Source organism: Rutidosis leptorrhynchoides, chromosome 3 (assembly GCF_046630445.1).
Source record: "Rutidosis leptorrhynchoides isolate AG116_Rl617_1_P2 chromosome 3, CSIRO_AGI_Rlap_v1, whole genome shotgun sequence".
NCBI lineage: Eukaryota > Viridiplantae > Streptophyta > Magnoliopsida > Asterales > Asteraceae > Rutidosis > Rutidosis leptorrhynchoides.
Window position 1 is genome coordinate 639245093 of NC_092335.1, and position 72089 is coordinate 639317181.

Here is a 72089-nt window from a genome sequence, read left to right on the forward strand (position 1 = left end):
TTATGTGATAGATGTCTACCTCTAGAACAAGTCCCATTGACTCACCTAATAATAATGAAGAGTCAAATGTAAATTGGAATGATTCGTGGACTGATTCATGTAACACCCCAGCTTAACATGACCACAATATTATCCGCTTTGCCCGCAGGCGCACGGCTTTTTCTTGGCGACCACACACGAGAAGCACTTTCCCAGGAGGTCACCCATCCTGGTAGTGCTCTCGCCTGAGCACGCTTAACCATAACGTACTCGCACTTCTACTCAGCTTGTGATCCCAAAACGCGTTGTGTCATTTAAGCGTGAGTATTACCTTATAATCCCATGATCACTCATGTTCGTGGGCGATGTGGGATTTGCCTAGGGTGTTACATTCACCCCCCCTTAGGGACTCATCGTCCTCGATGAGGTTTGCCCCACCACCCCTAACGGCACATGAGTGGCTCTGATACCATTCTGTAACACCCCAGCTTAACATGACCACAATATTGTCCGCTTTGCCCGCAGGCGCACGGCTTTTTCTTGGCGACCACACACGAGAAGCACTTTCCCAGGAGGTCACCCATCCTGGTAGTGCTCTCGCCTGAGCACGCTTAACCATAACGTACTCGCACTTCTACTCAGCTTGTGATCCCAAAACGCGTTGTGTCATTTAAGCGTGAGTATTACCTTATAATCCCATGATCACTCATGTTCGTGGGCGATGTGGGATTTGCCTAGGGTGTTACAATTCACAAGTTCCCGAAGAGGAACCGGAAGAAGAGTCGGAACCGGAAGAAGAATCAGAACCGGAAGAAGAATCGGAACCGGATGAAGAAATAGAACCGGTGGGGGAAATAATAAAACGGTTAAGTAAAAGAAAATCCTCAACCAACCGACCAAGGTTAATTATGGTCAATGGTGTTTCCGCCAAGGAAGCAAAATATTGGGAGGATTACCAATTCTTCGATGAATCGGATTCCGACGAGAATTCCGATGATGTTATAGAAATTACCCCAACTGAATTTAAAAAGGCAAAAGAAAATAATAAGGGAAAGGGCATAAAAATAGAGAAATCTAATTCCAACCCCGATGAACTTTATATGTATCGTCAACCCCCGAAGTCCTTAAGTTGTAACAATGACCCGGGAACCTCTAAACCACCAGGTTTTTCTAAACCAATGTGGAAAACGACGGCTCGTATTAGGGGAACATCATATATCCCTAGAAACTTGGCAAAACGAACCAAAACCGAAGAAGAAGAAACAAGCGAGTCGGAATAAGATAGTTGTATTCGTGTGGTGTAATATATGTAATATAGTGTGCTTATGCTTTATGATATATGTAAAAATTGCTTGTATTAATAAGTATTTTTTTTTATGAATCTAACTCTTGTCTATTTTACAGTATAAAAACACAAAATGGATAGACAACCCAATATTTTAAGAGACCTACCCGGAGACATGATTGATGAAATCTTGTCTAGAGTCGGTCAGAATTCTTCGGCACAACTATTTAAGGCGAGATCAGTTTGTAAGACATTCGAAGAACGTTCCAAGAATGCCTTGGTTTATAAAAGGCTTTCGTTCGAAAGATGGGGGATATCACATTGGGAAATCCATAAGTTACGATGTGTTTACTTTGACGCATATATTGCGGGGAACCCAAATGCTATTTTACGCAATGGGTTAAGAAATTATTTTGACTCAATATATCCGAATATTGGACTTCGTGATTTAGAAAAAGTGGCTAACATGCAACATAAAGAAGCATGTTATGCTTACGGATTAGTAATGTTCGTTTCTCACCAAAGTGAGAACAAGAACATCGGGCTACAACTATTAAACAAAACGTTTCCACAAGTGACGGAGTCGGTAATTGGGGTAAGAAATGAGGTTTTTAGATTGTTACGAGACTGTTGGACATTACGTAACCCTCGTCCCTTTGACGACGTTACAACACGCTGTCTTATCAACGGCCATAACGGCTATGTTCCACAAGACCAAGGATGGGAAGTAATCCTAGTAAAACCAGAATGCATGACTTGTTTCTGGACGTATGAATTACGTGTCTTTATTGCCTTTACTGAACGACTTGTGTACTAGCTAGAATTATCTTCACAACCATCTTGTATCAAATTTATTGTGTGCTATATTTCATACTATATGTAAAATAAGCGGTATTGTAAGTTTGTAAAATATTGTGTAAAATTTTGAACGCGAAATATTATTATAATCAGTTTTTCATATAGAATTGTAGTAGTTGAATTGTATATTAGCTACTAAGTATGAACTTAACGGGTAGGTACTACCCGAATTTAAACTTATAAAACGCTAATATGAAGAAAAAGCTTTTATAAATGAGTTCATATTATGCTACGAAATACTATTAACTACTCTTAATATTCTGTATGATTAACTTGTTCCATTTGACTATTTTGAAGGAAATGGCACCGACTACTCGACACACCGTGAATATGAATGAAGAGGAATTCCGTACTTTTCTAGCTTCAAACATAGCCGCAGTACAGGCTGCGCTACATACCAACAATAACCTTGGATCTAGCAGTACAGGAAATCGTGTAGGATGCACCTACAAAGAATTCACTGCCTGCAAACCTTTGGAATTTGATGGAACCGAAGGACCGATCGGATTGAAACGGTGGACCGAGAAGGTCGAATCGGTGTTTGCCATAAGTAAGTATACCGAAGAGGACAAAGTGAAGTACGCTACGCATACCTTCACAGGTTCTGCGTTAACATGGTGGAATACCTATCTAGAGCAAGTGGGACAAGACGATGCGTACGCACTACCGTGGTCAGCATTCAAGCACTTGATGAACGAGAAGTACCGTCCCAGAACCGAGGTCAATAAGCTCAAGACAAAACTTAGAGGGTTACGAACCCAAGGATTTGATATTACCACGTACGAAAGACGATTCACAGAATTGTGCCTATTGTGTCCGGGAGCATTCGAAGATGAGGAAGAGAAGATCGACGCGTTTGTGAAAGGATTACCGGAAAGAATCCAAGAAGATATAAGTTCACACGAGCCCGCCTCCATACAACAGGCATGTAGAATGGCTCACAAACTAGTGAACCAGATTGAAGAAAGAATTAAAGAACAGACTGCTGAAGAGGCCAATGTGAAGCAAGTCAAAAGAAAGTGGGAGGAAAACGGTGATAAGAATCACCAATACAACAACAGCAATTACAACAATAATCGCAACAATTATCCCAACAATCGCAACATCAATCGCAACTACAACAAACGGCCCAACAACAACAACAACAACAACAACAACAACAACAGCAACTACAACAATCATCCCAACAACAATAATAACCGCAACAACAACAACAATCAGAAGCAGCTATGCCAAAGGTGTGAAAAGTATCACTCGGGGTTCTGCACCAAATTTTGCAGCAAGTGTAAAAGAAATGGTCATAGCGCGGTGAAGTGTGAGGTCTACGGACCAGGGGTTAATAGAACGAAAGGAACAAATGGTGTCGGAACGAGTAATGGCGGAGCAAGTAGTGTCGGAGCAAGTTATGCCAATGTAGTTTGTTATAAATGTGGAAAACCGGGCCACATTATTAGAAATTGCCCAAACCAGGAGAACACGAATGGACAAGGCCGCGGAAGAGTTTTCAATATTAATGCGGCAGAGGCACAGGAAGACCCGGAGCTTGTTACGGGTACGTTTCTTATTGACAATAAATCTGCTTACGTTTTATTTGATTCGGGTGCGGATAGAAGCTATATGAGTAGAGATTTTTGTGCTAAATTAAGTTGTCCATTGACACCTTTGGATAGTAAATTTTTACTCGAATTAGCAAATGGTAAATTAATTTCAGCAGGTAATATATGTCGGAATCGAGAAATTAAACTGGTTAGCGAAACATTTAAGATTGATTTGATACCAGTAGAGTTAGGGAGTTTTGATGTGATAATCGGTATGGACTGGTTGAAAGAAGTGAAAGCAGAGATCGTTTGTTACAAAAATATAATTCGCATTATACGAGAAAAAGGAAAACCCTTAATGGTGTACGGAGAAAAGGGCAACACGAAGCTACATCTTATTAGTAATTTGAAGGCACAAAAACTAATAAGAAAAGGTTGCTATGCTGTTCTAGCACACGTCGAGAAAGTACAAACTGAAGAAAAGAGCATCAATGATGTTCCCATTGCAAAAGAATTTCCCGGTGTATTTCCGAAAGAATTACCGGGATTACCCCCACATCGATCCGTTGAATTTCAAATAGATCTTGTACCAGGAGCTGCACCAATAGCTCGTGCTCCTTACAGACTCGCACCCAGCGAGATGAAAGAACTGCAAAGCCAATTACAAGAACTTTTAGAGCGTAGTTTCATTCGACCAAGCACATCACCGTGGGGAGCTCCTGTTTTGTTTGTCAAGAAGAAAGATGGTACATTCAGGTTGTGTATCAACTACCGAGAGTTAAACAAACTTACCATCAAGAACCGCTACCCACTACCGAGAATCGACGACTTATTTGATCAACTACAAGGCTCATCTGTTTATTCAAAGATTGACTTACGTTCCGGGTATCATCAAATGCGGGTGAAAGAAGATGATATTCCAAAGACTGCTTTCAGAACACGTTACGGTCATTACGAGTTTATGGTCATGCCGTTTGGTTTAACTAATGCACCAGCTGTGTTCATGGACCTTATGAACCGAGTGTGTGGACCATACCTTGACAAGTTTGTCATTGTTTTCATTGATGACATACTTATTTACTCAAAGAATGACCAAGAACACGGTGAACATTTGAGAAAGGTGTTAGAAGTATTGAGGAAGGAAGAATTGTACGCTAAGTTTTCAAAGTGTGCATTTTGGTTGGAAGAAGTTCAATTTCTCGGTCACATAGTGAACAAAGAAGGTATTAAGGTGGATCCGGCAAAGATAGAAACTGTTGAAAAGTGGGAAACCCCGAAAACTCCGAAACACATACGCCAGTTTTTAGGACTAGCTGGTTACTACAGAAGGTTCATCCAAGACTTTTCCAGAATAGCAAAACCCTTGAATGAATTAACACATAAAGGGAAGAAATTTGAATGGAATGATGAACAAGAGAAAGCGTTTCAGTTATTGAAGAAAAAGCTAACTACGACACCTATATTGTCATTGCCTGAAGGGAATGATGATTTTGTGATTTATTGTGACGCATCAAAGCAAGGTCTCGGTTGTGTATTAATGCAACGAACGAAGGTGATTGCTTATGCGTCTAGACAATTGAAGATTCACGAACAAAATTATACGACGCATGATTTGGAATTAGGCGCGGTTGTTTTTGCATTAAAGACTTGGAGGCACTACTTATATGGGGTCAAAAGTATTATATATACCGACCACAAAAGTCTTCAACACATATTTAATCAGAAACAACTGAATATGAGGCAGCGTAGGTGGATTGAATTATTGAATGATTACGACTTTGAGATTCATTACCACCCGGGGAAGGCAAATGTGGTAGCCGATGCCTTGAGCAGGAAGGACAGAGAACCCATTCGAGTAAAATCTATGAATATAATGATTCATAATAACCTTACTACTCAAATAAAGGAGGTGCAACAAGGAGTTTAAAAAAAGGGATATTTAAAGGATGAAATACCCAAAAGATCGGAGAAGCATCTTAATATTCGGGAAGACGGAACCCGGTATAGGGCTGAAAGGATTTGGGTACCAAAATTTGGAGATATGAGAGAAATGGTACTTAGAGAAGCTCATAAAACCAGATACTCAATACATCCTGGAACGAGGAAGATGTACAAGGATCTCAAGAAACATTTTTGGTGGCCGGGTATGAAAGCCGATGTTGCTAAATACGTAGGAGAATGTTTGACGTGTTCTAAGGTCAAAGCTGAGCATCAGAAACCATCAGGTCTACTTCAACAACCCAAAATTCCGGAATGGAAATGGGAAAACATTACCATGGATTTCATCACTAAATTGCCAAGGACTGCAAGTGGTTTTGATACTATTTGGGTAATAGTTGATTGTCTCACCAAATCAGCACACTTCCTGCCAATAAGAGAAGATGACAAGATGGAGAAGTTAGCACGACTGTATTTGAAGGAAGTCGTCTCCAGACATGGAATACCAATCTCTATTATCTCTGATAGGGATGGCAGATTTATTTCAAGATTCTGGCAGACATTACAGCAAGCATTAGGAACTCGTCTAGGCATGAGTACTGCCTATCATCCACAAACTGATGGGCAGAGCGAAAGGACGATACAAATGCTTGAAGACATGCTACGAGCATGTGTTATTGATTTCGGAAACAGTTGGGATCGACATCTATCGTTAGCAGAATTTTCCTACAACAACAGCTACCATTCAAGCATTGAGATGGCGCCGTTTGAAGCACTTTATGGTAGAAAGTGCAGGTCTCCGATTTGTTGGAGTGAAGTGGGAGATAGACAGATTACGGGTCCGGAGATTATACAAGAAACTACCGAGAAGATCATCCAAATTCAACAACGGTTGAAAACCGCCCAAAGTCGACAAAAGAGCTACGCTGACATTAAAAGAAAAGATATAGAATTTGAAATTGGAGAGATGGTCATGCTTAAAGTTGCACCTTGGAAAGGAGTTGTTCGATTTGGTAAACGAGGGAAATTAAATCCAAGGTATATTGGACCATTCAAGATTATTGATCGTGTCGGACCAGTAGCTTACCGACTTGAGTTACCTCAACAACTCGCGGCTGTACATAACACTTTTCACGTCTCGAATTTGAAGAAATGTTTTGCTAAAGAAGATCTCACTATTCCGTTAGATGAAATCCAAATCAACGAAAAACTTCAATTCATCGAAGAACCCGTCGAAATAATGGATCGTGAGGTTAAAAGACTTAAGCAAAACAAGATACCAATTGTTAAGGTTCGATGGAATGCTCGTAGAGGACCCGAGTTCACCTGGGAGAGTGAAGATCAGATGAAGAAGAAATACCCGCATCTATTTCTAGAAGATTCATCAACACCTTCAACAGCTTAAAATTTCGAGACGAAATTTATTTAACGGGTAGGTACTGTAGTGACCCGAACTTTTCCATGTTTATATATATTAATTGAGATTGATATTTACATGATTAAATGTTTCCAACATGTTAAGCAATCAAACTTGTTAAGATTTGATTAATTGAAATATGTTTCATATAGACAATTGACCACCCAAGTTGACCGGTGATTCACGAACGTTAAAACTTGTAAAAACTATATGATGACATATATATGGATATATATATAGTTAACATGATACTATGATAAGTAAACATATCATTAAGTATATTAACAATGAACTACATATGTAAAAACAAGACTACTAACTTAATGATTTTTAAACGAGACATATATGTAACGATTATCGTTGTAAAGACATTTAATGTATATATATATCATATTAAGAGATATTCATACATGATAATATCATGATAATATAATAATTTAAAATCTCATTTGATATTATAAACATTGGGTTAACAACATCTAACAAGATCGTTAACCTAAAGGTTTCAAAACAACACTTACATGTAACGACTAACGATGACTTAACGACTCCGTTAAAATGTATATACATGTAGTGTTTTAATATGTATTTATACACTTTTGAAAGACTTCAATACACTTATTAAAATACTTCTACTTAACAAAAATGCTTACAATTACATTCTCGTTCAGTTTCATCAACAATTCTACCCGTATGCACCCGTATTCGTACTCGTACAATACACAGCTTTTAGATGTATGTAATATTGGTATATACACTCCAATGATCAGCTCTTAGCAGCCCATGTGAGTCACCTAACACATGTGGGAACCATCATTTGGCAACTAGCATGAAATATCTCATAAAATTACAAAAATATGAGTAATCATTCATGACTTATTTACATGAAAACAAAATTACATATCCTTTATATCTAATCCATACACCAACGACCAAAAACACCTACAAACACTTTCATTCTTCAATTTTATTCATCTAATTGATCTCTCTCAAGTTCTATCTTCAAGTTCTAAGTGTTCTTCATATATTCTACAAGTTCTAGTTACATAAAATCAAGAATACTTTCAAGTTTGCTAGCTCACTTCCAATCTTGTAACGTGATCATCCAACCTCAAGAAATCTTTGTTTCTTACAGTAGGTTATTATTCTAATACAAGGTATTAATCATATTCAAACTTTGGTTCAATTTCTATAACTATAACAATCTTATTTCAAGTGATGATCTTACTTGAACTTGTTTTCGTGTCATGATTCTGCTTCAAGAACTTCGAGCCATCCAAGGATCCGTTGAAGCTAGATCCATTTTTCTCTTTTCCAGTAGGTTTATCCAAGGAACTTAAGGTAGTAATGATGTTCATAACATCATTCAATTCATACATATAAAGCTATCTTATTCGAAGGTTTAAACTTGTAATCACTAGAACATAGTTTAGTTAATTCTAAACTTGTTCGCAAACAAAAGTTAATCCTTCTAACTTGAATTTTAAAATCAACTAAACACATGTTCTATATCTATATGATATGCTAACTTAATGATTTAAAACCTGGAAACACGAAAAACACCGTAAAACCGAATTTACGCCGTCGTAGTAACACCGCGGGCTGTTTTGGGTTAGTTAATTAAAAACTATGATAAACTTTGATTTAAAATTTGTTATTCTGAGAAAATGATTTTTATTATGAACATGAAACTATATCCAAAAATTATGGTTAAACTCAAAGTGGAAGTATGTTTTCTAAAATGGTCATCTAGACGTCGTTCTTTCGACTGAAATGACTACCTTTACAAAAATGACTTGTAACTTATTTTTCTGACTATAAACCTATACTTTTTCTGGTTAGATTCATAAAATAGAGTTCAATATGAAACCATAGCAATTTGATTCACTCAAAACGGATTTAAAATGAAGAAGTTATGGGTAAAACAAGATTGAATAATTTTTCTCATTTTAGCTACGTGAAAATTGGTAACAAATCTATTCCAACCATAACTTAATCAACTTGTATTGTATATTATGTAATCTTGAGATACCATAGACACGTATACAATGTTTCGACCTATCATGTCGACACATCTATATATATTTCGGAACAACCATAGACACTCTATATGTGAATGTTGGAGTTAGCTATACAGGGTTGAGGTTGATTCCAAAATATATATAGTTTGAGTTGTGATCAATACTGAGATACGTATACACTGGGTCGTGGATTGATTCAAGATAATATTTATCGATTTATTTCTGTACATCTAACTGTGGACAACTAGTTGTAGGTTACTAACGAGGACAGCTGACTTAATAAGCTTAAAACATCAAAATATATTAAAAGTGTTGTAAATATATTTTGAACATACTTTGATATATATGTATATATTGTTATAGGTTCGTGAATCAACCAGTGACCAAGTCTTACTTCCCGACGAAGTAAAAATCTGTGAAAGTGAGTTATAGTCCCACTTTTAAAATCAAATATTTTTGGGATGATGCAGGTTTTATAAATGATTTACAAAATAGACACAAGTACGTGAAACTACATTCGATGGTTGAATTATCGAAATCGAATATGCCCCTTTTTATTAAGTCTGGTAATCTAAGAATTAGGGAACAGACACCCTAATTGACGCGAATCCTAAAGATAGATCTATTGGGCCTAACAAACCCCATCCAAAGTACCGGATGCTTTAGTACTTCGAAATTTATATCATATCCGAAGGGTGTCCCGGAATGATGGGGATATTCTTATATATGCATCTTGTTAATGTCGGTTACCAGGTGTTCACCATATGAATGATTTTTATCTCTATGTATGGGATGTGTATTGAAATATGAAATCTTGTGGTCTATTATTATGATTTGATATATATAGGTTAAACCTATAACTCACCAACATTTTTGTTGACGTTTTAAGCATGTTTATTCTCAGGTGATTATTAAGAGCTTCCGCTGTCGCATACTTAAATAAGGACGAGATTTGGAGTCCATGCTTGTATGATATTGTGTAAAAACTGCATTCAAGAAACTTATTTTGTTGTAACATATTTGTATTCTAAACCATTATGTAATGGTCGTGTGTAAACATGATATTTTAGATTATCATTATTTGATAATCTACGTAAAGTTTTTTTTAAAACCTTTATCTATGAAATAAAGGTTATGGTTTGTTTTAAAAATGAATGCAGTCTTTGAAAAACGTCTCATATAGAGGTCAAAACCTCGCAACGAAATCAATTAATATGGAACGTTTTTAATCAATAAGAACGGGGCATTTCAGAAAAATCCCGTTACTGATCTCCCATGCTTTCAACCTATCATGGGTCTTCAATCTCTCACCCATAAGCACCAGACCAGAAACCAGTGTTTGGGAATACACTTAGCGAACAAGACCACTGAAAACCACTGAACTGGATTGGCTCTATTGCGGATAGCATGCCAAGCAATGTTAACACTAAAATCATGAAGATCACCCTCATAACTTCTCCACTTTAGAGTATCTGGATGCGCATCTAATGCAGGAGGCGTAATATTTTGAAGTTGAGGATATAACACCTCCCAATTACTTGGCCAATTCCATCCTCCCGACCCAACTAACTCACGCACAACTGTATGGTGATTAAAGCCCGCGCTATGAATAATACGATTAGAAACAATAGTTGCAAGCGGTCCCAAGTCACACCAACAATCATGCCATGCAGAAACCGATATACCATCACCAATCTTGAATATAAATCGGTTGCAAACCACCTTCCGAATTGCTAACAGCTTACGCCAACCAACACTAGCTCCTGCTACATTAGGAGCATTCCAAAAGTTTGTACCTTTGAGGCGGTATTCATGAATCCATCTAACCCACACTGATTGTCTACAGGTAAACAATCGCCAAATATGAGTAGTCATCAAAGCCATATTCCAATCAAATAATCTCTTAATACCTAAACCTCCATCTTATTTAGGAAAACAAACCACCAACCACTTCACTTTAGCCTTGCCACGCTTAAACTCCCCTTGACACCATAGGAAACCACGCATATTAATAGCCCGAGGAAGAATGAAAACACATTGCCAGTATACTTGCATAGACGTAATAACCGACGTGATCAATTGCACCCTTCCAGCAAATGACAGAAACCTGTTCTTCCAATCTTTAATTTTGCATCTCACCCGATCAACTAACGACTTACAGTCAAGATGAAGAAGACTGGAAGAAACCAGCGGCACGCCTAAATATTTCACCGGAAGAGTATCTTCTTCAAATGGAAGAATTGCAAGGATCACGTTCTTAATAACCAGAGCAACATTACAGAAGCAGGCTGTGCTTTTCGGCATGCTAGGAGTCAAACCAGAACACATCTTGAACTCTTCCAACGTCAAGTGAGTTATGTATGCCCTCAAATTTTGAGTTAAATTAATTGTGTTATCATATTGAGTTGAATTGAATTAATCGTGTTATCATAGTTAGTTATATTATTTTTATTTTTGTACTGAGTTGAATTGAATTAATTGTGCATTGTCTTTACCAGCTATATTTGTTAACATTGTAATTTGGTTCATTTAGTATGATTACAGTTAGATATTCAATTTAAGAGATGAACCTCTAATTTATTTCTTTACTTTATTTATGTATATGTCTTTTTATTTACTTAATTATAATATTTAGTTTTTATTTTATAGATTCACTATTTCGTATTTATCTTTTGAGAACTGATGGTGGCTGTTAGAAAAATACCAAGGTCCAAATGGTACTTTCAAAAACTGTATGGGCTATAGTTGCGCAAACATAAAAGAACCACGACTGGGCAAGTTTCAATGGGTCCCACATTCCAACTACACAGACTTCAGAGTCAATAGAAGCATAAAAGTCAATTTTGGCGAACACCTTCTTGAATTCTTGATTTATTATAAAATTGTTGTAGTGTTTCATAACCTTTAATAAAATTGACACTTACTATATATAAAATGGCTGCAATCGTCATCAACATCATCTGCATGAGCGTACAAACGCTTACCAGTTCAAAGTTTTCACCTTTTTTATGCATAATCGAACACCCACACAACTTTACTGTACAACATTCAACCCAAATTAACTCAATCAACAAAAAACTCAACCACCCCCTCTTAAATTGTCAATGGAAACATATATAACATATATTAGTAATATATACGCCTGCCTATGTGAACACAGAGTAAAGAGGGTTTAATTTATTGATATATAAGTTTATGCACGCAACCTGTTTGTTGAAATGTCCCAATGAAGTGGTAAATATTGAAATGGTCATTTTTGACCTCTGTTTATTTGGTGTTTTTATTTGAAAGGAATATAATTGAAGTTTGGAGTTTAATGGGTATGTTGTTTTAGGATCAGGTGGATAATTTGGATTTTTGGATAAGTACAAGAAGTTAAAAAAAAAAAAAGTTTTCTTTGAGTTATATTTGGAAATTGGTGTGAAGTTAATATTTTTTGGTATGTCAGAGTTAAGGTTTTTGTGGTTTAAAGCTGCATGGGTTTCAATTTTGTTGCTGGTTGTAGCAGATAGTCAATCAACTCATCCTGCAGAAGGTATGTTAAGTAATCAGTGATGAAAATTTTACAGATATATGTATATGTATGTACAAGCTCAAATTATATATCCATGAAGTATATAAATATTGATAGTCTGAAAGTTAGAACATAAAGCAATAGAATTTCGTCATCCATATTTTGTGCGAAAACGTGTTTTTTACTTTGTTAAAAGCATACTGTTTAACACAGTTATAATAGGTAGAAGGTAGAAGGCTTTCCATGTTAGGCCTACCCGGGAGGCAAGTAATCCGACCCATACTCTGATGTACGCAGCCCAATCCCTTGTTGTTTTCAACCCATCCCTAGCCACCACTAAATATTCGCCCTATACGGGATTCGAACCTGAGACCTCTTGCAAGGAATTCAAAGCCCCAACCACTGGGCTATCTACTGATGGTTTTTAACACAGTTGTAATATGTTGTTTTTTTGGATGTTTTTGCACAGTTATAGTTTTTGTTTTAATGGCTGGTTTTGTTGTAGAGTTTTTTTCTTATCAAATACCTGTACAGAGCATCGTTAAGACAGACGTAGTCGATGCTGATGATAACTTTGTTAATTAATGTGCAGTGACAGCACTTCAGCTTATTAAGGATAGCTTTATTGATGAACAAAATAAGCTTGATAATTGGAAGCATGGAGACCCGTGTGTATCGAATTGGACCGGGGTCTTGTGTTTCAACAGAACCCTAGATGACAACTATCTTCATGTTCGCGAATTGTAAGTAGAGGTGGCCATTTCGACCCATTTACTTGTGCATGGATGGGGCTAGGTTCTAACGGGTCAAATCAGTATAAACTTCTAAGCTATAATTAATTCCGTGTAAAATTTTTGCAGGCAGCTACTGAGTATGAATCTTGCAGGAACTTTATCTCCAGCCTTGGGGAGATTATCTTATCTGCAAATATTGTGAGCCAAGTTATAAAATATCACCTGCATTATTTTGTTAGCTTCTTATCGTTAAATAACCTTTTAATATGATCATTTCACCTTTATCTAAAAGAGATGTCATGTGGAACAATATAACCGGGAGTATACCAAAAGAGATAGGCGAACTCACAAATTTGGTACTTTTGTAAGTTCATTTCTTGTTTCTTGATTTTACATCTATAGCCATATTATATATGACAAATACTAGTGAAAAAACGGCCCATGATCGCCATATAACATTTATGTGTTTGCAGGCTGCTAAATGGAAATGAGCTAACTGGTTCGTTGCCTTCAGAGCTTGGTTATTTGCCTAAGCTTGACCGAATACAAATTGACCAGAACGACATATCGGGAGAAATACCAGCGTCATTTGCGAACTTGAACAAGACAAAGCATTTGTAAGGATATATATATCCATATATTTTTATATTTATGTTTATCAGATTTTTATATGATAAAAATATCACTTATATGGGTTTGTTCTTTTGATGTTTTCTTTGGGCAGCCATATGAACAATAATTCACTTAGTGGCCAAATTCCACCCGAGCTATCTCGATTGCCATCACTCGTTCACTTGTAAGTTCATATTGTAAATTTCTCAATTTTGACTTTTTTTTTTTACCTACTTGGTAATCTGTCATTTGCTGACGTGGCATGTGTTGCAGGTTGCTTGACAATAACAACTTATCAGGATACCTTCCTCCACAACTCAGCCAACTGCCAAACCTACTTATACTGTTTGTTTTCTTTTTATTTTTTTTATTTGTGATTTATGATTTTTCTCTATAACTAATATATTTCTATTAATTAATTTGCAGTCAACTTGACAACAACCACTTTGAAGGAAGTATCCCTTCGACTTACAGCAATATGCTTCAATTGTTGAAGATGTAAGTTTACTTTTTGTTGATGTGTTTTTTCTCAAATGGGCGATAAAAATAATAGCTGAAAGATGAATCGTCAAGTGTGTTATAAAACGGTTCAAAAGTATATTACAGTTAACTTGTATATGTTAGAATAATTAACACGCTGGTTATTTAATGGACTCATGAAACAAGGGAAATAATTCTAGCATGTCAGCACAACCCAATCTGTTTTGACCAGTAACGAAATTTTTATGTTTCAACCAAACCAACCCGCCATCCATTTTTGCCGCCTATAGTAGCTTTTAGTATTATTTAAACTTTGGGCTATTATTTACTCTTGTATTTAATAAGAAGTTTCTTGAAGCTTTATAATTATTTGCTTTTAATTCTTTTGTTGGTTGTGGCAGGAGTTTAAGGAATTGCACCTTGCAAGGACCAATCCCTGATCTTAGCAGTATACCACATCTTGCTTATATGTAAGTATGCTATAGTTCCTGTATATATATCTTACTACATACTTCAATAGTTCAACTATTAAATGTGCATTTGTGTGTTCAATTGTCTTGGTGTTAAAACGTTATCTTTTTATGATAATTGTGTATTGTGTATTCAGAGACCTCAGTGATAACAATCTTAATGGAACCATTCCAGACGTGAAACTTTCTGACGATATTACAACAATGTAAGAACACGTGCCTTTTGCAGGGTCTATTTATCTTCTACTTTGCCCGCATTTCAGATTCTTATACTTAATAATATTAACATTTCATTTGATTAAAAACCGTGCAGAGATTTGTCAAGCAATCGGCTTACTGGAAATATTCCACCTAGCTTTTCAGGACTTCCTAATTTACAAAGATTGTGAGAATTCTCTAGCCTCGGTTGTATTTATGAATTTTGTATATTATCTTAATTATTCATATTCATATGGATTGTGAATTGGAATAGTAGTAAGGAGTTGAAGAATGTAAATATATTGTGGTTCCAATATCATCGATGAACATGCTTATCTTTTTACTAATCCCGCTGCAGGTCTCTCTTCAACAATTCGTTAAACGGCTCGATTCCATCCAATATTTGGCAAAACAGGACATTCAATTCAACTGAACACCTTACTTTGTAAGACCAAAATTCTCTGTTATTTCTCTTTTATATACACGTGTGCGTGTGAAATTTAACTGGAAATTGTTGGTATTTATGCAATCAAGAAAGTAAATTTAATATTACAAGTATTGCAGGGAAATGCAAAATAATAATATTTCAGGCATTTCAGGCAGCCTCAACCTTCCTCCAAATGTCACTCTTAGGTTTGCAAATCCTCTATAGAGTGTGTGTGTGTAGGGGCAGGATCAATGGGGAAGTAACCAATCGGGGGGAAGCAAATTTTTTTTTTTTTTCGTTTTTTTTTAAATATTTTTTTTCCGGCATCAAGATCACACGAAAATATGAACATTTAGAAGAGACACTTCGTGATGAATGTTATTATTTAGGCTGGAAAACGATCGACAAAAATAACATTCAAGATAATATTGTTCGTGAAGAATATGTATGTTTTTTTTCCATGTTTTGTGAAGTAAAATTTAGCCCGATTTAGAGTTTAGGGTTTAGGGTTTAGGGTTTGGTGTTTTGGGTTTATGGAATAAACCCAAAACACCAAACCCTAAACCCTAAACCGTTCGTGTTAAAAACTCAATCTAAATCCTAAATCTAAACCCTAAATCTAAACCCTAAACCCTAAATTTTTAAACTCTAATATCTAAACCCTATAAACCCTAATATCTAAACCCTAATATCTAAACCCCAATAGCTAAAACCTCAAAATACGCTCGAAAAACACGATAATTGTTATATATTACTTCTTCGAGCGTTTTCCCGCCAAAATAAAAACATTTATCACAAAGTGTATCTACTAAATGTTCATATTTTCATCTCATCTATAATGTTCGTGAACAAAGTTTTTTCAAAAAACGAAAAAAAAAAAAAAGTTTTTGCTTCCCCCCACTTCCCCCCGAATGGTTACTTCCCTCTTTATCCTACCACTATATATATATATATATATATATATATATATATATATATATATATATATATATATATATATATATATATATATATATATATATATATATATAATTTATTGATAATTTATTTGTTTAATTTCTCAGCCTTCGAGGAAACCCTGCATGTTCAAATGCCAGCATGGCCCAATTCTGTCAATCATCAATGACACTTGTCAATCATCTACAAAGCATACCATCAAACTCAACCGATAACTGTCCACCTCAATCATGCCCAACGAACTACGAATATGCTCCCGGGTCTCCATCACCATGTTTTTGTGCAGCACCGTTGCTTATCGGTTACCGGTTAAAGAGTCCCGGAATTTCAGATTTTCCGGCATATTTCTATTCATTTGAGGTGTACTTAACCTCTGGTCTTCAAATAAATCATTTTCAGCTCGATCTTACATACGCATGGCAAAATGGTCCTCGACTAGCAATGAATTTGAAGATTTTTCCTGTATTTACCGGGCCCGGTTCGAATACATTTAACAAAAGTGAAGTTTTACGGATTCGAAGCATGTTCACTCAATGGCAGATTCCGGATAGTGAAATTTTTGGACCTTACGAGCTTCTCAACTTTACGCTGTTAGATCCTTATAAAGATTGTACGTGACTATAACCTAAGACTCGGTGACTTTTTTTATTCCTATTTCTTCTACTCACTTATTGATAGTAGAGGTGGAAAAATTGGGTAAGTTGGGGGGGCCTAAATGGTAAGTTTTCATATAGGTCGAAAGGACCGTGCAAGTTGGCTTGACTAGAAATACTGGTTTTATGTATAGCTGGCTAACGGGTCAGGTTGGGTCGGTTTGGGTAACGGGTCAAAATGGGTTTTGGGTTGAAATGGGTCATGGGTCAAACGGGTCAGATTTTTAAACTGGTCCAAATGAGTCAGGTTGAGTTGGGTTGGTTAACGGGTCAAAACGGGTCATGCGTCAGATGGGTCCAAACGGGTCATATACTGTTACATTTGACATTTATATCTATGATTACATTTTATGTTTATATTTATAGTTTACGGTTACGTTTAAATTTACATTTTACGTTCGATGTTATGATTACGTTTAAAATAAATAGTTTTAAAAAAAAATTTAAAACCTTTTTAATTTTTAATTGCAGTTATTCCTACCTCGCCATCGTCTTCTGGTATAAGCAAGGGCGCAGTTGCAGGCATTGTAGTAGGGGCTATTGTTGGCGCAGTTTTATTATCTGCATTCGTCTCACTTTATATCTTAAGATTAAACCGTAAGAAGTACCATGTGATATCAAGAAGACGACATGGTGAGTAACTTAACGATTTTCTGTACCAATGTCTGTAAAAGTGGTAAAATTGGTGGCATGACAAGTTGGGTAATGGATCAACATGGTTCAGGTCAAAATTTGTGCGTATTGGTATGGGCCGTGTGGGTTGATCGAAAACATGTTTTCTACAATTTCTCCTAAAAGATTTCTTTAAAATATGATACGCGTTGATATATGGAGTATTAGGGTGCAGGCATTAACAGTACTTTTTGGGTGACTTCTACACATTTGACCCATTTTTGTATCTAGTCTTGTTTATTATACCTATTTGACCTGATAGGTATATAATAGAACACATTAGCCCTCTTTGTGCTAAGGGTATGTTTGGCAAAATTAACCGGTAACTTGGCTGGTAGCTTATAAGTGTTAGTTAGTAGCTGTTAGCTTTTCATATGTATTTAGGTGTTTGACAGAGTAGCTGGAGCCTGGAACTGTTAAAATAAAGAGTAAAATGACAAACAACTAGGAACTTTTTCTCAAACGCTAGTTCTATTAGCTTTTAGCTTTTTTCCTCCGTCTAAAAGCTTTAAGCTCTTTAAACCAAATGAAGCTTTATCATAAAATCTAAAAGCTAAAAGCTCCAAAAAGCTTCAAACATAGCCTAAGTTGGTCAAAGTTGTCACCTTTAAATGTCACATGCAATGTTTGATCCCGAAAAAGTTGCATACTTTGACTAAAGAGGTCAAACTAAATTTGCTTATGAATTTGAACTTAAAACCTAGTCATTTTGACCTAATCTTTTGCAGTTTCAAGGGCCTCACTTAAAATCGAAGGAGTGAAAAGCTTCAGTTATGAAGAAATGAAACACGCTACAAACAATTTTGATGTCGGTAGTGAAGTCGGACAAGGTGGGTATGGAAAGGTATACAAAGGCGTCTTTAACGACGGGACCGTTGTCGCCATTAAACGAGCCCAAGAGGGATCACTTCAAGGAGAAAAAGAATTTCTTACTGAAATAGAGTTATTGTCAAGGCTACATCATAGAAATTTGGTTTCTCTGCTTGGATTTTGTGATGAAGAGGGTGAGCAGGTAATATCTACTTTGTATAACCGTTTTACTACATGTTTTTTCTTTTGTAACAGTTAATGTAAACTATAAAGATTAACAACAATCTTTCGTTTTTCTAGTCGAGTGGCTTAGGAAGCACATTATGAACATTTAGGGTGACTAATGACTCATTTAACCTTTTGTTTCCTTATAATTTTAAAGTTTACTAAATTGACCCATTGGAGATAAAGTACAAACCGATTCGGCCAGTTTTTTTAGGAAAATGGGTCAAACTTGCTTGCTTTCACAGAGCCGAATACGTACATAATGCTGATAATTAACTATGTATCCATAAAACTCCACACTTACATTTGGACATCATCAGTAACTTTAGGTTATGTGATGAGTAATAAAATATTCTGAATCATCAGATTTTTGCATGCAGATGTTGGTTTACGAGTTCATGCCTAATGGCACCCTCAGAGAGCATTTATCAGGTGTGCCTTAATAAACTTTCTTATTACTCTTCTATGATATATAAATTCTAGTTTTGTATTATTTTTCTCCTAATGTTTTATTTAGAAAGTTAATCTGTTTAATTTGTTTGTTATTTTTTACTAGTTACAGAGAAATATAAAGAATCGTTGAGTTTTGCAATGAGATTAAGAATTGCATTGGCTTCAGCCAAGGGCATTCTCTATCTACATACTGAAGCTAATCCTCCTATATTTCATCGAGATATTAAAGCTACAAACATTTTACTCGATTCAAATTTCAACGCAAAAGTTGCCGATTTTGGACTTTCACGGCTTGCTCCAGTTGCTGACATGGAAGGAATCGTCCCTGGTCATGTATCGACAGTCGTTAAGGGAACTCCTGTAAGAATCTTTCGTTTATTACTACAGTTTAACTTTCACTGTCAAATAAACTAAATTTCAACTTCAAAAATTAACATCAAGGCTTTTATATATATTTTTAACAAACGAACTAACAAATCAAAATTTGATGTTAAATTTGATAACTGTCATGACTTTGATCTTAAAAGTCAAAGTGTGCAGTTATTTTTTTTTTTTTTTTTTTTGATGTAATGCAGGTTTTAATCCATCAAAATGAATAGTGAATTTGGAAGTGGCACTAAAACATAAGTGTCACATTAAGTTTTCATGATTCGAGTTTAAATGTCTAATTTTTATTTATTTATTTTGCAGGGTTACCTTGACCCAGAGTATTTCTTGACTCATAAACTGACAGACAAAAGTGATGTTTATAGCTTGGGTGTCGTTTTTCTTGAACTGTTGACTGGGATGCACCCGATCACACATGGCAAGAACATTGTTCGAGAGGTATTGTCTTACAACATCTTATAGAAATTTTTTTTGTTGACCTTCGTGGTCAAAGTCCAGAAATTGTTGCGTTACCAAAAAGATTGAATGCTGTGTTAAGAAGCTGGTAATCCACATGATTTACAAATGTTGTCTAAAATTTTAATTAATGAATCATATGAAATTATGATTAAATACTGTTTGGTTTCTGAAATTAGATCAAGAAACTTTGTTGCAGTACTAAAAATCATTAACTTTTAACTTTATACTACAAATGTACTTCAAAATTGATTAAATATCATCAAACTGTTTATTGCTGTTCCGACTTGTGTGATGAAGGTAATTTCTCGGTTACATGGAATACTCTAATATCATATTTGTTTTTAACTGTTTATTATCATTATCAGGTTAATATTGCATATCGATCTGGGATGATATTCTCGGTTATTGATTCAAGAATGGGATCTTATCCTTCTGAATGTGTGGAAAAGTTTATAACTTTGGCCCTAAAGTGTTGTCGGGAAGAAACAGATGAACGGCCATCGATGGCTGAAGTTGTCCGGGAACTCGAAAACGTTTGGCAAATGATACCGGAATCCGATTCACAAACCAGTGTCTCAATCGATACCGAACGCAATAAGAATTCGTCTTCTGAATCTTCTTCTGCTACAACAAAGAACCCTTACGTGTCATCTGATATTTCAGGCAGTGACCTTGTTAGTGGTGTTATTCCCACTATTACACCTAGATGAACACAGATATATATATATACAACAAAAGTTTATGTTTTATATCATAGTTAACTTTGATTTAGGGCTGCAAGGCTTGAAATAAGGTCAAGTTTCTATCCTATGTGTATACAATGATGGGATTTGGTTTTGTAATTTTGGTTCCCTTTTTGATGCCTTATGACTGAGTTCATACTTGATGAAATTGCTAGATATGTACATACCTTTGATTACTAGTTCTATACTTCTATGTATGTTGCATTCATCTATTTGGACAATATTGATTATGTTTATGTATAAAGATTAGTAATACACTGCTGCTGCTGCTGCTGCTCTTTGATCCATGTGTTCTTTGTTTTTTCCTGATCATTTATAGTTATTTTTGCCTTGAATTTCTAGTTTTGATTATAAAACAAGAAATTAAACTGAAGACCCCTAGTGGCCTATTTTTTTTTTTTTTTTTGGCTAGTAAACGATAAAACTTTAAAAACAGAAAGGACGTTCATCGAAGATGAAACCTCCTTAAACTTGCAACGAGCAAAACTACCGAGCTGAACTAACAAACAACCTATATATCAAAAGTTCACGACAACATATAAATTTGGAACAAGACCTCAAACTAAAACACCACATCCAAAGAAGAAAAGAAAGAAGCTAGGTACCGAGTCTATACGTCGAACGGTTCTAAAACAACTGACGAAGAACCCACAAGCTCTCGACTATCTCGAGATCACGCACCCTTGATGATTAGTGACTCATTTTAATCCTCTTGCCACCGTTGCATTAATCTTTTGTTCGATCATTTTCCCTCATATATCATACTAATATTTAATGTTAGTTCATATTTAATTCTATTGTTTTTTTTACTAGATATATTACATCACTTGACAAAAACACCATAAGACTACTAGTTAAAAATTTACAATGACTACGATGTTGAGGATTTTTTGGGTTTTTGAGGTGATTGGGGGTGGTATAAATGTGACATGACAGTGTAGTGTTATAGTGAGGGTCATTTTGTAGACTTTAAAAAAGTCGTGAGTGATTTGATAAAATATAATAGATAAATGAGTGAAAAAGAGAGAAAATAATCATTTAAAATTGTTTAACGTATATGCTTTTTCCCGTTGTAATATTGCTGGACACTTCAATAATTCACACCCATAACAGGCGTCGTTTTTTGCCTACTCTGCCACTTGGATTAAGTTGTGCCATGTATGAGGCTAATTGTAAAAATCACACCCCACAAGGGGCAATCTAATAAAGCTTTTCAACGTGTCACTCGTTGGTTTGTTATTTGTAATCATGCCATTTTTATATGTTGTTTGTCCTTGGTAAGTATCCTCACAACTTTTATTCCACATATGACACTTATCAAATGAAAACACATTACATTTATTTGGAAAATGGAAAGAGAACATAAATGGAAAGAAATACAATGAATAAAAACACGAGTGTTCCTTATTTAGTTCCCAATGAATAAATACGAGTGCTCCTTATTTGGTTCCCGCTATAAGTCACCAAAAATCAAACCCGACCCTTTAAACTTCTCCTTCACAATACTATCAATACGCTGTCGCATCTCCGGAGTTAAATAATTCATCCAATCTCCGACTTCACCACGTCGAAAAAACGACTTATTCTCTATCTCAAGCCCCAAACCTATACCTACTTGATGAATACCGTTCTTGTTTACCTCTAAGTTCTTCAAATGCTCAAAACTACAAAATTTCACAATCTTTTCAACCACTCCGTTTTCCTCTTCATCGACCGAAAATGTCACTCCCATAAACTCACCCAACCGCTTCACAATAACCTTAGGTTCCCTCTTAATCTCCTCATAATTCAAAAACAATATCTTATTTGGAGAATCAATACTAGCTTTCCAAAACCCTAACACATGATCCCAATATGGACCATACGACATTTCGCCCTCACAAAACATGTCAAACACTTGATCAAATGAAAGTGGAGGTACTCCTTTAGGTCTAATATATTTATAAAAATGGAATGATGACACAATCACATCTTTTGGATCCCTACACACGTAAACAAATTTGCATCCGGTAGAAGGGTTAGTGATCGATGAAGGGAATAAACTATGCGCGAAATGTGAGGCAAAAAGGCGAGGGGAAGCAATGTCATCTTCCATGTTATTAAAAGCGACATCTAACCATGGAAAGATTTCATGAGGTCCTTTTTGAAGCAAAGGGTGATCATCAAAATCGAATGTAGATCGATATAAGGTGGAAAACATGAGTGATCTAAGCCAAGTTGTGCCACTTTTTACGAAGGACGATAAGATGAAGTCATGCGGTCGTGGTTTAAAGTGGTCTTGCAACAGCATGAGACCTAATAAGGCAGCTTTATAGAACCAATATCCTTGGTATAAGAACAACTCCTCTGCTAACCAATTAACGGTTTTGGGAAGCTTAGTGATAAGTTGTGCATGTTTTTTGTATGTGTTTTCTTGATCATCATCTTTATTGGTTCTTGACATGACTATTTGTGATAATGATGTGGATATATAATGGTAGATCACAAAACTACCTTATATTGAAACAATAAGATAAGGCTGTTAAAAAAAAGGACACTAAATAAGATAAGAAACACTGGCCATACAGACATTTAGAGCCATTAATATATATCTTGTCTCAATATGTAGATGAATATAACTGTGTGCTGCATATTATCTCTGATGATGTTGTTAATCACATAATGACACCTTCACATAGTTTTTCTCACACACGATGACTTGAATGTGGCTAATTTCTTTTAAATTAATTTTAGTTTTGAGTTCTTTGGTAAATGTAAACTCTGATGCAAAAAATATATATATAAAAAAAAAAACCTTGTCCAATGTAGAAATCTACGGATGGCCTCTATGGTAATGAACGTCGTTCAAAATGCTTTGGAACTTGCCAAAACTTTAATGCCGAATCTTCTATTTCCAAGACATTTGGTGACGCGTTGGATGATACTATTAACCCTACTGGGCTTGATAATCATATATTCTTCGATGGTAACCCCACCAACCCATCCTCTAGCCCACAAATTGTCATGGAAATATGATGAAAGGCCCAATTAAACAAAGAAGTACACATTTGTTGATGGGCCGCAAAAACCCAGCGATGTTCTCCTACATTATCACATAAAGGATATAAGGGAAATTGGTCAAAATGACCCTATTTTCAAGAGTCTTTAACAATATGCCATTAAAAATGGAAATTGCAAGAAATGCTTCCAGTACACGCATCATGCACCACGAATAATGCGTGTATCTTCGTGTGTGATGCGTGGTTACGAGAAAATGACTGAAACATGCACCTTTACTCGCGAACACGCACCATGCACCAAGCACCACATACTGTTTAAAAACCATTTGAGTATCTCTTTCCAATTTTACACTACAAAATCCCCAAATCTTCTTTGATTATTCGTCTTCAAACCCTAAATCTTTAAATCTTAAGCTTCTTCATCAACACTTCAATGGCTGAAGAACAAGCTCCACAAATTCCTGCTCAAAAAGGTGAGCAACAACCTCAAGATGTTGCACCTCCACCTCCTGCATCATTATTTGAACTTCACGACAATCTCATCCGAGAACCCAGTGCTCATGATCATACCTCTATTCGTCTATCCATCGGCAATGTTCCTGCATCAAAAGCAAGCAACAGGTACTAGTTCTGGACCAGCTCCAGTTGTTGATGTCCAACCAACAGGATCTTTGTTGGAGGTTTTATTAAATTCTTTCGTGTAGGGTAAAATAATCGATAGCCGGATAAATCACTGAATTGTGGTATCACTTTCCGAAAGTAATTATTCGACCCTTATAGCCTGGGTTACACGAATATCACTTTGGGATAAGACAGAGATTAAATTCTTGTTTTGGCAGAAACAAGAATTCCTTTTGCAGAAGAATATTTTGGTGTTCGTAACTTGTGTCTCATCTCATGCATATTGGTTAATATATTTATATACACCCTTAATCATGAAAGAGTCTTTTATTAAAATCAATTGGCCGATTGATTAATAAAAGTATCTTCTATAATATTCAAAAGTGGTTACAGGAAGAATATTTCTATAAACATATATTATCACTTCCATCATTAAAGTAAAACTTGTTACTTTTACAATAAACAAATATTATATTTTACAACTATCAAAGCATGAGTGATTACTTTATAATAAACAAGTATTATTCCTTCCACTATTAAAGTAAAAGTGGGTCCAGAAATAATTCTTCCGTAATCACTCAAAATTGTGTTAAGTGTTTTCTTGCTACTGCCTCTTAAGGACCAGCAGCGCAAAAGTCAGCAAAAGGACCAGCAGCGCAAAAGTCAGCAAAAGGACCAGCAGCGCAAAGGAGTCAGCATAGGGACCAGCAGCGCAAAAGTCAGCAAACAGGACCAGCAGCGCAGAGGAACCAGCAAACAGGACCAGCAGCGCAGAGGAACCAGCAAACAGGACCAGCTGCGCAGAACAACCAGCACAGGGACCAGCTGCGCAGAACAACCAACACAGGGACCAGCAGCGCAGAACAACCAGCACAGGGACCAGCAATGCAGAACAACCAGCACAAGGACCAGCAATGCAGAACAACCAGCACAAAACACTTAGCCAAATTTCAGCTTACTAAGAAAACTTAGTACTGAAAACACTTAGTCAAATTTCAGGTAGACCAAGTCATGATAGTAAATAATGGAAAACCACTTTTAGGTCCGGATAATCTATCACTTAATGGGTGTACACTCCGTACCTCCAAACCCATTTACAAGTGTAGATTAAAACCCACAATTACACTAAATTTCCAACAATCCTCCCCAATTTAGTGCAATTCGTTTCATGAGAATTAAACAAATTAAAACAAAACTCATGCATAAATGAAAATATCTTGAAGATTGAATTTTCACCTTAGTACATTACGCATTCCAAATATTCGAGAATCGGGGTGTTCTAAGAATTGAACCCTTCAACCCATTTGAATAACTGAAAATAACATACACATAAGTTTTCAAATACTCTAAAGCTATCCTGACACTTTACAAGCCATGTGTCCATATCCATTCATGAATGTATCTAAAGCAAAAGTCCAAGCTTTGTTGAAGCGGCAAAACTTCACATTCACATAGGTAGTTCATTTTAGTCATGCACCTGCTATTGCACTTTTTCAAATAAACCATTAAGAAGCTAAACTTCATCCTCACCTTCAACAGGTCCGAGTACATACCTTACCTTGGGATGATACAAAATTTTGTACTCCAAATTTCTAAGTATAAGCCTTCCACATTGAATTCAACTTCTAATTTTCATCAGAAGGGAATTGGGTATCTTATAATTAGAAATTTATGTGGACTTTAAACCCATCCCCACAGCAGACTTGTTCACCAAGTCTCTTGCCAATCCCTTCGTCAAGTGATCAGCTAAATTCTGTTGTGACCTCACGAACACTATAGAAATCACCCCATTCATGATGAGTTCACGAATCATGCTATGTCTGACACCTAAGTGTCTAGACTTTCCATTGTACATCTGGCTATAAGCCTTTGCCAATGTCGCAGCACTATCACAATGGATAGACATGGGTGCTATAGGTTTAGGCCATAATGGTATCTCATGGATCAAGTTTCTAAGCCATTCTCCTTCTTTACCAGCAGCAGCTAAAGCAACAAACTCAGATTCCATCGTTGAGTTGGTAATACATGTCTGCTTCTTAGAAGCCCATGAAATAGCACCTCCCCCAAGCAAGAACACCCAACCACTTGTTGAAGAATGATCTTCAATATTGGTTATCCAACTCGCATCAGAATATCCTTCTATTACCGAAGGAAACCCATTATAAGATAAACTATAGTCCATAGTTTTCTTCAAGTACTTCAGTACCCGCCTAATTGCTTGCCAGTGATGAGTACTAGGATTACTAGTATATCTACTCAGTTTTCCCACAGCAAAAGCAATATCCGGCCTTGTACAAGTCATGGCGTACATCAAACAGCCAATCACCTGAGAATACTCAAGTTGTGATACAGCTTCACCTTGATTAGGCATAAGCTTCTCACTTGGATCAACAGGGGTACTCACAGGATTACATTCAAAGCAATTGAACTTTTTCAACACCTTCTCAATATAATGAGATTGACAAATCGAAATTCCTTTGCTTTCACGTTTGATCCTAATGCCAAGGATAACGTCAGCCTCCCCCATATCTTTCATGGAGAATTTTGATGAAAAAAATTCTTTTGTTAAATCAACCTGACTTTGGTCAGTCCCAAAGATTAACATGTCATCAACATATAGACAAATTATAACTCCTTTACCAGAATCATCAAATTTACTATATACACATTTATCTGCTTGGTTTAATTTAAAACCACTAGATAAAATCACTTCATCAAACTTTTGATGCCATTGTTTAGGTGCTTGTTTCAAACCATATAAGGATTTCACAAGTTTGCACACCTTGCCTTCATTTCCTGGCATGACAAAGCCCTGAGGTTGGTTCATATAAACCTCCTCATCCAATTCACCATTCAAGAATGCTGTCTTCACATCCATCTGGTGAATAACTAGATTGTGAATCGTAGCCAAAGCGATCAGCAGTCTAATGGTAGTGATACGTGCCACAGGAGCATAAGTATCAAAATAGTCAATTCCAGACTTTTGTCTAAAGCCTTGAATGACTAACCTTGCCTTGAACTTTTCAATAGTTCCATCCACCTTCATCTTCTTTTTGAAAATCCATTTGCAACCCAAAGGTTTGCAACCAGAAGGTAGATCAGCTAACACCCAAGTGTTATTGCCCATGATAGAATCTATCTCATCATTAATTGCCTCTTTCCAGAATGCAACATCCTGAGACCTCATTGCTTCATCATATGTTTTAGGATCATCATCAACATTGAAACAATACGAATATTGGGTAGAAACATCATTCCTAGAACCTTCAGCTAAGTATAGTTGAAAATCTGGTCCAAATGATTTAGGTTTCCTTTTTCTTTTGCTTTTTCGAAGCTCAAGTGACTGATCAACAGCCTTTTCAGAGACTTCATCATTACAATCCTTATTGATTTCATTGTTACTTGGAATCATATCCTTTGGTCTAGGTATAGATGAAAATCGATTTTCATCAAAGATTGCATCCCTTGAATCAATCACAGAATTGATTGAGACAAACTCATTAGGCTCTATTACATAGAACCTATATGCCTTGGAATGTTCAACATATCCAACAAATATGCAATCTATACCTCTTTCACCTAAACTTTTCTTCTTGGGATCAGGTAGTCTTACAAACGCCCTACAGCCCCATACCCGAAGATAATTCAAGTTAGGTTTCCTTTTATTCCAAAGTTCATAAGGTGTAATCTTGTTTCTTTTGTTAGGAACTCTATTAAGCAAATAACAAGCTGTTAACATAGCTTCCCCCCAAAATCCTTCACTTAAACCCGAATAGGATAACATGGAATTAACCATTTCCTTAAGGACCCTATTCTTCCTTTCAGATATACCATTTTGTTGTGGAGTATAAGGAGCTGTGGTCTCATGGATAATACCAACGGATTGGAAATACGATTGGTCAATGTATTCACCTCCCCTATCTGTTCTAAGTCTTTTAATCAAAGCCTTTTGTTGTAATTCTACTTCAGTTTTAAATATTTTAAATTTATCTAATGCTTCATCCTTAGTATGTAACAAATAAACATAGCAAAATCTAGAAGCATCATCAATAAAAGTCACAAAATATTTCTTGTTCCCTAAAGTAGGAGTAGCATGCAAATCACATAAATCACTATGTATTAATTTCAAAATTTCAGTATCACGATGTACATTTTGAAATGGTTTCTTAGTGATCTTTGTTAACATACACGTTTTACACTTTTCATTGTTCATGTCAAAAGCCGGTATTAATCCATCTTTAGACATATCTTGCATTCTTTTAAAGTGTATATGTCCTAGTCTAGCATGCCAAAGTGTAGAATTATTTATGCTAGAAGTAGATATAAAAGCAAAATTAACATTCAAGTGATTAATGTTAAGTCTAAACATTCTATTGCATAAATAACCAAAACCAACAAACATACCATGTTTTGACAAAACAAACTTATCAGATTCAATCACTTGTTTATAATCACAACAATTTAACACACTACTGGAAACCAAATTTTTTCTTATTTGTGGTACATGCAAAACATCAAACAAACAAATAGTTTTTCCAGAACTAAAACACAAATCCACACTTCCACGTCCATGAACAGAGGCTGTTGACTCATTTCCCATATGAAGAATTGATCCATCAGTCACGGAATCGTAAGTCTTGAACTAAAATCTATCCTTGCATACATGGGTGGTGGCTCCCGAGTCAACCCACCACGCGACATCATCATCCTGCACAAAATAAGCCTCAGATATATATGAAACATAATAATTCTCATTTGAATTATTAAATATATTCTGACCTTTCGAGTTGTGGTTGTTTAAACCATTTCCCGAACCGCTTGTGCTAGATCCTTTGGCATTATTATTACCAAAAATAACCTTGCAATCCTTTTTCATGTGTCCAGTTTTACCACAATTCCAACAAGTCAATTTAGACTTCTTGTTCGGATTAGCCTTGTTATAACCTTGATGTTTACGTTTGCCCTTTTTGTCATTATTACTAGTGAACTTTTTATGTTCCACCATATTGACAACAGACGTACCAGCAACTTCGTTGCTCTTTGGCTTGTCATTATCCTGCAACCTGAGGGATTCCTCAATACGCAGATGACTACCCAACTCAACAAGAGTTAACTCCTCCTTCTTATGTTTCAAAGAATGTTTAAATTCTTTCCAAGATGGAGGTAGTTTATCAATTATGCTTGAGACTTGAATAGACTCATCCATGTTCATCTTATGTTGTGTGAATTGACCAAGTATACGAATGAGCTCATTGTATTGTTCCAAGACCGGTCTAGAATCGACCATCTTGTAATTATTAAAATTACTCACAAGGAACTTTTTAATAGAAGCATCCTCAGACATATACTTGGTTTCTAAACAGTCCCATAGTTCTTTAGAAGATTCAACATTTAGGTAAATATCAAAAAGGGAATCAGCCATACCATTGAGGATTAAACCTCTAGCGATGTAGTCATCGTTCTCCCACTTGCACCTTTTTCGAATTTGTTCAATAGTGGCATCATCACCATGATCTTCAGGAATTGGTGTGCTGAGTACGTACACCACACTCATGCTGCTCAGAAAGAAGTGCATCTTCTTTTGCCATCTCCTAAAATCAATTCCCTCAAACTTATCAAGTTTGGAGAAATTCGCCGTCATGTGTTTCATCGTAGCCGCCATCGATTATAACAAATAATTACTTTCGATTGTTGGAGGTTTTATTAACTTCTTTCGTGTAGGGTAAAATAATCGATAGCCGGATAAATCACTGAATCGTGGTATCACTTTCCGAAAGTAATTATTCGACCCTTATAGCCTGGGTTACACGAATATCACTTTGGGATAAGACAGAGATTAAATTCTTGTTTTGGCAGAAACAAGAATTCCTTTTGCAGAAGAATATTTTGGTGTTCGTAACTTGTGTCTCATCTCATGCATATTGGTTAATATATTTATATACACCCTTAATCATGAAAGAGTCTTTTATTAAAATCAATTGGCCGATTGATTAATAAAAGTATCTTCTATAATATTCAAAAGTGGTTACAGGAAGAATATTTCTATAAACATATATTATCACTTCCATCATTAAAGTAAAACTTGTTACTTTTACAATAAACAAATATTATATTTTACAACTATCAAAGCATGAGTGATTACTTTATAATAAACAAGTATTATTCCTTCCACTATTAAAGTAAAAGTGGGTCCAGGAATAATTCTTCCGTAATCACTCAAAATTGTGTTAAGTGTTTTCTTGCTACTGCCTCTTAAGGACCAGCAGCGCAAAAGTCAGCAAAAGGACCAGCAGCGCAAAAGTCAGCAAAAGGACCAGCAGCGCAAAGGAGTCAGCATAGGGACCAGCAGCGCAAAAGTCAGCAAACAGGACCAGCAGCGCAGAGGAACCAGCAAACAGGACCAGCAGCGCAGAGGAACCAGCAAACAGGACCAGCTGCGCAGAACAACCAGCACAGGGACCAGCTGCGCAGAACAACCAGCACAGGGACCAGCAATGCAGAACAACCAGCACAAGGACCAGCAATGCAGAACAACCAGCACAAAACACTTAGCCAAATTTCAGCTTACTAAGAAAACTTAGTACTGAAAACACTTAGTCAAATTTCAGGTAGACCAAGTCATGATAGTAAATAATGGAAAACCACTTTTAGGTCCGGGTAATCTATCACTTAATGGGTGTACACTCCGTACCTCCAAACCCATTTACAAGTGTAGATTAAAACCCACAATTACACTAAATTTCCAACAATCTTCAACTATGGATCCACAACTGGAAGTTGAGCTTGATGAAGTGATGGAATCTCTCAAACATGGAGAAGCTGGTCCATCTGTTACAGCCGAAGGTATGCCAGCAAACGCTCCTCTACTTCCATTTTTGTCATTTAAAGAAAGAGAAGCTCAAAGGCTGAATATATCTGTTGAAGAAAGGTGGCATAGAGATGAGTGGTGAAGGAATATAGAAAAAGAAGAATCAGAGTTCTACATCATCCACTCGACCAGCTACACTACATCAATGTTGCCAACCTGGGAATGACAATTGGTGTATATCTTGAAGTAAATGAGCTAAGACTAAGCACTCTTGAAGATCAAACTCTTTTTGTTGAAGCTCGCCAACTGGGCATGGTTATGGAAATTGTTGGTCTTTATGCAATCATGAGATTAGGATTATTAATAATATTTCTTGGTATTGCAGGGATATGCAAAATAACAATATTTCAGGCATTTCAGGCAGCCTAAACCTTCCTCCAAATGTCACTCTTAGGTTTGAAAATTCTCTATATAATGTGTGTGTGTATATATAATTTATTGATATTTTATGTGTTTATTTTTAGCCTTAAAGGGAACCCTGCATGTTCAAATGCCAGCATGGCACAATTCTGTCAATCATCAATGACACTTGTCAATCTTCTACAAAGCATACCATCAAGCTCAACCGATAACTGTCCACTTCAATCATGTCCAACGGACTATGAATACGCACCAGGGTCTCTAGTACCATGTTTCTGTACAGCACCGTTGCTTATCGGTTACCGATTAAAGAGTCCCGGAATTTCAGATTTTCCGGCATATTTCTATTCATTTGAGGTGTACTTAACCTCTGGTCTTCAAATAAATCATTTTCAGCTTGATCTTACATAAAAATGGCAAAATGGTCCTCGACTAGCAATGTATTTGAAGATTTTTCCTGTATTTTCCGGGCCCGGTTCAAATACGTTTAACAAAAGTGAAGTCTTACGGATTCGAAGCATGTTCACTTAATGGCAGATTCCGGATAGTGAAATTTTTTGTCCTTACGAGCTTCTCAACTTTACGCTTTTAGATCCTTATAAAGATTGTATGTGACTATAACCTAAGACTTATTGACATTTTTTATTCCTATTTCTTCTACTCACTTATTACTGATAGTAGAGGTGGCAAATTTGGTTAAGTGGGGGGCCTAAATGGTAAGTTTTCATATAGGTCGAAAGGACCGTGCAAGTTGGCTTGACTGGAAATACTGGTATTTTGTATAGCTGGCAAATGGGTCAGGTTGGGTCGGTTTGGGTAACGTGTCAAAATGATTTTGGGTTGAAATGGGTCATGGGTCAAACGGGTCAGATTTTTAAACGGGTCAAAATGAGTAAGGTTGAGTTGGGTCGTAACGTGTCAAAACGGGTCATGCGTCAAATGGGTCCAAACGGGTCGTATACCGTTACATTTGACATTTATATCTATGATTACGTTTTAAGTTTATATTTATAGTTTACGGTTACGTTTAAATTTACATTTTACTTTTTATGTTATGATTACGTTTAAAATAAATAGTTTTAAAAAAATGTAAAACCTTTTCAATTTTTAATTGCAGTTATTCCTACCTCGCCATCGTCTTCTGGTATAAGCAAGGGTGCAGTTGCAGGCATTGTTGTAGGGGCTATTGTTGGTGCAGTTTTATTATCTGCATTCATCTCACTTTATATCTTAAGATTAAACAGGAAGAAGTACCATGTGATATCAAGAAGACGACATGGTGTGTAACTTTATGGATTTTCTGTACCAATGTCAGTTAAGTGGTAAAATGGGTGGCTGGATGGGTTGGGTAATTGATCAACGTGGTTAGGTCAAAACTTGTACGAATTGGTATGAAATGTCCCGTTCATATTGATTATAAACGTTCCATATTAATTGATTTCGTCGCGACGTTTTGACCTCTATATGAGACGTTTTTCCAAGACTGCATTCGATTTTAAAGCAAACCATAACCTTTAAAATATTACGACTATTATCAAATAATGATAATCTAAAATATAGCGTTTTTCACACGACCATTACATAATGGTTTACAATAATATTACACATCAACATAAGTCTTCGAATGCAGTTTTAAACAATATTATGTAAGCATGGACTCCAAATCTTGTCCTTAATTTAGTATGCAACAGCGGAATCTATTAATAATCACCTGAGAATAAACATACTTAAAACGTCAACAAAATTGTTGGTGAGTTATAGGTTTAACCTTCATATTATTAAATCATAATAATAGACCACAAGATTTTATTTTTATAACACATCTCTTATCAGGCATTTCGCAAACTGCATAGAGATAAAAAAAATCATTCATATGTTGAACACCTGGTAACCGACGTTAAGTTAATGCATAGAATATCTACAAAACAGAACCTCTCGTCTGTATAATAATCTCGAAGTACTAAACCATCCATAACCTGAATGGGGGTTGTTAAACCCAATAGATCAATCTTTAGGATTCGCGTCAATTAGGAGCCATTTCCCTAATTCTTAGGCTACCAGACTTGAAGGGCGATATTCGGTTTAATAATCCAACCATAGAATGTAGTTTCGCATACTTGTGTCTATTTTGTAAAACATTTATAAAATTGCATGTATTCTCATCCCAAAAATATTAGATTTTAAAAATGGGACTATAACTCACTTTCACAGATTTTTACTTCGTCGGGAAGTAAGACTTGGCCACTGGTCGATTCATGAACCTATAAAAAATATGTACATATATATCAAAGTATGTTCAAAATATATTTACAACATTTTTAATACATTTTAATGTTTTAAATATTTTCAGTCAGCTGTTCTCGTTAGTAACCTACAACTTGTTGTCCATGGTTAGATGTACAGAAATAAATTGATATATATTATCTTGAATCAATCCACGACCCAGTGTATATACGTCTCAGGCTAGATCACAACTCAAAGTATATATATTTTTAGAATCAACCTCAACCATGTATAGCTAACTCCAACATTACTGCATATAGAGTGTCTATGGTTGTTCCAAATAATATATATACATGGGTCGATATGATATGTCAAAACATTTGCATACGTGTCTATGGTATCCCAAGATTACATAATATATTAAAATACATGTATAATACAATATAAGTTAGCTAGGATATGATTTGTATAGATTTGTTACCAATTTTCACGTAGCTACAACAAGTAAAAATATCCAATCTTGTTTTACCCATAACTTCTTCGTTTTAAATCCATTTTGAGTGAATCCAATTGCTATAGTTTCATATTGAACTTAAGTTTATGAATCTATACAGAAAAAGTATAAGTTTATAGTCGGAAATACAGGTTACAAGTCGTTTTTGTAAAGATAGTCATTTCAGTCGAAAGAACGACGTCTAGATGACCATTTTGGAAAAAACATACTTCCACTTTGAGTTTAATCATGATTTTTGGATATAGTTTCATGTTCATAAGAAAAATCATTTTCCCAGAAGAACAACTTTTAAATCAAAGTTTATCATAGTTTTTAATTAACTAACCCAAAACAGCCCGCGGTGTTACTACGACGGCGTATATCCAGTTTTACGGTGTTTTTCGTGTTTTCAGGTTTTAAATCATTAAGTTAGCATATCATATAGATATATAACATGTGTTTAGTTGATTTTAAAAGTCAAGTTAGAAGGATTAACTTCTGTTTGCGAACAAGTTTAGAATTAACTAAACTATGTTCTAGTGATTACAAGTTTAAACTTTCGAATAAGATAGCTTTATATGTATGAATCGAATGATGTTATGAACATCGTTACTACCTCAAGTTTTGTGGATAAACCTACTGGAAAAGAGAAAAATAGATCTAGCTTCAAAGGATCCTTGGATGGCTTGAAAGTTCTTGAAGCAGAATCATGACACGAAAACAAGTTCAAGTAAGATTTCCACTCGAAATAAGATTGTTATAGTTATAGAAATTGAATCAAAGTTTGAATCTGAGTATTATCTTGTATTAGAAAGATATCTTAATGTAAATAAGAAAGATTTCTTGAGGTTGTATGATCACTTTACAAGATTGGAAGTAAGCTAGCAAACTTGGAAGTACTCTTGATTTTATGAAACTAGAACTTATAGAATTTATGAAGAACACTTAGAACTTGAAGATAGAACTTGAGAGAGATCAATTTGATGAAGAAAATTGATGAATGAAAGTGTTTGTAGGTGTTTTTGGTCGTTGGTATATGGATTAGATATAAAGGATGTGTAATTTTGTTTACATGTAAATAAGTCATGAATGATTACTAATATTTTTGTAATTTTATGATATATTTCATGCTAGTTGCTAAATGATGGTTCCTACATGTGTTAGGTGACTCACATGGGCTGCTAAGAGCTGATCTTTGGAGTGTATATACTAATAGTACATACATCTAAAAGCTGTGTATTGTACGAGTACGAATACAGGTGCATACGAGTAGAATTGTTGATGAAACTGAACGAGGATGTAATTGTAAGCATTTTTGTTAAGTAGAAGTATTTTGATAAGTGTCTTGATGTCTTTCAAAAGTGTATAAATACATATTAAAACACTACATGTATATACATTTTAACTGAGTCGTTAAGTCATCGTTAGTCGTTACATGTAAATGTTGTTTTGAAGCCTTTAGGTTAACGATCATGTTAAGTGTTGTTAACCCATTGTTTATTATATCAAATGAGATGTTAAATTATTACATTATCATGATATAATGATATATTAATATATCTTAATATGATATATATACAATTAAATGTCGTTACAACGATAATCGTTACATATATGTCTCGTTTCGAAATCATTAAGTTAGTAGTCTTGTTTTTACATATGTAGTTCATTGTTAATATACTTAATGATATGTTTACTTATCATAATACCATGTTAACTATATATATATATATATATATATATATATATATATATATATATATATATATATATATATATATATATATATATATATCCATATATATGACATCATATAGTTTTTACAAGTTTTAACGTTCGTGAATCACCGCTCAACTTGGGTGGTCAATTGTCTATATAAAACCTATTTCAATTAATCAAGTCTTAACAAGTTTGATTGCTTAACATGTTGGAAACACTTAATCATATAAATATCAATTTCATTTAATATATATAAACATGAAAAAGTTCGGGTCACTACAGTACCTACCCGTTAAATAAATTTCGTCCCGAAATTTTAAGCAGTTGGAGGTGTTGACGTATCTTCTGGAAATAAGTGCGGGTATTTCTTCTTCATCTGATCTTCTTGTTCCCATGTGAACTCAGGTCCTCTACGAGCATTCCATCGAACCTTAACAATTGGTATCTTGTTTTGCTTGAGCCTTTTAACCTCACGATCCATTATCTCAACGGGTTCTTCAATAAATTGAAGTTTTTCGTTGATTTGGATTTCGTCTAACGGAATAGTAAGATCTTCTTTAGCAAAACACTTCTTCAGATTCGAGACATGAAAAGTGTTATGTACAGCTGCAAGTTGTTGAGGTAACTCCAGTTGTTAAGCTACTGGTCCGACACGATCTATAATCTTGAATGTTCCAATGTACCTTGGATTTAGTTTCCCCCGTTTACCAAATCGAACAACGCCTTTCCAAGGTGAAACCTTAAGCATGACCATATCTTCAATCTCAAATTCTATATCTTTTCTTTTATTGTCCGCATAGCTCTTTTGTCGACTCTGGGCGGTTTTCAATCATTGTTGAATTTGGATGATTTTCTCGGTAGTTTCTTGTATTATCTCCGGACCCGTAATCTGTCTATCCCCCACTTCACTCCAAAAAATTGGAGACCTGCACTTTCTACCATAAAGTGCCTCAAACGGCGCCATCTCAGTACTCGAATGATAACTGTTGTTGTAGGAAAATTCTGCTAACGGTAGGTGTCGATCCCAACTGTTTCCGAAATCAATAACACATGCTCGTAGCATGTCTTCAAGCGTCTGTATCATCCTTTCACTTTGCCCATCAGTTTGTGGATGATAAGCAGTACTCATGTCTAGACGAGTCCCTAATGCTTGTTGCAGTGTCTGCCAAAACCTTGAAACAAATCTGACATCCCTATCAGAGATTATAGAGACTAGTATTCCATGTCTTGAGACAACTTCCTTCAAGTATAGACGTGCTAACTTCTCCATTTTGTCATCTTCTTTCATTGGCAGGAAGTGTGATGACTTGGTGAGACGATCGACTATTACCCAAATAGTATCATAACCACTTGCAGTCCTTGGCAATTTAGTAATGAAACCATGGTAATGTTTTTCCATTTCCATTCTGGGATTTTAGGTTGTTGGAGTAGACCTGATGGTTTCTGATGTTCAGCTTTGACCTTTGAACACGTCAAACATTCTCCTACATATTTAGCAATATCGGCTTTCATACCCGGCCACCAAAAGTGCTTCTTGAGATCTTTGTACATTTTTCCTGCTCCGGGATGTATTGAGTATCTGGTTTTATGTGCTTCCTTAAGTACTATTTCTCTCACATCTCCAAACTTTGGTACCCAAATTCTATTAGCCCTATATCGGGTTCCGTCTTCCCGAATTTTAAGATGTTTCTCTGATCCTTTGGGTATCTCATTCTTCAACTTTACTTCTTTTACAACCCCCTGTTGCGCCTCCTTTATTTGAATAGTAAGGTTAGTACGAATAATTATGTTCATAGCTTTTATCCGAATAGGTTCTCTGTCCTTTCTACTCAAAGCGTCGGCTACCACATTCGCCTTCCCCTGGTGGTAACGAATCTCAAAGTCGTAGTCATTTAACAATTCAATCCACCTACGCTGCCTCATGTTTAGTTGTTTCTGATCAAATATATGTTGGAGACTTTTGTGGTCGGTATATATAATACTTTTGACCCCATATAAGTAATGCCTCCAAGTCTTTAATGCAAAAACAACAGCACCCAATTCCAAATTGTGAGTCGTATAATTTTGCTCGTGAATCTTCAATTGTCTAGACGCATAAGTAATTACTTTCGTTCGTTGCATTAATACACAACCGAGACCTTGCTTTGAGGCGTCACAATATATCACAAAATCATCATTCCCTTCAGGCAATGATAATATAGGTGCCGTAGTTAGCTTTTTCTTCAACAATTGGAACGCTTCCTCCTGTTCATCCTTCCATTCAAATTTCTTTCCTTTATGCGTTAACGTAGTCAAGGGTTTTGCTATTTTGGAAAAATCTTGGATGAATCTTCTGTAGTAACCAGCTAATCCTAAAAATTGACGTATATGCTTCAGAGTTTTCGGGGTTTTCCAGTTTACAACGGTTTCAATCTTTGCCGGATCAACCTGAATACCTTCTTTGCTCACAACATGTCCGAGGAATTGAACTTCTTTCAACCAAAATGCACACTTTGAAAACTTAGCGTACAGTTTTTCTTTCCTCAACAATTCCAGTACTTTCCTCAAATGTTCTTCATGCTCTTGATCATTCTTTGACTAAATAAGTATGTCATCGATGAAGATAATTACAAACTTGTCGAGATATGGTACACACACTCTGTTCATGAGGTCCATGAACACAGCTGGTGCGTTAGTCAATCCAAACGGCATAACCATAAACTCATAATGACCGTAACGCGTTCTGAAAGCAGACTTCGGAATATCATCCTCCTTCACCCGCATTTGATAATACCCAGAACGTAAATCAATCTTCGAATAAACTGACGAGCCTTGTAATTGATCAAATAAGTCGTTGATTCTCGGTAGTGGGTAACGGTTCTTGATGGTAAGTTTGTTCAACTATCGGTAGTCGATACACAACCTGAATGTACCATTCTTCTTTTTGACAAATAAAACAGGAGCTCCCCATGGTGATGTACTTGGTCGTATGAAACCACGCTCTAGAAGTTCTTGTAATTGGCTTTGAAGTTCCTTCATTTCGCTGGGTGCGAGTCTGTATAGAGCACGAGCTATTGGTGCAGCCCCCGGTACAAGATCTATTTGAAATTCAACGGATCGGTGTGGGGGTAATCCCGGTAATTCTTTCGGAAATACATCGGGAAATTCTTTTGCGACGGGAACATCATTGATGCTCTTTTCTTCAGTTTGTACTTTCTCGACGTGTGCTAGAACAGCATAGCAACCCTTACTTATTAGCTTTTGCGCCTTCAAATTATTAATAAGATTTAGCTTCGCGTTGCTCTTTTCTCCGTACACCATTAAGGGTTTTCCTTCTTCTCGTACAATGCGAATTGCATTTTTGTAACATACGATCTCTGCTTTCACCTCTTTCAACCAGTCCATGCCGATTATCACATCAAAACTCCCTAACTCTACTGGTATCAAATCAATCTTAAACGTTTCACTAACCAGTTTAATTTCTCGATTCCGACATATATTATCTGCTGCAATTAATTTACCGTTTGCTAATTCTAGTATAAACTTATTATCCAAAGGCGTCAATGGACAACTTAATTTAGCACAGAAATCCTTACTCATATGGCTTCTATCCGCGCCTGAATCAAATAAAACATAAGCAGATGTATTGTCAATAAGAAACGTACCCGTAACAAGCTCCGGGTCTTCCTGCGCTTCAACCGCATTAATGTTGAAGACTCTTCCTCGGCCTTTCCCATTATTATCCCCCTGATTTGGACACATATTTGTAATGGCCCTTCTTCCCGCATCCGAAACAGGTAATGTCTGCATAACTTGTTTCGGCATTATTTGTTCCCTTAGCCATTGATCCGTAGATTTTACACTTTGTCGCACCATGGCCCTTTCTATTACACTTAGTACACACTGCTGTACAAAGCCTAATTGGATGGTATCCTTCACATCTCTGGCAGAATTTCTGCCTCTTGTTGTTATTGTTGGGATTGTTGTTGTTGCGGTTGTTATTGTTGTTGAAACGGTTGTTGTAGTTGTTGCTTAGGTGGTTGTTGTTGTTGCGTTTGTTGTTGCGAAAATTGGTGCGATTGTAGTTATGATTGTTGGGTTGATTATTGAAATTTTGACCCTTGTCACTGGTTTCTTCCCATTTCCTCTTGACTTGTTTTGTATTGGCTTCTTCGGCCGCCTGTTCTTTAATCCTTTCCTCAATTTGATTTATAAGTTTATGAGCCATTCGACTTGCCTTTTGTATGGAGGCGGGCTCGTGTGAACTTATATCCTCTTGGATCCTTTCCGGTAACCCTTTTACAAATGCGTCAATTTTCTCTTCTTCATCTTCGAACGCTCCCGGACACAATAGGCACAACTCTGTGAATCATCGTTCGTACGTGGTAATATCAAACCCTTGTGTTCGTAACCCTCTAAGCTCTACCTTGAGCTTATTGACCTTGTTTCTGGGACGGTACTGCTCGTTCATTAATTGTTTGAATGCTGACCACGGTAGTGCGTAAGCAGCATCTTGTCCCACTTGTTCGAGATAGGTATTCCACCATGTTAACGCAGTACCTGTGAAGGTATGCGTGGCGTACTTTACCTTATATTCCTCAGCACATTTGCTTATAGCAAACACAGATTTGACCTTTTCGGTCCATCATTTCAGTCCGACTGGTCCTTCAGTTCCATCGAATTCTGGAGGTTTACAGGCAGTGAAAACCTTGTAGGAGCATCCTACACGGTTTCCTGTGGAGTTAACTCCACTGCTAGACCCTGAGTTATTGTTGTTTTGCATTGCAGCCTGTACCATGGCTATATTTGCTACAAGGAAAGCACGGAAGTCTTCCTCACTCATGTTCAAGTTCTGACGAGTAGTCGGTGCCATTTCCTTCAAAAATAGCCAAAAGAATTAAGTTAATCATATAGAATATTAAGAGTAGTCAATAGTATTTCGTAGCATAATATGAACTCATTTATAAAAGCTTTTTCTTCATATTAGCGTTTTATAATTTTTAATTCGGGTAATACCTACCCGTTAAGTTCATACTTAGTAGCTAACATACAATTCAACTACTACAATTCTATATGAAAACTGATTATAATAATATTTCACATTCAAACTTTTATACAATATTTTACAAACTTACAATACCGCTATTTTACATATAGCATGAAATATAGCACATAAAAGCTCTGATACAAAACGGTTGCGAAGACAATTCTAGTTAATACGCAAGTCGTTCAACAAAGGCAATAAAGACACGTAATTCATAAGTCTAGAAACAAGTCATGCATTCTGATTTTACTATGACTACTTCCCATCCTTGGTCTTGTGGAACATAACCGTTGTGACTGTTGACAAGACAGCATGTTGTAATTTCGTCAAAAGGACGAGGGTTTCATAATGTCCAACAGCCCCGTAATAATCTAAAAACCTTGTTTCTCATCTCAACTACCGAGTCCATCACTTGTGGGAATGTTTTATTTAAAAGTTGCAACCCAATGTTCTTTTTCTCAATTTGATGAGAAGCAAACATTATTAACCCGTAAGCATAACATGCTTCTTTATGTTGCATGTTAGAAGCTCTTTCTAACTCACGAAATCCTATGTTGGGATATGTTGAGTCAAAATAGGTTCTTAACCCGTAGCGTAAAATTGCATTTGGGTTCCCCGCATTTAACGCTTTAAAGAAAACACGGTGTAACTTACGGTCTCCCCAATGTGATATACCCCACCTATCAAAGGAAAGCCTTTTATAAACTAAGGCATTTCTGGAAAGTCTTTCAAAAGTTTGACAAGTTAATTTCGCCATAACTAAATGTGTTGATGAATTCTGACCGACTCTAGACAAGATTTCCTCAATCATATCCTCTGGTAGGTCTTCTAAAATATTCGGTTGTCTACCCTTAACGTCCATTTTGTTTTTATACTGTAAAATAGACAAGGATTAGATTCGTAAAAGATAATTAACAAACAATACAAGCAATTTTTACATAGAACATAAAAGTACAAGCACACTATATTACATATATTACACAACATGATTACAACTCTTTAATCCGACTCACTCGTTTCTTCTTCTTCGGACTTGGTTCGTTTTGCTAATTTCTTAGGGATATATGATGCTCCCCTAATACGAGCTGTCGTTTTCCATAATGGTTTAGAAAAACCTGGTGGTTTAGAGGTTCCCGGGTCATTGTTATATTTTAGGAAATACGGATGGTGCCGATACATATAAAGTTCATCGGGGTTGGAATCGGGTTTCTCTATTTTTATACCTTTTCCCTTATTATTTTCTTTCGCTTTATTAAATTGGGTCGAGGTAATTTCTATAACATCGTCGAAATTCTCATCGGGATCCGATTCATCGGAGAATTGGTAATCTTCCCAATATTTTGCTTCCTTAGCGGAAACACCATTGACCATTATTAACTTTGGTCCATTGGTTGAGAATTTTCTTTTATTTGACCGTTTTTCTATGGTTCCTAATACTTCCCCCTCCGGAACCTCTTCTTCTTCCAGTTCCTCTTCTTCTGGTTCCTCTTCTTCCGGTTCTTCTTCTTCCTGTTCTTCTTCTTTCGGTTCTTCTTCTTCCGGTTCTTCTTCTTCCGGTTCTTCGGGAATTTGTGAATCTTCCCAATATATATTCGACTCTTCATTATTATTAGGTGAGTCAATGGGATTCGTGCTAGAGGTAGACATCTATCACACAATATCAAACACGTTAAGAGATTAATATATCACATAATATTTACATGTTAATAATATATAGTTTCCAATAAAAATGTTAAGCAATCATTTTTAAAGAAAACACGGTCGAAGTCCAGACTCACTAATGCATCCTAACAAACTCGATAAGACACACTAATGCAAATTTTCTGGTTCTCTAAGACCAACGCTCGGATACCAACTGAAATGTCCCATTCATATTGATTATAAACGTTCCATATTAATTGATTTCGTCGTGAGGTTTTGACCTCTATATGAGACGTTTTTCCAAGACTGCATTCGATTTTAAAGCAAACCATAACCTTTAAAATATTACGACGATTATCAAATAATGATAATCTAAAATATAGCGTTTTTCACACACCATTACATAATGGTTTACAATAATATTACACATCAACATAAGTCTTCGAATGCAGTTTTTAAACAATATTATACAAGCATGGACTCCAAATCTTGTCCTTAATTTAGTATGCAACAACGGAAGCTCTTAATAATCACCTGAGAATAAACATGCTTAAAACGTCAACAAAACTGTTGGTGAGTTATATGTTTAACCTTCATATTATTAAATCATAATAATAGACCACAAGATTTCATTTTTATAACACATCTCTTATCAGGCATTTCGCAAACTGCATAGAGTAAAAAAATCATTCATATGTTGAACACCTGGTAACCGACGTTAACTTAATGCATAGAATATCCCCAAAACAGAACCTCTCCTCTGTATAATAATCTCGAAGTACTAAACCATCCATAACCTGAATGGGGATTGTTAAGCCCAATAGATCTATCTTTAGGATTCGCGTCAATTAGGGGCCATTTCCCTAATTCTTAGGCTACCAGACTTGAAGGGCGATATTCGGTTTAATAATCCAACCATAGAATGTAGTTTCGCATATTTGTGTCTATTTTGTAAAACATTTATAAAACTACATGTATTCTCATCCCAAAAATATTAGATTTTAAAAATGGGACTATAACTCACTTTCACAGATTTTTACTTCGTCGGGAAGTAAGACTTGGCCACTGGTCGATTCACGAACCTATAACAAATATGTACATATATATCAAAGTATGTTCAAAATATATTTACAACATTTTTTAATACGATTTAATGTTTTAAATATTTTCAGTCAGCTGTCCTCGTTAGTAACCTACAACTAGTTGTCCATAGTTAGATGTACATAAATAAATTGATATATATTATCTTGAATCAATCCACGACCCAGTGTATACACGTCTCAGGCTAGATCACAACTCAAAGTATATATATTTTTGGAATCAACCTCAATCCTGTATAGCTAACTCCAACATTACTGCATATAGAGTGTCTATGGTTATTCCAAATAATATATATACATGGGTCGATATGATATGTCAAAATATTTGCATACGTGTCTATGGTATCCCAAGATTATATAATATATTAGACTACATGTATAATACAATATAATTTAGCTAGGATATGATTTGTATAGATTTGTTACCAATTTTCACGTAGCTACAACAAGTAAAAATATCCAATCTTGTTTTACCCATAACTTCTTCGTTTTAAATCCGTTTTGAGTGAATCCAATTGCTATGGTTTCATATTGAACTTAAGTTTATGAATCTATACAGAAAAAGTATAAGTTTATTGTCAAAAATACAGGTTACAAGTCGTTTTTGTAAAGGTAGTCATTTCAGTCGAAAGAACGACGTCTAGATGACCATTTTGGAAAAAACATACTTTCACTTTGAGTTTAATCATGATTTTTGGATATAGTTTCATGTTCATAAGAAAAATCATTTTCCCAGAAGAACAACTTTTAAATCAAAGTTTATCATAGTTTTTAATTAACTAACCCAAAACAGCCCGCGGTGTTACTACGACGGCGTATATCCAGTTTTACGGTGTTTTTCGTGTTTTCAGGTTTTAAATCATTAAGTTAGCATATCATATAGATATATAACATGTGTTTAGTTGATTTTAAAAGTCAAGTTAGAAGGATTAACTTCTGTTTGCGAACAAGTTTAGAATTAACTAAACTATGTTCTAGTGATTACAAGTTTAAACCTTCGAATAAGATAGCTTTATATGTATGAATCGAATGATGTTATGAATATCATTACTACCTCAAGTTTTGTGGATAAACCTACTAGAAAAGATAAAAATGGATCTAGCTTCAAAGGATCCTTGGATGGCTTGAAAGTTCTTGAAGCAGAATCATGACACGAAAACAAGTTCAAGTAAGATTTCCACTCGAAATAAGATTGTTATAGTTATAGAAATTGAATCAAAGTTTGAATATGAGTATTACCTTGTATTAGAAAGATATCTTACTGTAAATAAGAAAGATTTCTTGAGGTTGGATGATCACTTTACAAGATTGGAAGTAAGCTAGCAAACTTGGAAGTATTCTTGATTTTATGAAACTAGAACTTATAGAATTTATGAAGAACACTTAGAACTTGAAGATAGAACTTGAGAGAGATCAATTTGATGAAGAAAATTGATGAATGAAAGTGTTTGTAGGTGTTTTTGGTCGTTGGTATATGGATTAGATATAAAGGATGTGTAATTTTGTTTACATGTAAATAAGTCATGAATGATTACTAATATTTTTGTAATTTTATGATATATTTCATGCTAGTTGCCAAATGATGGTTCCCACATATGTTAGGTGACTCACATGGGCTGCTAAGAGCTGATCATTGGAGTGTATATACCAATAGTACATACATCTAAAAGCTGTGTATTGTACGAGTATGAATACGGGTGCATACGAGTAGAATTGTTGATGAAACTGAACGAGGATGTAATTGTAAGCATTTTTGTTAAGTAGAAGTATTTTGATAAGTGTCTTGAAGTCTTTCAAAAGGGTATAAATACATATTAAAACACTACATGTATATACATTTTAACTTAGTCGTTAAGTCATCGTTAGTCGTTACATGTAAATGTTGTTTTGAAGCCTTTAGGTTAACGATCCTGTTAAGTGTTGTTAACCCATTGTTTATTATATCAAATGAGATGTTAAATTATTACATTATCATGATATTATGATATATTAATATATCTTAATATGATATATATACAATTAAATGTCGTTACAACGATAATCATTACATATATGTCTCGTTTCGAAATCATTAAGTTAGTAGTATTGTTTTTACATATGTAGTTCATTGTTAATATACTTAATGATATGTTTACTTATCATAATACCATGTTAACTATATATATATATATATATATATATATATATATATATATATATATATATATATATATATATATATATATATATATAACATCATATAGTTTTTACAAGTTTTAACGTTCGTGAATCACCGGTCAACTTGGGTGGTCAATTGTCTATATAAAACCTATTTCAATTAATCAAGTCTTAACAAGTTTGATTGCTTAACATGTTAGAAACACTTAATCATATAAATATCAATTTCATTTAATATATATAAACATGAAAAAGTTCGGGTCACTACATGGTATGGGCCGTGTGGGTTGATCGAAAACAAGTTTTCTACAATTTCTGCCTAAAGATTTCTTTAAAATATGATACGCATTGATATAAGGAGTGTTAGGTTGCAGGCATTTTTTTTAACAGCGATTGGGGTCACTCGAGGGGGACTAAACCACCCGCTGCGATCATCTCCCGTTTCGACTATGCCGATGCAGCGATAATAACCCCGCCCCCATCGCTGCCCGGGAGAAAACCTTGAAACTGATCCAAGGGCACAGTCAAGTAAAACCCCCCCCCCCCTCCCCTTTAACACCCCCCCCCCCCCCCCCCCCCCCCACCAAAAAACGATATGGGAAAGGTGCCATAGGTGGATACTTCATGGCAGGGATGAAATTGTGTTTTTAATATGTAGTCAACGGGGGTCGAACTCCTGACCTCCCCTAAAGGAAGCAGACCACCAACCGCTGAACCATATCACAACTTCGTTAGGTTGCAGGCATTAACAATACTTCTTGGGTGACTTGTATACGTTTGACCCATTTTTGTATATAGTCTTGTTTATTATATCTATTGACCTGATAGGTATATAACAGAACACGTGTAGACCTGTTTGTACAAATGGTATGTTTGACAATACTAGCAGGTAGCCGGTAGCTTATAACTGGTAGCTTGTAGCTGGTAGCTTTTTATATGTATTTAGGTGTTTGACAGAGTAGCTGGAATTGTTAAAATAAACAGTAAAATGACAAAAAGCTAGGTGCTTTTTCTCAAACGCTAGTTCTATTAGCTTTTTTTCTCCGTCTAAAAGCTTTAAGCTCTTCTAATCAAACGAAGCTTTTTTATAATATAGGAGCTTTCTCATAAAATCTAAAAGCTAAAAGCTCTTGGAAGCTCCAAAAAGCTCCGTGCCAAACATAGCCTAATTGGGTCGAAGTTGTCACATCTAAATCTCACATGCAATGTCTGATCCAGAAAAGGTTGCACACTTTGACTAATGAGGTCAAACTAAATTTGCTTATGAATTTGAAATTAAAAGCTAGTCATTTTGACCTCGCCTTTTGCAGTTTCAATGGCCTCTCTTAAAATTGAAGGAGTAAAAAGTTTCAGTTATGAAGAAATGAAACAAGCTACAAACAATTTCGATGTTGGGAGTGAAGTTGGGCAGGGTGGGTATGGAAAGGTATACAAAGGCGTCTTTAACGACGGGACTATTGTCGCCATTAAACGGGCCCAGGAGGGATCACTTCAAGGAGAAAAATAATTTCTTACCGAAATAGAGTTATTGTCAAGGCTAAATCATAGAAGTTTGGTTTCTCTGCTTGGATTTTGTGATGAAGAGGGTGAGCAGGTAATAACTACTTGTATAACCGTTTTGCTACGTGTTTTTTCTTTTGTAACAGTTAATGCAATCTATAAAGATTAACAACAATCTTTCGTTTTTCTAGTAAAGCGACTTAGGAAGCACATTATGAACATTTAGGGTGACTTATGAGTTATGACTCATTTAACCTTTTTTTTCCTTATAAGTTTAAAGTTTACTAAATTGACCCGTTAGAGATAAAGTACAAACCGATTTGGCCAGTTTTTTTGGAAAATTGGTCAAACTTGCTTGCTTGCACAAGTAGCTTTAGGTTATATGACGAGTAATAAAATATTCTGAATCATCAGATTTGTGCATGCAGATGTTGGTTTACGAGTTCATGCCTAATGGCACCCTCAGAGAGCATTTATCAGGTGTGTCTTAATAAACTTATTTACTTTTCTATAATATAAAATCTACTAGTGTATGTACTATTTGAAGTCTTATTCGCATTCCAACTGTCAAAAAAAGAAAATTTTCATTCAATTCAGAAGGGATTGAAGACAAACTTATGTATGAAAGAAATAAGAAAGGATGGTTTACAAACATTATTGTTTTCTGAGTTTTCTGCTCTGTTGGTTAGTGTATTATACCCCATTTTGCTAACAACGTCTCTTGGTTATTAATTTGGCATTTAGAATCCTTTGTTTATCAAAAATTTGCAATCAGTGTCCCTTCAAGGGACGCTGTTAGCAAAATGGGGTATATTGAAAATTTGCAATCAGCGTCCCTCCGAGGGACACTGATTGCAAATTATTGTTAAACAAAGGATTCTAAAGACCAAATTAATAACCAAGGGACGTTGTTAGCAAAATCGAGTATGATACAGGGACCAACGAAGCAAAAAAGTCTTGTTTTCTTAATGTTTTGTTTAGAAAGTTAAGACTTTTTTGCACCGATAGTCCCTTGTTTATACATCAAATTGCATGCCGTGTCCCTATCATTGTTTTTAGCTCCGGTGGTCCCTTAATTTTACAAACGTTGCCTTGGTGGTCCCTCTGCGTATTTTCCGTTAAAAATATGTCTGTTAAATGTCATCATGTGATGTCATTTATGAAGTTTAATTCTTCTTAGACGTCATCACGTGATGGCACTTAACGGACATTTTAACGGAAAATAGACGGAGGGACCACCATTGCATCATTTGTAAAATCAAGGGACCAACGGAGCTAAAAAAGACAGGGACGCGGTATACAAATTGATGTATAAACGAGGGACCACCGGTGCAAAAAAGCCGAAAGTTAAATTGTTTCATTTGGGTGTAGTTACAGAGAAGTATAAAGAATCGTTGAGTTTTGCAATGAGATTAAGAATTGCATTGGGTTCAGCCAAGGGCATTTTGTACCTACATACTGAAGCTAATCCTCCTATATTTCATCGAGATATTAAAGCTACAAACATTTTACTCGATTCAAAACTCAACGCAAAAGTTGCCGATTTTGGACTTTCACGACTTTCCCCAGTTGCTGACATGGAAGGAATTGTTCCTGGTCATGTATCGACAGTCGTTAAGGGAACTCCTGTAAGAATCTTTCGTTTATTACTACAGTTTAACTTTAACTGTCAAATAAACTAAATTTTAACTTCAAAAACATAAATTAAGGCCTTTGGTTATATTTTAAAGAGTAAATTATACCAGTTGTCCTCGTGTTTTACATAAAATTACGCCAGTTATCCTTGTCTTCTGAAAATTACAGCGATAGTCCCTCTGATTTTAATGAAATTACATCAATTGTCCTTATCTTTTGAAAATTATAGCGATAGTCCCTCTGATTTTAATGGAATTACATCAATCGTCCTTATTTTTTTTAAAAATTACACTGATCGTAGCCGTTAAAATCGATAGTGAAATTTGAAGTGGCACTAAAACATAAGTGTCACATTAAGTTTTGATGATTCGAGTCTAAATGTCTAATTTTATTTATTTATTTTGCAGGGTTACCTTGACCCGGAGTATTTCTTGACTCATAAACTGACAGACAAAAGTGATGTTTATAGCTTGGGTGTCGTTTTTCTTGAACTGTTGACTGGGATGCACCCGATCACACATGGCAAGAACATTGTTCGACATTGGTAGTAGGGACATCTAACCATGGAAAGACTTCATGAGGTCCTTTTTGAAGCAAAGGGTGATCATCAAAATCGAATATAGATCGATATAGGGTGGAAAACATGAGTGATCTAAGCCAAGTTGTGCCACTTTTTACGAAGGAAGATAAGATGAAGTCGTTTGATCGTGGCTTGAAGTGATCTTGCAAGAGCATGACACCTAATAAGGCAGCTTCATAAAACCAATATCCTTGGTATAAGAACAACTCCTCTCCTAACCAATATAATTAACGGTTTTGGGAAGCTCAGTGATAAGTTGTGCATGTTTTTTGTATGTGTTTTCCTGATTATCATCTTCATCGGTTCTTGACATGACTATTTGTGATGATGATATGGATATATGGTGGTAGATCACAAAACTACCTTATATTGAACCTATAAGATAAGGCTGTTAAAAAAAAGGACAGTATATAAGATAAGATACACTGGTCATACAGCCATTTAGAATTAATATATATCTTGTCTCAATATGTAGAGGAATATAACTATACACGATATTTATGTAATTAATGGAATGCCAACTATATATGCATATTAAATCTCATCACAACAATGTATGTGCTTCATATTATCTCTGATGATGTTGTTAATCCATGTGCGTACTGCATATAAGAAAGGGAAATTCGCCCAAATACACTATTTTTTAAACTTTTATTCCAAAACACACTTTCGGAGAAAAAATTGTCTATTTACACCGTTAGGTCGACCACTCAGTGGGTCGACTACCCCTTTACCCGGTCGACCACTTTAGTTTTCAAGGTAGTCGACCTCCATTCTTCATTGTTGTTGGTCGACTACTTCAGTTATATGGTCGACCTAAGGGTCGACCGAATTGTAGGCCTAAACTCGGTCGACTAACATAGTCGACCACAGCTGCTTTGTAGTCGACCGATAAGTTGGTCGACTAATCATAAAAACATACTACTAGTGGATAAAATATATCAGATAAGATTATTGCGAATTTAGATAAGGTTTTTATTTAAGTTTACTGTGTTAGCAATGTACCTTCAATGTACCTTGGAGATTTATTTACCATTATGTGCTGTGTTATGTTACCATCCAATTTAGTGAAATAAACTTTAATTTGAACAACAAATATTATATATTATCTCATACTACATTTATGGATTACACAACAAATAACACAACTTACAGACATATAACATACACGACAGTTAAACAGAAAACATACGAACACACATACCTAACATTCATGACTGTTAAACACATTTTAAACACAAAGAAGAAGCTAATCATCACTCAAATTGTAAGTGGAGCCAAATTGTGTTGAGCATGAGTCTTCACGTTTTCCTTTACCCTTGCCCTTTACCAACCCCTTCGACTTTGCCATTGTTTTTGAGTTACACTTGGACTTTTGTTTACCTTCAGAAAGATCATAATGTGCGGTGCAAGTTGATCTAGTATGTCCATATTCCAAGCAACGACTGTATTTTCTTTTAGATTTGAAATTGTCTTTGTCCTCTCCTTGGGACGGTATACGAGCAGTACTCTTCGATCTACCCGATTGTCGCTTTGTAACCAATGGCGGTAGGACGGTTTATAGGTGTCCTGGATCTATCCATTCAGAAATATGATCTAGCGGGTTAATATCTTCCAAGTATGCCGACTTGTACGTTTCAGTGTGAAAATACTTCTGAACGTGTGTAGTAACGTTACGTAGGACAAAATACCTTGCTACTGCCATTACATGTCCACAGCGTATACCGGAAAACTGCCATTGTTTACATGTGCAAGTTTTATCTTGTAGATTGACTTTACCGCCTTTTTTCATATCCAATACCTCAAACTTAACTCGTGATATCGGTTTGACAGTCCAACTAATAGACTTACGATTTCTTTTACCATGCTTACGCTCTGCATATGGTGTGACAGGTGTTGTTAAACCATCAGCAGTGTTTCGGTGTTCCCAAAACCATTGTTGAACTGAAGCTCTAAAGAATTCAAGAAGCATTGTAATCGGGAGTTTCCTCGCATGAACTGACAGTGCGTTCATTGACTCTGCACTATTATAAGTTAGGTAAGCATACCGAACACGATCTGCATGATGTCTAGACCATCTGTTGAGGCCAACAGTAGTGAGTGTACGTGCACTGTCTGGGATACGTCGTGCTAGTATACCATAGTGGTGATCAAAATCAGATTTTCTATACGCTTTGCACATTTTCCAGTAGTGCCACTCGTAAATTTTAACTCTTTTAGACACACTTTTGAGGTTTCCCAACAAATGTCTAGCACATAGTGCATGAAATACTTCTGGAAATACATTTGATATGCCAGCAGCTATTGCAGGTACCCTGTCAGATATAATGGTAAGATTAACAATACAACACCCCGAAGACTGTAGAGAGTCTCTTAGATTACCAAAAAACCATGTCCAATGATCGGTGGTCTCTCCTGTTCCAATACCGTAGGCTAATGGAAGGATTCCATTGTTAGCATCCATAGCGACAGCAATCAAGTTAGTCCCCAAGTAACGACTTTTTAAATGAGCCCCATCGACTATGATTACTGGTCGTGCATAGTTAACAAACGAACATGTCTGCATATTAAAGTATTGAAACATTATTTTTAAATACGAGTTAAATTGATATGTAAATAAAGAGAGCATTAAACATACCGCTGCACCAATGGACATGTAACTCATAACAAATCTGCCTTTGTTGTCCGTTCGAATGTTGGTTACACTACCTGGATTAGACAATCTAAGATTATATAGATAATTAGGTAGTATTTGAAAGGAATATTCAAGACTACCCCTCAACATCTCAATTGCGTAACATTTGGCTTTCCATGCTTGGTGGTATGATAGACTTATTTTAAATCGCGCTGACATATCAGTCCTTATATCATTCGGTCGATAGACACGACCTTCGTGTTTCATCACCTCTTTCAGTATATTCCCTAGGACCTTCTTGGTGGCATGCTTATTGTTCGGAAGAATTTGGGTATTTGAGCACGTGTGTAGATCATTCAACTTCCGTACTTGAAAGTTGTTGCTATCTTGTATACACCTAGCAGTAATTTGCCATGAACAATTTGGTGATATGCATGTAGCTGTATACCTTGACTTGTCTGAGTACTTTGGTTTTATCTGGAATCCTTCAGTAACACACTCTGTACGTAATTGCATAAGAAAATCTTCCTCGTTTTCGAAAGTCTGATTCAATTTAACTAGATCTGAGGTTTCATATATTGTCATTGATCTAGGTTTCATTTCGGGTTGGGTGTTCGATAGTAACGGTGGCATGTTCCAAAATATATCATCTGGTTGGGGATTATACTTAATTGTCTGGTTATAAGTTTGTGTTTGGTCGACGTATTCATCTTCGTATTCATCATCACTATCAGGAACATCATCCTCATCAACTATGTAGTTAGAAAAAGGGTGTTTTGTTGGTTTGATTGGATTCACATTTTCCATATCATCATGCTCAGATCCGCTTTGATCAGATGTAGGTAGGTCAACAATGTAAGGATCTTCGTTACCTTCAAAAGGTGGTTGTTTATCATTCAACAAATTGGTGTATTGTATTTGTTGGTTGATTTCATCTGTGGTTTGTGTTTGTAAGTTGAACTGATTTACAAATTGATTTTGTAGGTTCGAATTATTTGTGTATGGATGTGGTTGGTTGTACTGATCAGTGTATGGGTGGTGTAGGTTGAACTGATTGTTACTTTGGTGTTCTAGGTCGTACCGATTGATGGTTGACTGTTGTAGGTTGAACTGATTGATGGATGACTGTTGTCGGTTGAACTGATTATTGTATGGATGATGTAGGTTGAACTGATTATTGGATTGCTGAGGTAGGTTGAACTGATTATTGGATGGATGATTAAGGTTGTACTATTATTGTAAGGATTTTGTAGGTTGAACTGATTATTGGTCGGATGTTGTAGGTTTAACCGATTATTGTATTGTTGTTGTAGGTTGAACTGATCATTAGGATTAGTAAGGTTTCGACATAAAACATGCATTGAATTCGTAATATCTTCTAGATATATGTGAACGGGTTGATTTGAGATGGCGAAATTCATAAAATCATTAAAATCATCTTCATCATCAGTGATATCCAAGACACAGTTATCGACAACGTATTTCATAGATATAACTAAATCTTGTGAAACATCGATTTTTTTAACACATATTTTAACAAAAGCGTACGATTTAAGGGTTTGTTTGGCGCGATTGTAAGTTTCAAAGGTACTCTGGGACAATTAAGTGGCATATAAACTATATGACTATTGACATGTTTAAAATAACCTCCTGAACAAATATATATCTTTAACTTACTCATCACTATAAATGTAAAGACATATAAAAGTAGGGATTACTCACCAATAAGTGATGACCTCAAACTGCGCAAAGAGTTAACTTCAACTACTAAGTTGTTATGAATATGAATCTGGTGTGTTTGAATATCGATCAAGTATGGTATTTATTAAATATGGGAATTACTTATGGGATCCCATTACTTATAGAGTACAAATGGATAACAGGAATAAAAGGATCTACTGTTATCCAATTAAATTCATGAAAGGTGGATTTCCTATCCGTAGCTAATAAGGATAAGAAATGTTATCTAAAGGTGGGACCTAGGTTGCCTTTTTAATCATGAAAGTCCACTGTGGTCGACCACTTCATAGATTGTGGTCGACTAAGTCATTTTTATTAAGTGGTCGACCCACCTCAGGGTCGACCACAATGTATTTAAGCAGTGGTCGACCACATTTTACACCAGTGGTCGACCAAGCAAAAGGTGACTGTCAAAAGATTACAGTGGAGCATGTTCAACCTGCTGACTTAATATGCCAACACAAACATTAGAGCTACCTTTTACAGTGGAGCCTATTCAAAATACAATACCAACACAAACATTAGAGCTACCTTTTACGTACTTCGATTCGAGATCTAAAGAATGTCTTCCCCATCCTATGTCTGTATTCTAATGCAACCTTCGCAGTATCTTTCTCGAATGGGTAGGTTAGCTCACAAAATACACGCTCCATGTTTATGCAAACCCATACACCACAGTCACTGTAATATCCCAACTGCTGAGGTGAGTCGATATACGTAAATGTAGATGGCATCGAGACGTGTGGTGGAGGAGTGTAGTTAATTGCCCTCAAAAACTCTGGCAGACACTTACCCAACTCGAAAACATAATAAGCGCGGTGGTCAATTGAGCTGTGCTTGACAAAACTATCGTAAATGACGACGGTGAAGTCCTTAAGATCAAGCACAATAAGCACCCAGTGATCCGCATCTTCCAAACATGTTGGGAATAGGACCTACAATTAAAGTTAGAAAGTTATACAGATAACTCTAATCTGAATGTATATGTCTATGTATATTTAAACTGTATATGTATATGTATATGTATTTGATATTGTAACCTTCTGACACTTCGACCAATGTGGGAAAGGGAGTCTCGATCCGTCTACATAACAAGTAATATTGGGATTTGTGTAATTCGGGTCAAGTATTACACCCGTTTTAAAAATCCCCATCCACTTAATCATGTCGACCGGCATGATCGTACATCTTTGGCGGTCCTTTAGTGGCTGAAATTCCATTTGATCTAAACGGTAGCTCCACCACAACAACATGGATCCCCAACCATTAATATTCTGAAATTAACAATCACTTAGTCAATCTCAAGTTAGCGAAGTTAAATGTCGACCACTTTAATAATAAGTTTATAAAACACTTACAAAGTTATCTAAGTAACCGCCTTCAAATTTGTTGTAGATCCGCTCCTAAAACTCGTCAGTGATGAATATAAATCCGTCGGATAGGCCCCGAACAAATACCGATAAGCACTCGTAATGAGGAGTCATCATCTCTTCCGGTGTCTTAGGGCCGTCCAGATTCCTTTCATCATCATATAATGTGGAAGGGCCGGGATAGATAAGTCCAGACTTATGAATCAAATCGTCAATGATTTCTAGAATAACATTATCAGGCACTACCAGAGCACTCAGTCTCCCCGTCTTCTGTTGTTTTACCGGGATTTCTTTATCTGGCATGTCAGGCTTTCTTTTAGCACCCTTTTTGATCATTTGTGACGGTGTAACGAAGGGAGACATCCTTGCTCGTGCAACCCGACGGTCCCTTTTGCTTCTCCTCACATAAACCGTTGAAGCAACCTTCACATTATCAAACATATCTTTCTTGGTTGTATGAACTTCAACATCTGACACATATCCACCAATGAAACCACCATCATCCTATCACAGAAACACACAGCAATAAGTCATCCGAAAGTCGGTTATATAGTCGACCTTGACAAGGGTCGACTATAGTATAAATTTAATATAGTCGACCTAGGTAATGGTCGACTATAATGTAAACATAGTGATAGTCGATCCAATGAAGGGTCGACTACTCATCTGCACACTGGACAGTTTATATAACTTACCAACTTGCATAAATGAATTATATAATAAGAAATTACCTGCTCTTGTTGACGGATATGTTGTTGTAGGTTTTGTATCATAGAATGGAGTTTTAAATACTTGTCTTGTGGACGCCTCTAGAAACATATAAACTCTGCACTATCTTTAGTGTCTCACGTGTAACACGGATGCCAGCCTCAACCCGATCACTCATCTCCTTAATCTCCTTGGCATGTTTGTTTTCCTGGTCATCTAATCTCTTTGTCAAATTCTTAATCATATCCGTCAACTCCTTCTTCGTCTCATCATCAAATTTCTTCGGATCATCAACTTTCTTCACCGGTACTTTAGCATCGGGGTTCTTGAAATAGTTTACACTAGTAACCCACCACTCACACTTAACCTCTATCTTGGTGGGCCTCAAACGATTGAGAGGTCATTCTTCGTCCGGATATCATCCTGTCATACACATATTCATATACATATACATATACATATACATATACATATACATATACATATACATATACATATACATATACATATACATATACATATACATATACATATACATATACATATACATATACATATACATATACATATGCATATACAGTTACAGTTACCTATACATATACAGATACATATACAGTTAAATATATAAATATAGATACATATATAAATACATATACAGTTACATATACACATACATATACAGTTACATATACATATAGATATACACATACATATAAACATAACACATACATAAATATTTTGGTATAATTATACTCACCGGGAGTTGCATCAACTCAACGTACTCATTCCAGCCCATGACTTTCTTCTTCCGTTTCCAGTGGATTCCACGAGGTATGCCTTCACTTTCCGGCTTAAAAGCATATGCTTCTATTCGGTGTTTGTATGCCTCCCATATCCACATCTACAAACAAAAACCAAATTTGGTTAAATATGAAACATGTTAATTGCTTAAAATTTATAAGTATGGATTACTACCTTAAACGCCCAAGTGAAGCCGCTCAAATGGTATGTCATTACCCCCTTCCGGGTTTTACCTCCTACCCTCTCTTTATAAGGTACTAACACGTGATGCAAACTATTGTAAAGTTTGGTTCATAAGAAAGAACCCCACGGATACTTGTTCATCAACTCAAAGTCCTCTAATAAAAGAAGCATGTCATCGTTTACGCTATCCCGCAACTGCTTCCCAAGGAAGCATAAGTTAATTATCAATGCAATGGTAACTATGACCTTATCCTTGTCAGTTCCTTTCAATTCATCTTTAAAAAATGCGTTGTGAAACTCCGAAAGATGACGTTGACCACTATGTCGTTTAATAAAAACACGAGATGAAACCGAGTGGTCAAAATCCGACCTCTCTTGACCTATCCAATCTATAAAAGATGTAACTGGACCAAACCGCATCCCGGTAACCAAGAAAAACTCACGTCTACCACACCTAATGACATGGTCTCGGGTAACTCGAAACCATAGCTCTTCTGGCTCCTCACATATTTCGCGTCCGTTGATTACAAACTTTTTCGGACGGTCAGTCTGATTCATTAATAAGCAATGTATGTATCCCGGATCATTGTCATCACACTTTATATCTAACCAATAACCGAAACACGTCTCTCTGAAAATCTTTGTCTGAGCCGGAGTGAGTTTGTTCTTAATCTCCCTTATAAGAGACATCTTGCTTCGAATGGTGACCTTGGCCTCGAACCAAACTTGTAATCAGACAATGATAATGTCATTATACATAAATGTTAATATACATACACATACATACAGGTACATACAATTGAAAAGCAAATACACTATAATCGACCTTCTTTCTGGTCGACTACAGTTTTATTCAACTATAGGCGACCCAAAATGGGGTCGACTATAGTGTATGTTTTTGGCAGTCGACCCTTTGAATGGTCGTGTATGCAAGTGATCTTCTGACCTAAGGCATCCCCATAACCATATACAGATATATACACTTTAGAAAAAATAATGGGAGAATTGTATATCTATAGTTACATATACATATACATATACATATACATATACATATACATATACACATACATATACATATACATATACATATACATATGCATATGCATATACATATACAATTATAGATACCTATCATATACTGACATGTACACACATACAAATACATCCATACATATATAGATATAAATACAGGGACCCATACATAGATATACATATATACACATATATACACATACAGATAAACTAACATATACATACAACAACGAAATAGGTTTTACCTCAATATCTGTCATCTTTGAAGGGAACTCTTGATTGAATCTAGGGACGAAATATATACACTGACGATGGAATTAGGGTTTATCTACAAACTATTGAAGTGATCTCTTGATTGAATCTGCAATGAATGAGGGTTGATGAATCAGGGTTCGTAACTAGGGCTTGTGGAGCGAATTTTTGTTAGAGTTGAAATTTGAATTTTGTTATCCCAACTCGCTATTTCAGTGTCTTTTTGTATACTCGACCATCATTAAGGTCGCCCGTGTTTTTTGGGGTCGAATATAGTGGTCGACCGATAGCCAACAGAAATCGACTTTGACAGTTATAAACGGTGGTCGACCACATTGAAATTTGGTGTGGTCAACCGGGTATAGAGGTAGTCGACCCAACGGGTGGTCGACTTAATGGTGTAAAAAGACAATTTTTTTTCTTTCTAAAAGTGTATTTTGGAATACAACTTTTTAAAAAAGTGTATTTTGGGGAATTTCCCTATAAGAAATCACATAATGACACCTTCACATAGTTTTTCTCACATAATGACTTGAATATGGCTAATTTCTTATAAATTAATATTAGGTTTTGAGCTCGTTGGTAAATGTAAACACTGATGATAAAAAAAAAAAAAACTTGGCCAATGTAGAAATCTACGGATGGCCTCTATGGTAACCAACGTTCAAAATGCTTTGGAACTTGCCAAAACTTTAATGACGAATCTCCTATTTCCAAGACATCTGGTGACGCGTTGGATGATGCTATTAACCCTACTGGCCTACTGGGCTTGGCAACCCAAATCATTCCCCTGATAAAAATATATCCTTCGAGGGTAACCCAACCAGGCACCAGCCCATCCTCTAGCCCACTAATTGCCATGGAAACATGTGATGAAAGGCCCAATTCAACAAAAAAGAACATACCTGTTGATGGACTGTAAAAACCCAACGATGGTGTCCTACAATATACTGTTGGGCCCATATTGGATCACATAAAGGATATTAAATATTACCAAAAAAATTATTGGGCCAATCCTTAATACGACTTGGGCCCTAACTCAATATCAAATCTTAACAGACCAAAAAGTAACTGGGGTTTCTATTTCTTCTGCCCAGAATTCTTTATGAGAAGAAGGATAACTTAGATAAGGATGGCCGCGTGGACGATGGGCACAGATACCTCATACCCACAACTCGTGACTTATGAATTTGTTTATAATCGTCGGGTAACGGTACCCACCAACAGATTAATTTTTATGCCCATACCTGTTACCCATGGATACCTACTATCCGCGAATAAACTTGCAAATTATAAAATATATACAATATTACTATCTTTTATGCGTTCTTCATAATTATATGATTAAAAAAGTAGCGATAAATTACATTATAATTATAATATCAGTGGGAAAGTACATGAATTAATAAACTCATCAATGAATACACTTAAAATCATGTGAATAGAGATAGAGATTGTTTATGCATATTTGTGTGGCCGTCGCTAAATGAATAACGTTTATTATTACAATGTACACCTAGATATATTACACGCATGAAACTGGTCAGTTACATGAGCATATGTAATTGTTGGACCATTATGTTCAGAAGTTCATTCATCTGAATGAGGCCTATTCGTAGGAATGAGGCCCATTAGAGTTAATGTCTAGTTTTGCATGCATATTAGTTAAATGCTTTTATTAGGGTTAAGAGAGTAACCCTAACCTGGTGAGCTGTTTTGGCAAATCTAAAGCTAAGGGGAGATCATGCTCGATCTCCCCTGGCTACCGATGTTTCTTTGTTAAATCAATCTTGTAAGTTCAACATTTATATTAATAATATTGATTAATTTTGATTCATCATGTTTTATCTTTTCCGTCTTTAATCTCGTTGCTCGTATATTATTGTTAAAGATCCTTAAACGGACTAACAAATTGGTATCAGAGCTGGAACAACCGAGCTCATGATTGGATCGAAGGTAAAAGACGTTAAATTTGCTGCAAAATCATTTTAGATATAACAGTTGAATTTTGTTAACTTTTTGTAACGACCCGACTTCGTTATTTCAAAAACATATTAAAAAAAAAATTTCTGTTTCAATACATCTGGACGGCTTCCAGACTCCTGGACGGCGTCCAGCAAAGAAGCCTTGGACGGCGTCCAGAAGATCTGGACGGCGTCCAAATGAACTAAAGTCTGCCGTCTCCGGGGTCCAACTTACATGAGCGAAAAACCAGCTTCCCGACACTTTTAAATGAAAACCTTTTCACAACATGCCATAATAAGTTAAACTAAGAGATTTCCACAATAAAATCAGGTTTTACAACATCGGGCCCACATCGGCCGTTTTACGAGTTTCGTTCAAAAATACAAGTTTCAACCGTACTAGTTAAATTTCCAAACGACACTAGAGCATGGTGTTTGGGGTTAAACTACCCAAATCTTGGCCGAAATTCCAAAAAGCTAAACCCCCGAGAGCCACTACTATTCCAAACGGATACCTTTGCCCTTTTCCACACCGGAGCCTAAAAAGGTAAACAACGAGAGGGTAAGCTAAAGCTTAGTGAATGCAATAATTATACATATACATATATAACTTACTTACTTGCAATCACTTACACAATACCGCATACAAGCTAGCAATTCGACAACTATGCAAACATTATGCATAAACCAATATCCGCAATTTATAATAAGCTAGCGACACCAAAAGCATATAGTTCACAATTAAATATGCTAATACAAAATTCACACAACCATGGTTAACCAATCGTACAAGGGAATGGTACTCGCTAGAGACCATCAGAGTTCATAGCATCCATTAGTGTACATACGACGCGTAATCACTAATCCCTCGGGTGATGTCTGTAGTGACCCGAACTTTTCCATGTTTATATATATTAATTGAGATTGATATTTACATGATTAAATGTTTCCAACATGTTAAGCAATCAAACTTGTTAAGACTTGATTAATTGAAATATGTTTCATATAGACAATTGACCACCCAAGTTGACCGGTGATTCACGAACGTTAAAACTTGTAAAAACTATATGATGACATATATATGGATATATATATATAGTTAACATGATACTATGATAAGTAAACATATCATTAAGTATATTAACAATGAACTACATATGTAAAAACAAGACTACTAACTTAATGATTTTTAAACGAGACATATATGTAACGATTATCGTTGTAAAGACATTTAATGTATATATATCATATTAAGAGATATTCATACATGATAATATCATGATAATATAATAATTTAAAATCTCATTTGATATTATAAACATTGGGTTAACAACATTTAACAAGATCGTTAACCTAAAGGTTTCAAAACAACACTTACATGTAACGACTAACGATGACTTAACGACTCAGTTAAAATGTATATACATGTAGTGTTTTAATATGTATTTATACACTTTTGAAAGACTTCAATACACTTATCAAAATACTTCTACTTAACAAAAATTCTTACAATTACATCCTCGTTCAGTTTCATCAACAATTCTACTCGTATTCGTACTCGTACAATACACAGCTTTTAGATGTATGTACTATTGGTATATACACTCCAATGATCAGCTCTTAGTAGCCCATGTGAGTCACCTAACACATGTGGGAACCATCATTTGGCAACTAGCATGAAATATCTCATAAAATTACAAAAATATGAGTAATCATTCATGACTTATTTACATGAAAACAAAATTACATATCCTTTATATCTAATCCATACACCAACGACCAAAAACACCTAAAAACACTTTCATTCTTCAATTTTATTCATATAATTGATCTCTCTCAAGTTCTATCTTCAAGTTCTAAGTGTTCTTCATATATTCTACAAGTTCTAGTTACATAAAATCAAGAATACTTTCAAGTTTGCTAGCTCACTTCCAATCTTGTAAGGTGATCATCCAACCTCAAGAAATCTTTTTTTCTTACAGTAGGTTATCATTCTAATACAAGGTAATAATCATATTCAAACTTTGGTTCAATTTCTATAACTATAAGAATCTTATTTCAAGTGATGATCTTACTTGAACTTGTTTTCGTGTCATGATTCTGCTTCAAGAACTTCGAGCCATCCAAGGATCCGTTGAAGTTAGATCTATTTTTCTCTTTTCCAGTAGGTTTATCCAAGGAACTTAAGGTAGTAATTATGTTCATAACATCATTCAATTCATACATATAAAGCTATCTTATTCGAAGGTTTAAACTTGTAATCACTAGAACATAGTTTAGTTAATTCTAAACTTGTTTGCAAACAAAAGTTAATCCTTCTAACTTGACTTTTAAAATCAACTAAACACATGTTCTATATCTATATGATATGCTAACTTAATGATTTAAAACCTGTAAACACGAAAAACACCGTAAAACCGGATTTACGCCGTCGTAGTAACACCGCGGGCTGTTTTGGGTTAGTTAATTAAAAACTATGACAAACTTTGATTTAAAAGTTTTTATTATGAGAAAATGATTTTTATTATGAACATGAAACTATATCCAAAAATTATGGTTAAAGTCAAAGTGGAAGTATGTTTTCTAAAATGGTCATCTAGACGTCGTTCTTTCGACTGAAATGACTACCTTTACAAAAACGACTTGTAACATATTTTTCCGACTATAAACCTATACTTTTTATGTTTAGATTCATAAAATAGAGTTCAATATGAAACCATAGCAATTTGATTCACTCAAAACGGATTTAAAATGAAGAAGTTATGGGTAAAACAAGATTGGATAATTTTTCTCATTTTAGCTACGTGAAAATTGGTAACAAATCTATTCCAACCATAACTTAATCAACTTGTATTGTATATTATGTAATCTTGAGATACCATAGACACGTATACAATGTTTCGACCTATCATGTCGACACATCTATGCATATTTCGGAACAACCATAGACACTCTATATGTGAATGTTGGAGTTAGCTATAAAGGGTTGAGGTTGATTCCAAAATATATATAGTTTGAGTTGTGATCAATACTGAGATACGTATACACTGGGTCGTGGATTGATTCAAGATAATATTTATCGATTTATTTCTGTACATCTAACTGTGGATAACTAGTTGTAGGTTACTAACGAGGACAGCTGACTTAATAAACTTAAAACATCAAAATATATTAAAAGTGTTGTAAATATATTTTGAACATACTTTGATATATATGTATATATTGTTATAGGTTCGTGAATCAACCAGTGGCCAAGTCTTACTTCCCGACGAAGTAAAAATCTGTGAAAGTGAGTTATAGTCCCACTTTTAAAATCTAATATTTTTGGGATGAGAATACATGCAGGTTTTATAAATGATTTACAAAATAGACACAAGTACGTGAAACTACATTCTATGGTTGAATTATCGAAATCGAATATGCCCCTTTTTATTAAGTCTGGTAATCTAAGAATTAGGGAACAGACACCCTAATTGACGCGAATCCTAAAGATAGATCTATTGGGCCTAACAAACCCCATCCAAAGTACCGGATGCTTTAGTACTTCGAAATTTATATCATATCCGAAGGGTGTCCCGGAATGATGGGGATATTCTTATATATGCATCTTGTTAATGTCGGTTACCAGGTGTTCACCATATGAATGATTTTTATCTCTATGTATGGGATGTGTATTGAAATATGAAATCTTGTGGTCTATTATTATGATTTGATATATATAGGTTAAACCTATAACTCACCAACATTTTTGTTGACGTTTTAAGCATGTTTATTCTCAGGTGATTATTAAGAGCTTTCGCTGTTGCATACTTAAATAAGGACGAGATTTGGAGTCCATGCTTGTATGATATTGTGTAAAAACTGCATTCAAGAAACTTATTTTGTTGTAACATATTTGTATTGTAAACCATTATGTAATGGTCGTGTGTAAACAGGATATTTTAGATTATCATTATTTGATAATCTACGTAAAGCTTTTTAAACCTTTATTGATGAAATAAAGGTTAAGGTTTGTTTTAAAATGAATGCAGTCTTTGAAAAACGTCTCATATAGAGGTCAAAACCTCGCAACGAAATCAATTAATATGGAACGTTTTTAATCAATAAGAACGGGACATTTCAATGTCTTGAACACCGCGACAATTTCACCCCCATGACAATGTGGTGTCTTGAACACCGCGACAATTCCACATGTCAATCAAACCAATGAGTGGTGTCTTGAACACCGCGACAATTCAACTCCCATGACAATGTGTTGTCTTAAACACCGCGACTATTTCACATGTCAATCAAACCAATGAGTTGTGTCTTAAACACCGCGACAATTCCACTCGTTACGTAGAATGTGGTGTCTTGAACACCGCGACAATTCCACATTCCACGCTACATAAATAAATACATTATATACGTACACGCATAATTATTCCACTCACCTTACACGTCGTTGATGATTAAACACTTCCGTACGCCTCAAAGCAACGTACCTAATAAATTAAGTACATATATCAATTATTCATTCAAGTTGGTCAACCAACTTATTCGCCATACAAGTGCCATTTGGCCCATGGTGCAAACGTGACTCATTTGCACCACTCATTCTAACACTAGGTCGGGATTATGTCAAACCCTTACCAACAATTCGATCATGGTCTTAATTCACCTTTTAACACAAGGTTATCTCATTTCGCACCCATTAACCCACTTAGGTAATCAAAGACTCATTTGACTCATTTCAAGGTTAACATACTCATTTGGGTCACTATCATACCCATATAAACCCATTCACTTTAACCACTAAGTGTGCTAGTGATTTACTAACATTTAGACCCATATGCACAATTCAACATTTCAAAACCCTAGGTTAGTCATCTTTGAGTCCTCATAACCCAAACTTACCCAAAAATCCCCAAAACACTAACAATTGGGTTTTATGTTCATTACTAACCCAAACCGTAACCCTTAAACAATTAATACAAGGAAATCAAGGTTAAGACTTACCGCTACAATAAAATCGTAGCTAGGAACTAGATGAACAACTTTAACACTCGAGCTTTAACCCGAAACAAGCTTCTTCCTCCTTAGATTGAGCTTTCTCACTCTAAAAACCTCCTCTCTCTAAACTTGAAGTGGAAATGAAAGAGTAGTTGAAAATGAAGTAATAAGGCTCACCAAACTGATCTTGGGACCTTTAAGTCGTCCCCCATGTAAAATTACCAAAATACCCATTTTAAATATCTAAAAACAAAACAGCTGTCCCGCCAGTTCATCTGGACGGCGCCCAGGATACTGGACGACGTCCAGCCCTTCACAATGGGACGGCGTCCCACCATTTTGGACGGCGTCCCAACCATCTAGGAAAACAGGATCTTACACTTTTGTTGACTTTTTATGGTTTTTGAAGATCTAAATCAAATTAAGAAAAAGTGTTAAACATGAAGGTTGAAAATCATTTAGTGATTATATCTTCAAAGTTTCAGGTCCTGAATCGACATATTCTTCAAGTTATGATTTTCTTTTATTTTGAATTTTCGGATCCGAGATCGAGGTTCTTGAATTTTCGGGTGTTTGTTTGCAAAATCTGAGAATGAGTTTATGTTTACAGGGTCCTAATAGTGCTTTCTGCAAAACTTCATGAATTTTGGTTGAGTTTTGAAAAGTTCCGAATTGATCCATACGATTAAAGGGAGGAAGAAGAAGACTGAAACATGTACCAGGTAAAAGGGACAGTGGCAATGGTTGTAATTTTGTGATTTTTTTTTGCTGTGGACCCTATGTGTCCTTTATGTTCCCTTGCCTCCCTACACCCAACAAGAAACCTTTTATTTACCAACCAATTATCAATTCACATGAACCGATTCAACAACTCACAAAGCCTGATCCGACCCAAAATCCAACCCGGATATAACCCGAATCCATACCCAGCCACTTAACAGCTGTTAACTTTCCACGCTAAATCTCTAACGATTGCCAGGGACTACCAGTTCTAATTTTTCAAAATATTTTCATAGTTTTCAAAAATGGTCCCTCAACTTCCTGAAACTTTCATTTTTAGCTCCTAAACTTTGGAAAATTTACAATTTTGGTCCCTGAACTTTCAAAGTTTTACACTACTGGTCCTCTTCGTAATTGCTTCACCCAAGGTCCTTAATGTTTATTATTGATTATTTTCACACGAAACATTTCTAGTGATTTATTCACTGAATTATTGATGTATAAAGTTTAGAGGACAAACCTCCTTGCCCGTTAGACTTATATAGTAGGTGAGTACGGAAACTCTCACGTTTTGAGCTATTATTATGGGTAGTCAGGAGCATATGACTATTTTGGGCCAACGATATTATATTTTATCTTCCACATTGTGTTGATTCCGCTTTGTAAATGGAATTTGTTTTGGGTTACTGTTACGCAATTATGAGATATCAATTTGACTTTCTTTGGTGAGTATGATGGCAAAAAAGACTTATTTGAGTTATTAATTGTGGATCGGACTCCTCTACATATTTTTCCTTTACACGATGCAAGTCAGGATGAACGTTAATGTTACGATGTTTAATAGGATACAACTAACAATGAGGGGGGAAGATTCTACTGTTTATGATTATGAGAGAGTCGGTTTGTTTAAAGATTTTATCAGAGATGTCGATAGATCTTAGCTCAGTCTTAAGGGGAATCTTGCTGCATTGGTACTATGGGTAACACGTACGATTGAAGTTTGAAGAAACTACAGGATGACGATTAGCATTTCGACTTCAATGTTGGACGACTTTGATGTTCGAAGTTTGGGTTTTCACGTATTCTGGAAGACTTTTGATAGAGCTCGTGATTCATAAGATTGTGGTACTGCTGCAGAGATTGACTGAAGATTGCAAGAGGTGTTTAAAATAATTCTCCAGCTGTAGTGACCCGTCCTAATCCACCTGGACAAGTCATCAACATCTGGTCTCATTGCGAGGTACTGACTTGAATATGCCATGTATGACTCCATATAATATCTTTAAAATGAGCAAATGCACAGCGGAAGATTTCTTTCAAACCTGAGAATAAACATGCTTTCAAGTGTCAAGCAAAAGGTTGGTGAGTTCATAGGTTTATCATAACAATCATTTCAATATATTAATAGACCACAAGATTTCCGTTTATAAATATATGTACACTCGCAAGTGTATAAAAGTATTCTATAAGTTGTAGGCACCCGGTAACAAGCCTTAACGTTCATGTTTTACCCTCTGAAGTACACCAGATCAGGTGTGTTTAAAATAACCTCGAAGTACTAAAGCATCCCATAGTCAGGATGGGGTTTGTCAGGCCCAATAGATCTATCTTTAGGATTCGCGCCTACTATACATAGACAAGTAGTTTAATGTTACCAAGCTAAGGGTATATTTCTGGTTTAAACCCACATAGAATTAGTTTTAGTGCTTGTGCCTATTTCGTAAAACATTTATAAAACAGCGCATGTATTCTCAGCCCAAAAATATATATATTGCAAAAGCAATTAAAAAGGGAGCAAATGAAACTCACAATACTGTATTTTGTAGTAAAAATACATAGGACGACAATGAACAAGTATAGGGTTGATCTTGGATTCATGAACCTATATCAATTGTATATTTATTAACACACGTAATTGTAATAGAACAAGTATATATATTGTCATTCTTAGTGATGTAATTATATATATATATATATATATATATATATATATATATATATATATATATATATATATATATATATATATATATATATATATATATATATATTAATAAGTTTCATTATATATATCTTCAATTTATATATAGTTATTGATAGTGTTAGGTTATATATATATTAAATATGTTTTTTTTGTATATATAACATTTGTCTATTGAAATTAGTAATTAATAATACTAAATAATATTTGTAATGGTAAAATGATAATACTTAATAGTACTGATAAAAATGATAAAGTTAATAATTTTATTAGTGACAAATATAATGATAAAAATATTAGTTTTACTGTTAATGGTAGTTTTAATGATAAATCTTATAATTTTGACAATAATAGTTTTTTTTTAATAAAATGAAAAATTTAATATTGACGGTAAAGAAAATAATTATTTTGATAATAATACTTAATAATAGTAATTTTAACAATTTTATTATTAATAATAATATTAACAATAATACTTATGTTTATAATAACAATTCCAATGTTTATAGATTAATACTAATACTACCATTAATGAAAATAATAATAAATTTTATTATCCTCATAATAATAATCATAATCATAATAATAATAAATGATAACTAATAATAATAGTAATAATTATAATACATATTAATAATAACATTAATAATAATAATGATCTGATATTGAAAAACTACCTTTCAAGCCTTTCTAAAAAAAATGCCCCATGTAGGACTCGAACCCGAGACCTCCCGCTCACACACAAACACCCTTAACCATGCCTCCAACCTTGCCTTTCTGATTTATAATGTAAACTAATATATATCTAGTATTTGTTCAAGTATGAATCATCTTCTTCTTCACCAATCCAAACAACCCAAATAACACAATAACGCATATAACGAATTCCTAAATTTATTTAAAACTTGTAATCAACCATAATAGTAAAAAAAATATGTTCTTGATAAATAAATAAAAAAATAAAAAAAAACCCAGTACTCCTACTGTTGTTCGTCGGGTGTTTTTAAAAAAAATAATAATGATTTTGTGATTTGTAACGTTTTAGATAAAAGTTATAACACGAAAGGTTTCAAATTACTTCTAAAAACTTTAGCAATCGTCAATTTAACAGAAAATTCTAAAACAAGTTCGAATTTGATAAATAAAAATTCAGTTGACTTTTTAATTCTAACTTTGACTCTTCGAATTCAAAATCGTTTTGACGAATTAACACCTGAAAATTTAAGGAAACATTTACAACGTGATTTAGGACACTTCTGCATTGATAGATTTTAAAAACTCACCCAAATTCAATTCCTTGCTCATCCTAGTCGCGAACAGAACAGGCAAATATCATGGGTTTTTAATTTAATTAAAACAAATATTAGGAGGTAATTAAAATTAGGATAAGAAATGAAAAGAGTTAGAGGAATCTGTTTTAATAGATGTATAAATCGATCGAAGAATATATAGCTGGAGAGACAGGTTTTCACGAGCTCAATAGAAGGCAGAAAAAAAATTAACAAAAGAAGAAAAACTGATAGTGATATGTAAATAAAAAAAACTACGCGTGATCTGTACTATATATTGCATTTATATATTTAATGTTAGATATAAATAAATACCTTAATAATAATAATTCTATTTACATTACTAATAACAATAAAAATACTGAATTAATAATAATAATAATAATAATTTTATTAGGGATAATGATGATTAGATGTATTGCAATAGAAATAATAATTTTTAATGATAATGGTAATAATACCTATAATCACAATAATAACTAATATTAAAAAAATATATAATTTTAATTCTAATTATAATAATAATGTTACTAGTAATGATAACCATACTATTAGTTATAATAATAATAGTATAACAAATTTAATATATCCTATTTCATATATATATATAAATATATATATATATATATATATATATATATATATTCAATATTCATAACCATATTTTATATGCACGTTGCGTGTTATATATATAAATACAATTTATGTTTTTAATATTAATTAGATAACTAATTATATATATATTAAACAATTAAACTTAAAAAAAAATAACATTATACCTTTAATATTTTGATAACGTTGGTAATTTATGTTTGAAACCGTATATATCCAATATGCTCTATCTCTTTAAAGTAATAGGTTTTAATTATTTAATATATATATATATATATATATATATATATATATATATATATTTATAATAACTAATTTATATAATAGTTCATTGATGTATTTAATATAATTATTTACATGTGTAATTATTTATATTTGCATTTCTGTTTACAATTAAAGGTTCGTGAATCGTCGGGGACAGTCAAAGGTCACATGATATATGAAAAAGTTCAAACTTTTAAGACTCAACATTACAGACATTGCTTATTATGTCAAAATCATATAGAGATTAAGTTTAAATTTGGTCGGAATTTCCCGGGTCGTCACAGTACCTACCTGTTAAAGAAATTTCATCCCGAAATTTGAGTGAAGTCATCATGGCTAACATTAAAAATGTTTTTTATGACGAATATGAGTTGATAGATAGATTTTTATTACTGTTGAGTAATATGGAATAGTTAATTCGATTTCTCAAAGAGTACGAGTGAAGTTATCACAAAAGAGTGAAATGAGTAAATGTTGGTTTGTCTTAATTGGTGACGTAGTCACGGTTGAATTTAAAAAAATAAGGTGCGTCTTAACTTTTGATGTTGTCTTGGTTGAATTCTGGAATTCAAAGGATTTAAAGAAAATCTTCGAAATCTAAAAGATTTGATTCTTTGGTGAATAAGGAAATCAAGATCTCTATAATTAGATACGGTGATCTACCTCGATTACTCTGTCTGATATTTTCATTATAAATTAAGCTCCTCCATTCCATTATTCCCACCATTCTTATACTTTCTTCCTCCATTCATACTTCCAACTCATCAGTCAATATGCTTCATCCAGTTTTAATTCTGGATAAAATTCTGATTTTCATATCAATCATTCTCCTTTTTCATCTACCCCCGAAGGAATCTATTCACTTCTACTATTACCTTGGGGTTATAGTATTCCTAATTCTCCCGTGTCTTTATTTTGCTATACGCATTGATATACACGGTTTGTAATTTCTGTGTTTGTGATCGGATTTATATTTCTTGTTATGTTTCTGAGCTCCATGCTCTTGTTTTCTCTTTTCGACTTCAAGTCAAGCGAATAATGGTCCAGAATTTGTAGATATAGAGTTTTGAATGATTATAATGTTCTAAGCAGGAAGGAATGTGATAACTCGATTTGATTTGTCAAATTACCAGAATCTCTGAGGATGGAACTATCAAGAATATATTTTCTTGATATGTTCAGAGGTTAAGTAGAATGAAAGAGTTATGTGACATGGTTCATGATAAAGGTATGATCTGTGATCCTTTATCACGTTCCATTAGAAACTCAGCATGACTTACTGTAATATAATCACGTTGGCCGGGCGTCATTATATTATACTAACCCATGCTTCAATTCCCAACACTTCTCCACAATTCATTCATAATTTATACTTAGATTTTACAGAAGTTTCCAATATAATGGAATACAGAAAACACGAAGAGGTAGAAATTTCGGACAAGAATATTTATGAAAATATCTTCAGAAATATCGGAGATATTTATGATGATATTTTGGAATCTCTAAGTTCGAAGATTGATGGAGAAAATTTTTCGCAAGATTTTAACGTGGGTACGGAGCAAAATATTCTCTAAAGATTTCATCGGATCCAGATTTACCTGGATTCTTTGAAAATAGGGTTTGGTCCTTGTATTTGTTCTTTGTTTCCTTCATGGTTAGCTTAATCCATTTTTCAATACCAAATTTTTCTATCGAGCGTTCCTAACACTCCCTTCTTTATCATCAAACTTTTGGCCGTTTAGACCATCTACAATTTTTCTGTTTCCTCTGCATTTAATGCTACGATATATGAAT

General features: G+C 35.0%; 3 protein-coding genes and 1 pseudogene across 6 annotated transcripts; 2 read left to right on the top strand and 2 right to left on the bottom strand.

The window, feature by feature from the left end:
- Positions 1-10335: 10335 nt before the first annotated feature.
- LOC139902406 (uncharacterized) lies at positions 10336-11364 on the bottom strand. The gene is made up of 2 exons (XM_071885036.1): positions 10988-11364; positions 10336-10876 (listed from the first exon to the last, which is right to left on the bottom strand). Exons 1-2 carry the CDS (start codon positions 11362-11364, stop codon positions 10336-10338), a joined length of 918 nt encoding a protein of 305 aa, XP_071741137.1.
- Positions 11365-11937: 573 nt separating this feature from the next.
- LOC139902976 (probable LRR receptor-like serine/threonine-protein kinase At1g06840) lies at positions 11938-21040 on the top strand. Of its 4 annotated transcripts, XM_071885707.1 has the most exons (21): positions 11939-12356; positions 12485-12571; positions 13143-13293; positions 13411-13482; positions 13577-13648; positions 13758-13901; positions 14009-14080; positions 14170-14241; positions 14323-14394; positions 14778-14846; positions 14984-15052; positions 15160-15231; positions 15403-15489; positions 15609-15677; positions 16536-17038; positions 17553-17714; positions 18482-18765; positions 19169-19220; positions 19345-19601; positions 19932-20066; positions 20453-21039. In XM_071885707.1, the coding sequence occupies exons 1-21, from the start codon at positions 12353-12355 to the stop codon at positions 20795-20797; spliced, it is 2850 nt and encodes a 949-aa protein (XP_071741808.1). In that variant the 5' UTR covers positions 11939-12352; the 3' UTR covers positions 20798-21039. The 4 variants fall into 4 exon arrangements, with proteins under 4 accessions (XP_071741810.1, XP_071741808.1, XP_071741807.1 ...); XM_071885709.1 differs by having other exon boundaries at positions 11938-12571; positions 19351-19601; positions 20453-21040; XM_071885706.1 differs by having other exon boundaries at positions 11939-12571; positions 20453-21038.
- Positions 21041-22252: 1212 nt separating this feature from the next.
- Positions 22253-23273, bottom strand: LOC139902408 (cytosolic sulfotransferase 16-like). Its single transcript, XM_071885037.1, has one exon. It carries the CDS (start codon positions 23271-23273, stop codon positions 22284-22286), a length of 990 nt encoding a protein of 329 aa, XP_071741138.1. The 3' UTR covers positions 22253-22283.
- A 7935-nt stretch (positions 23274-31208) lies between these two features.
- Positions 31209-49846, top strand: LOC139902409 (probable LRR receptor-like serine/threonine-protein kinase At1g06840; annotated as a pseudogene).
- Positions 49847-72089: the final 22243 nt, after the last annotated feature.

Bases quoted from the DNA above. Each gene is read 5' to 3' on its own strand.
- LOC139902406 (XM_071885036.1), bottom strand. From the start codon at position 11,364: ATGTGTTCTGGTTTGACTCCTAGCATGCCGAAAAGCACAGCCTGCTTC. The intron at 10,877-10,987 runs GTGGTTGGTGGT...GTTTACCTGTAG, and splicing joins CGTGGCAAGGCTAAAGTGAA to ACAATCAGTGTGGGTTAGAT.
- LOC139902976 (XM_071885706.1), top strand. From the start codon at position 12,478: ATGTCAGAGTTAAGGTTTTTGTGGTTTAAAGCTGCATGGGTTTCAATT. The intron at 13,483-13,576 runs GTGAGCCAAGTT...TTTATCTAAAAG, and splicing joins TTATCTTATCTGCAAATATT to AGATGTCATGTGGAACAATA. The intron at 19,602-19,931 runs GTAAGAATCTTT...TTTATTTTGCAG, and splicing joins CAGTCGTTAAGGGAACTCCT to GGTTACCTTGACCCAGAGTA.
- LOC139902408 (XM_071885037.1), bottom strand. From the start codon at position 23,273: ATGTCAAGAACCAATAAAGATGATGATCAAGAAAACACATACAAAAAA.